Source organism: Orbicella franksi, chromosome 15, assembly GCF_964199315.1.
Source record: "Orbicella franksi chromosome 15, jaOrbFran1.1, whole genome shotgun sequence".
Taxonomy (NCBI): domain Eukaryota; kingdom Metazoa; phylum Cnidaria; class Anthozoa; order Scleractinia; family Merulinidae; genus Orbicella; species Orbicella franksi.
In genome coordinates this window covers 8,233,747-8,304,703 of record NC_138159.1, presented here as the reverse complement: position 1 = coordinate 8,304,703, position 70,957 = coordinate 8,233,747, and the positions used below count along the sequence as shown (strand labels likewise).

The 70,957-nt window shown below is 40.0% G+C and overlaps 6 protein-coding genes across 7 annotated transcripts in view; 1 reads left to right on the top strand and 5 right to left on the bottom strand.

Moving 5' to 3' along the window:
• The window catches only part of LOC145470881 (polypeptide N-acetylgalactosaminyltransferase 10-like), a 12,785-nt gene extending 2,840 nt beyond the window's left edge, over positions 1–9,945 (top strand). The window contains exons 2-8 of the mRNA XM_081454762.1: positions 1,289–1,455; positions 2,190–2,562; positions 3,393–3,510; positions 4,278–4,598; positions 5,099–5,197; positions 5,834–5,971; positions 7,961–9,945. Of these exons, the coding sequence (XP_081310888.1) occupies positions 1,289–1,455; positions 2,190–2,562; positions 3,393–3,510; positions 4,278–4,598; positions 5,099–5,197; positions 5,834–5,971; positions 7,961–8,113 (1,369 nt within the window). The 3' untranslated portion in view covers positions 8,114–9,945. The remainder of the gene's footprint in view (positions 1–1,288; positions 1,456–2,189; positions 2,563–3,392; positions 3,511–4,277; positions 4,599–5,098; positions 5,198–5,833; positions 5,972–7,960) is intronic.
• A 663-nt stretch (positions 9,946–10,608) lies between these two features.
• Positions 10,609–13,307, bottom strand: LOC145470884 (collagen triple helix repeat-containing protein 1-like). Its single transcript, XM_081454765.1, has 3 exons — positions 13,264–13,307; positions 12,882–13,022; positions 10,609–11,167 (listed from the first exon to the last, which is right to left on the bottom strand). Exons 2-3 carry the CDS (start codon positions 13,014–13,016, stop codon positions 10,808–10,810), a joined length of 495 nt encoding a protein of 164 aa, XP_081310891.1. The 5' UTR covers positions 13,017–13,022; positions 13,264–13,307; the 3' UTR covers positions 10,609–10,807.
• Positions 13,308–24,502: 11,195 nt separating this feature from the next.
• On the bottom strand, positions 24,503–26,514 carry LOC145470885 (collagen triple helix repeat-containing protein 1-like). The gene is made up of 3 exons (XM_081454766.1): positions 26,442–26,514; positions 26,060–26,200; positions 24,503–25,043 (listed from the first exon to the last, which is right to left on the bottom strand). Exons 2-3 carry the CDS (start codon positions 26,192–26,194, stop codon positions 24,684–24,686), a joined length of 495 nt encoding a protein of 164 aa, XP_081310892.1. The 5' UTR covers positions 26,195–26,200; positions 26,442–26,514; the 3' UTR covers positions 24,503–24,683.
• Positions 24,503–41,017, bottom strand: LOC145470886 (collagen triple helix repeat-containing protein 1-like). Of its 2 annotated transcripts, none has more exons than XR_014042542.1 (3): positions 40,581–41,011; positions 39,018–39,560; positions 24,503–24,608 (listed from the first exon to the last, which is right to left on the bottom strand). XR_014042542.1 is itself a non-coding variant. In XM_081454767.1 (3 exons), exons 2-3 carry the CDS (start codon positions 40,713–40,715, stop codon positions 39,201–39,203), a joined length of 495 nt encoding a protein of 164 aa, XP_081310893.1. In that variant the 5' UTR covers positions 40,716–40,721; positions 40,975–41,017; the 3' UTR covers positions 39,020–39,200. The 2 variants fall into 2 exon arrangements, 1 of the variants encoding a protein (XP_081310893.1); XM_081454767.1 differs by lacking the exon at positions 24,503–24,608 and having other exon boundaries at positions 39,020–39,560; positions 40,581–40,721; positions 40,975–41,017.
• A 3,618-nt stretch (positions 41,018–44,635) lies between these two features.
• On the bottom strand, positions 44,636–56,182 carry LOC145470882 (collagen triple helix repeat-containing protein 1-like). Its single transcript, XM_081454764.1, has 3 exons — positions 53,442–56,182; positions 47,106–47,246; positions 44,636–45,767 (listed from the first exon to the last, which is right to left on the bottom strand). Exons 1-3 carry the CDS (start codon positions 53,484–53,486, stop codon positions 45,408–45,410), a joined length of 546 nt encoding a protein of 181 aa, XP_081310890.1. The 5' UTR covers positions 53,487–56,182; the 3' UTR covers positions 44,636–45,407.
• Positions 56,183–65,566: 9,384 nt separating this feature from the next.
• LOC145470711 (zinc finger CCCH domain-containing protein 14-like) overlaps positions 65,567–70,957 on the bottom strand; it is a 28,256-nt gene continuing 22,865 nt past the window's right edge. Inside the window, exons 12-15 of the mRNA XM_081454540.1 lie at positions 69,799–69,878; positions 69,125–69,246; positions 66,793–66,893; positions 65,567–65,769 (exon numbers count right to left, since the gene is read on the bottom strand). Coding sequence (XP_081310666.1) covers positions 65,715–65,769; positions 66,793–66,893; positions 69,125–69,246; positions 69,799–69,878 — 358 coding nt within the window. The 3' untranslated portion in view covers positions 65,567–65,714. The remainder of the gene's footprint in view (positions 65,770–66,792; positions 66,894–69,124; positions 69,247–69,798; positions 69,879–70,957) is intronic.

The window sequence follows — 70,957 nt, the reverse complement described above, 5'->3', positions numbered from 1 at the left end:
TAAAATGCTATGCCAGCGGGAGGTATCTGCCTCCGGTAGTTCATGCTTGTCAAGGGTGAGTGGCCTGACAGCAAACAGACAGGAACCCTCTCTGGCCATGCAGGTTGGGATTTTGGGCATTTGGCAGTAATAGTAGAGAATCCTAAGGCTGACCCTTTGGTGATAATAAAGTATCATCAGAAGAGTTGAATTCAGGACCAGTGAACCGTTCATCATATATAGTACCTGGATCATATAGCTCCTTGTCGGGAGGAGGAGGGCATGTCAATTTAGGATCATGGACCTCTGTATAACAATTAGATTTTGAGCTTGAGATTTCTATGAGGTAGAAATCAAGAGTGAATAATCTAATTGTTTTGGTAGAATTCCAACTAAATTTCCTTCAAAAAGCAATTTCCAATCATTTCTCAATGTTGTATTAAACTTCACGCTCTAGCAAAATCGCACAGATTGTATTGGTTTTGGAAACTTGCAGCAGTGGACATGTGCTCATCGGTTCACTAAGAAGTTTTGATGTTTAGTAGTCGCCTAATGGTCAGCTTTCTTTCTTTAGTGTTCTTCAGAATTACATTATCCCGTAATATTTCTAAATCATCCGCAAAACATTAGAGAAACCAGAAAACCTTGCCATTATGTGGATGACCTCCAGCCACTGTACTCTAATGGCTGATAGTATACGAGTAGCTCAGCCAATCAGATCACAGCATTTGCATTAGTGTACTTAGTCTAGTAGAATTCTACTAAATTAATTTTTTTACCATAATTGCTATGAATCTTGCAATCTGATTGGCTAATTTCTGTTGTCGATGAGAGTCAATGCGTCACACGATACCTTTTCCAGTTCAGGCTCTGAAAAAAACATTTTCTTTGACGTTCATATTGTGGTGAAAAACAAATCGAAATGTGGTTTAGCGTGGTCTGTACTCTTATCGACAACGATACACGTCATCACAGTGGTCAAAATTTGTTGTGGACTCACTCGGCTGTGCCTCCTGAGTCCACTGTGATGGCACATATCATTGTCGATAAGAGTACAGACCACACTAAACCACATTCAATTTGTTATTTAGGGCCAGTGCCCTAATTGCCAGGCCATACTACCTAAGGTATATTCATGCTAAAGCTAGGAGGTACTCCTTAAGGAGAACTAAAGTGCTAAAGCTAAAATAGATGGTTGACAGCTCAACATTTCCATGTGAATACAGTTACTGTTAGTTGTTGTGTACAGTCAGTTAAAAGGGTTTAGTTTGTCTTTAAAAGCTGTAAATTATCTTTCTGTCTCTTTCAGATGCAAGAGGCGCAAATACCCACAAACTCTCCCCAAGGCTAGTGTTGTAATAGTGTTTCACAATGAAGGCTGGTCCACCTTATTACGCACAGTTCACAGCGTTATAAACAGATCACCCCCACACATGTTGCAAGAGATAGTCATGGTGGACGATTACAGTGATAAGGGTAATTTTATGTCTTGTTTCAGGATCTAGAGATGATATTGACAATTAAGCATAATATGATGTACTTGTTGTACATAGATGGCAAGAAATGACTTCATCATCATCATTGTTGTTGTTATCATCATCTTTTTAATTGCCACATTAACAACTGCATCGCTAAATGGAGGTTGGGTGCCCAAGGCATCCAGGAGCTTCCACTATTGGCAGCCAGCTCCTAGCTGGAGACCGCTCCTATGGCTGGCAAATCCTGGAAACCGAGCCATGAACCCCCATGCAGAAGGCGAGATAGCCACCCGTCACACTGAATTAACAGTGGAAAGAGAGAGGGAGGGGAGGGGGAATGCTTGAAGACGTGTTCCCATGCAAACCAATGCTTACTGTAAATGCTATCACTGTGAAGGTTGCCAACACACGTCTAAGTCAGGAGCACATGGAGTCCTGGTGCATGTGCATATCAAAACACCACTGACCACAATGGGAGCGCAGGCACTCTTTGTTGTTAACTCCGTTAAATTGCATTTAACTGCGTTTAAAAAAGAGGTATATACAATATGGATAACAACAATTTTGATAGGATGAGAAGGCTGGCAAAAATCCACTAGGCCACCTCAATTGTTAATACAGTAAGCTTGTTAGCTTGTGTGTGCAGCATGACCAATTCAGTGTTATATTTTTATTAAGAATTTAACTTCTATTTTGCTGAATTCACTGAATATGCTTGAATTTTACTTGCAGAACATCTCAAGAAGAAATTAGAAGATTACACAAAAAAATTAGGAAAAATAAAAATGGTCAGAACCAACGAGAGAGTGGGACTGATAAAAGCACGGACAATTGGTGCTATAAATGCTATTGGAGAGGTTGTTCTATTTCTTGATGCGCACTGCGAGGCTAACCAGGGCTGGCTACCCCCGTTGTTGGAAAGGATAGCCCTTGATCGACGAACAGCAGTTTGTCCTACAATAGACTTCATTGATCATAACACTTTTGAATACAAGCCCATGGACCCCTATATCCGAGGAACTTTTAATTGGAGATTTGATTATAAAGAGAGACCAGTCCGTCCTGAGGAGATGAAAAAGAGGAAAGATCCTACTCAGGAAGTCAGGTCAGGCAGAACTTAACCTTTACCCATTTAATGTTAATGTTACTTTGGCATCTAACTTTTCATTGGAAACATCTACATGTGTAAGACATGTTGGGAACTGAGAACATCATAAACCATGGCGTATTTAGGTAATACCCATTTCAGTGGTAGTCTGTCCACCAGACGGCCAGCTGCACATTATTAGTCTGTCCTTTACATGTGGATATATGGAGTCAAGGTCCATAAACTCACAAAAAAGAATGAGGCCAGTATCCAGCCATCTAGACCAAACAAGCTTGGTCAATAAAGGACTCACTATAAGGCCTTCAGGGAAATTTCTCTTGCAGGACACAGCATTTAGTCCCAAGTGGGCAAGATAGCTCGATCTTGCCTGCTAGGGTAGCCAATCACAGTGCAGGATTTGGTTTATCTTGCCCACTCACAGAGCTGGCCACAAAATAAAGACGGTTACATGTAGACCGTCTGTCAGTCAGTCTGTTAGCAGTTTAGTCAGTAGGTCAGATGGCATTCATCTGTCTATCCCTCATTCATCTCTTTCATTGTCTTTTCAATCCGTGAAAAACTTGCTTCGACTTGCATGCAAATTTGATCTTGACCAAAGTGAGCACAAGTCATCACAAGTCAAAGCAAGGGCACGCAAGGCCTGGCCAAAAGGAGTCGCAAGTAGACCCAAGTTCTCAACTTGTGTCTACTTGTGAGTCCATTTGGCCAGGGCTTTAGCCTCCAGCCTTGTAATGTCTAACTGTAGGACAGCAGATATGAAGAGAGAAAGGTAAGAACATTGCCTTACCAGCTGAAGCAACTGATCAGTGATTGAATTTTTCTTGCAGGTCACCAGTAATGGCAGGAGGACTGTTTGCTATCAACCGTGAGTTTTTTAATGAGTTGGGGCAATATGATCCAGGGATGTTCATATGGGGAGGAGAGCAATATGAACTGTCCTTCAAGGTAACATTTCTGAGAATAAGTTCTTGTTACATTGTATTGTTTTGCTAGAATGTTCATCATTTCCAGGACATTAAAAAAAAATTTATGTTATGTCCAAATTTAGTGAAAACCAACTAAATAAAACTACTGTTGAGTGTGTTTATAGCTCGCATCTGAATGTTCATAGACATTAAAAAGTTAGAACTTTCTTGCACAACATAATGAACAGAACAATTTTGTAACACTCGATACAATGTAGCTTTCATCTTAGTGATCGCCCTTGCACAGCGTGATAAACAGTACCACATGAAAGAATGGTGCAATAGCTTTCATTTGAATGGTCACACACTAGGGTTTCATCCACAGACTTAAAAGTTAGAACTACTTTGTACAGCGTAATAAACAGTACCACATGAAAGTACTGCTCAATAGCTTTCATTTGAATGGTCACACTCTAGGGTTTCATCCACAGACTTAAAAGTTAGAATTACCTTGTACAGCGTAATAGACAGTACCACATGAAAATACTGTTCAATAGCTTTCATTTGAATGGTCACACACTAGGGTTGCATACCCAGACTTCAAGAAGAACTGCCTTGTGCAGTGTAATAAGCAGTACCACATCAAAGTACGGCCAATAGCTTCCATTTCAGTGGCTTCTCCGAGAATTTCATGGACAGAGTTTAAAATTAGAACCATGTTAAGTCTGAACTCATTGACTTTGTGAGTAAATGAGCAAAACCAAGCAGATTTCAATTATCAGTGGATTTTTTTCTTTGGTTTCCCAGCTCTGGCAGTGTGGCGGTCAACTGGAGAACATCCCGTGTTCCCGGGTCGGACATGTCTATCGACATCATGTGCCGTATTCATACCCCAAGGCTGACGCCACTCTCATAAACTTCCGTCGGGTAGCAGAAGTCTGGATGGATGAATACAAAGAATGGCTGTACGACAAGAAGCCAGAACTCCGAAATGTAGACCCTGGTGATATCAGTGATCGAATTGCTCTTCGTAAGAGACTCAAGTGCAAGAGTTTCAAGTGGTACATGGAGAACGTGGCTAATGATACTGTCAGATCAATATATGAACCCCTTAGGGCCAATGGACCGGTATGAGAGTACAATAAACCTCTGTTAAGTTGTGTTCAGTGGCAAATTTAATTAGCTACATTGCTGGTAAAAAGTATTAGCTTGGTCACTTCACTGTTTTTGCTGCAAATTGGTCATTCTTTTTTCCTCTCTCTAATCCCCACCCTCATTGCAGTGTTGAGTTATATCCATACAGCCTTAACTGAATGACATTTCAACGTCGTCTTTTTTCTTGACAGGCGGTTAGGGCGGCGCCTTCACCCCATCTCTTGTGTTGTTCTGAGTCTGACACTTAAATCCGGACTCAAACGCGTCTTAAACGCGTTTCTGTTACAGACCCCTAATTGATCCATTTACTTGATATGAGTATCATGCAAGCATGCATGTATGGATGCAACTCTCTAGGTCCCCGAGAATTCAACCAGTGCTTCTAAAAGATGGAAGAGAGCAACTATCACTTATAGTTCTCAGTAGTCTGCTGTCCTTTACGTCTAATTTAAGATCAAACGTCTTCATCCTAGATCCGAAATCCAAGTACAAATCTTTGTTTGGATTCCATGGGAAGGAAGGCAGGAGGGGAGCTGGGACTAGTGACCTGCCATGGCATGATGGGAAACCAGGTGATGTAATAGCAATACATACAATTATGCAAGGCTTGTTATAAAAAGAGAGTGGGAAGAAATGTAATAACTTCTGACTCGGCTCTGAGGTTAAAAGGGGATAAACTGAACAAAAGAAATTACATTGAGATTCAAGCATAAAGAAATAGGTTGTTTCATTTTGTTCCCTTAAGGCACGGAGCCAATTTAGAATATTAAGATATTGATATTGCCCTATATGAATTACTTTGTAAGGTTTTGAATCCTAATTTCTCCCGGTTTGTCCTCTAAGTACGCGAAGGTAGCTGATAATTTTCATTTGTAACAAAGAAGTGATTACGAAAATTAAAGTAATTTTATGTGCAAGTGCAAAACCGAAACAACTCCTACTTCATGGGTACCCTGTTCAGAAACCTGAGAACTTTTCAATGTCCTCATTATCTCGATCATATTATTTGGATGTCAATTCCAGCGGCGGAGCCTCGAACGAAAGCGGCAACGCCGAGATTCGTCGCGAGGAGAATGGTGAGTAGTAGGAATTTTCCTCTCAGCCTCAGTCCGCTAGCGTCGGCGACTCCGCTGCCGAAGCGACGCACTCGCGCGTGAAATCTCGCCAGCTACCCGAGCTGATATCCATGTAATTTCCTTTATTGGCAGGCTTTTCAGTACACGTTTCTTGACGAGTTCCGACAAGACGAGGCTTGTTTAGATGTAAGTCAAGGTCACAGCGGAGCAAAAATAACGTTTTATGGATGCCACGAACTGAAGGGAAATCAAGAATTCAAATACACCAAGGTAGGGCGGGAATAGGATTAATTAAGGGTTATATTGCAAGAGAATATATGAAAGATCTTATATTTGAACTGCGGTTAAAGATATAAAGACATCAGTGATCATCGCAGTTATGTACACAACTTAGGCAGCTGTGAAATTAATCCTGAGAAAAAGTTTAGGTTTGAACGGGATTCGAACCCGTGACCTCTGCGATAACGGTACAGTGCGCTACCAACTGAGCTATCAAGCCAGCTGACAAGTGGTCACGTTGTGAGTTCGTAATATAAGAGTTAGATATTTAGCATATAGGTTTCTGTCAGCTAAAGATAAGTCATCTGTCTAAGCAGCTCCAGCGTTTGTCGTTTGTGGTAGCGTAAAAACCCTAAACATTAAACGTTCGTAAAAACAGCTTTGGAAAGTCCTTACGGCGATTAATGATGGTAATAGGACTGAGTGGAGTCCAATTCGGTGTGTGATCATACGAGTGATTAATAAAATCGGACGACCGCGAAGCGGGAGTCCGATTTGTTAATCACGAGTATGATTACAGACTGAATTGGACGACACGATGTCCTGTTACCAATTAATCATAACAATTACAACTTCCCGCGAAAGTAAAAGTTTCATTTGATAAAGAGCTTTTTATTGTCATTTTAAATATCATAATTATTCAATATGGAGAACAGCTCGCAAAATGGCTGTCAAGTGACTTTCAAAACAGTCACCAGAGACTAAACCTCCACAATTTTACAAAGTCAGTCTCAGTCAGTGGTTACTATAGTGATTGTAATCAATGTTGTAATTGGTGGATTTAGTGGAGAGGACTTAAAATGATTGGCTCATGTAACTGTCCGATTACAGGTGTCCGATTACAGCCAACTGTCCGATTACACTGTCCGATTACAACTTTGCAGATTAATTAGAGCAAAATACAGCAGTTTATGCACCAATCACATTTGAGGAAATTGTAATTGGTATGATTAATGTTCAAATCGGGCTGCTGATAGCCAATCACGTTCGAGAATTTTGTTATAGTTTTGATTAATTCGCTGATAAAACACCACGCGGGCTCGTTGCGCCTTTGTTTCGGACTGTTGCATTTTGTTTTGTTAAACAACAAGGCAACTCGCCCTCGTTTTCTAAGAGGGATTAAGATTGTCGACAAGGCGCCGTGGAGTCGACTGATCATTAAAAAACTTGGATTTGTTGCCTTACAAAATTTAGTACGGTTAAGTTCTGCAAAGGTCAAACATGGCACTGCGGGATTTCCTTGAGATGTGCCACCTTCTGATACAAACCCGCCTCTCTTGGCACGCTGAATTCTTTCCCAGTTGAGAGATGCCGGAGACTGGGCCCGAAAAAATCTATACCGACGTCTCTGACTAATTGTTATTTGCGCGCGAAAATTCAAATCTAGCAACAACCAATCAGAGCCAGAACTCAGATTTGTGCATAGTTACGTCATCAGAATGGCATTTTTCAATTGAGTGTCGTAATATCAAAACCAAAGTAAGCACTCTAGCCAGTCACAAAGGACACAGAGAATCCAGTGAACCACTCAAAACTCCAAGCAAATACATGTAGGTGACGCAAAGCGCGGGAAAACTGCGACGATTCGCGAATGGGTTTTGGACTTACAGTGGAACCCCGCCTTACGACCACCCCGTTAATACGGCCATCTCGTTATTACGGCCACTTTATCCTGGCCTGAACAAAAGCTCAGTCAGTCATTTTCTTACTGAAAGAACCCCTTTAATACGACCAATTTTCCATGGCCCGAAGGTGGTCGTATTAACGGGGTTCCACTGTACTTCTGATTGGTTGACAAAGTGGCGCGAGTTTTTTTAGCCAATTGTGTAGTGCTGTAATTTAAAACCAAAGTAAGTGCGAATTTCTTTCGACACTCAAGTGAAAACCGCTTTAAAAGAGGTGTGCGTTTGATATTCGTAATTTTTCATCAGTGTAAGAAGAATATTTCACTTACATATTTTTAATGTGAACTTTTTGCAGGACAAGAAATTGCTTCATGTGATTACAAACAACTGCGTAACAGCGACCAACAAAGGCTACCCAGTCATGGAGCACTGCGATGATATACCAGAACAAATATGGGAGATAAAACTCAATGATCTCTCCAAACTGACAACTAAGAAAACTCCTTAACACCTTGCAAAAGGAGTAGTATCCTAAGACTGATTTATACCGTCAACTGGCTTTCGGTTACGGACACCTTCCTTGAACGGGCATTAAGCCAAGTTTCCAGGCTCAGACAAACACTTAAGTTTTAACCTTCACATACAGACGGTTCCTCCAAAGTAAGCATGTTTTTTTGTCCAACGCTCTTCAGTTACGGGAGATTCAATCCTCCGTAGGTAAAAAGATGGCGACTGGTATATTTACACAAAATGTTTAGCGCGTAAAAACTTAAGCAACGCTCATAAAAACGTACAGAAAAGTTCAAAAACCGGCAAACTTTGCATAAACAATGCACAATGTCGCTAGCACAGGGACAAATGCTGCAAAAATATGGCTATCCCAGTACTTTATGGACTATGCGAAGTTCGCATGGTATTGTGGTATACACCCGCCATCTTTCTTGCTTACGGAGGATTATATTTCATTGTTCAAGAGCGTTGTTTCTTTTAACAATGCCCATTAGTTCGGTAGTTTCATAAACTTAAGCGGAATATTATCCTGATTCCAGACGTTTTTTCTCTTCCATTTCTCAGTCAATGGTGATCCTCGACGCTTCTAGCGAGAAAAACCTTTAACCAGTGGGTTGCTGTCATTGCCGGCATTTTCGCTTTAGTATACATGAAGCAGAAAGAAGAAAAAAAAAACCTCTGGCTCAAGGGTAACGGAAGCTCGTTTATAGGACAAAATTTGGAGGTTTTGTCGCGTTACGAGGCCGGTGGCAAAAAGCAGACGACGGCAAAATCCGTTCTCCATGTTCTGCTCTTGCATGTTTGTGAATAACAATGAACGAGAAAGATGGGTGGACGAATACGCCCAATATGAAGCCATGTGTAGCGAGCAAACTTGCTCGGTCTAAAGATAGACTTGATTGGTATAACTAATAAGGCGATCAAAAGAAAATTATCTCAATTATATTACTCAGCGATAACTAGGTTTCTCTTTTTTTTAAAGAAAAGTCGAGAGATCTTTGTAATGTAGAACAACAATTAAGTTGAGATAATACGTAACTGCACTGATCTTGTCCTTTTAGTAGTCATTTCGCAGGCTGGTACTACAAGACTCTTAAAGTACATCTCAAATATCTAACCATTTTAGAAGAATTAGTTCCCGATTCCTCTGAATTTCACGTACTGTGAGTTTAATAATGAACTCTATTAGCATTTTTGATGTGTTTTTCAAGCTGTGGTGAAAATTCCATCCACTGAAGAGATTGGAAAGCCGTCATCAATACAAACATGTCATCTCCGAGGGTCCAGACAAAAGCGTTTTTAAGCATATTGATAATTCATTTTTCAGTTCCATGCAGCTCCAAAGTTGTTTTAGTGTAATTAATTATCCATGAAGGCAAATTGACGGAGCTTCATGCTAGGTTAGAGCATGTAAAATTTTCATATCGTGTGATATCAAGAGAAAATTTGACGACAAAAACTGAGTATGAACAATGCTCAGTTTTAAAAGGTGTAACGTTTGTACGCCTGGGAGGCAGGACGCGTCATTTCAAGGGAACAGAAAGTGGCGCATATGTTTGCCTTGCGTAATGCAGAAACAGGGAAAGTTTTGGAGAATTCCAGTTCTCCTGAATTTTCTTTCATGTTTGCTTCATGGCATGACGCCTGCGCCGATGCTATTTCTTTAAATTTTTGTAAGGTGAAACCAACGAAATGGAATGAAACGTGCAGACTATGTGTTTACATAGCTTCGAGTAAAAGGACTACAATACCATGTCGCGGTTTATGATCACAATTTTATAAATTGAACATATTTCATTGTTCCATATTTGTTAATTATATTGCTGAAATCTAATATAAAATGACTCGTTTTGTAAAACGTGTTAGAGTACTGTGTTAATCTTAAAAACATAAGAACTGCTTTTAGTTAAGGATTGGAAGGCGTGATGGTCTCATGGTGAATACGCGAGACTCCGGATCGAGTGGACTGGGTTCGAGCCCTGACCGGAGACATAATGCTGTGTTCTTAGGCAAGACACTTCACTGTCACAGTGCCTCTCTCGACGCGGGCGTAAAAATGGGAACCGGCGAATTTATAGCCTGCCAACAGGCTCACGGCGAGGACGGAAAAAATTCAGCGAGGAAAGCGAGCGGACGGGGGCGAAACCGAAGAATTCGGAGAGCGAAGCGATAGGGGCGGGCTCGTCGGGAGCCTGTTTGAAGGCTAGCGAATTCAATGGTAGTGGGTTACCCTGCGATGAACTAGCACCCCATCCAGCGGAGAAAAAGTAGAAATACTCCTAGTCGCTTCATGCTACAGAAACCGGGTTTAGCGCCGGCCTCATGGGCCACTTGGCTCGTGTGCTCGTTTAGTCAGTAGGGGGCTCGGAAACAAAGTGGTGTACCCCAAAAATTATTAATAACTGGGATACTGCGATTAGGCTTTATCAAATTTCCGCGATTAGTGTTTCACTCTCAGAAAAGTCGGGACACATCTGCGACCTAGAAACAAAGAATAAGATCATCAATGACAATTATTACTTTTCCCTTTTGCCTTTATTGCACTAAGAAGAACAGAGAGTGATAAACGTCTTAATCTATTCGCTTCCTTTGACAGCATGGCTTTCCTGAGCTGTTTCTTTTTTACTTCTTTTTTTCGCTGCTGAACTATTATCTAAAACACAGCTCGTTTAAGGTTCCGTGAGAGCACGTCTTACTGGTCAGATGGTGAAACCTCTTCAATAAAGATTCTTGAAGTGGAACCAAAGCCTGTATAAGCATTTCCCAGCGCCTGGCCAGTGCCCACACATTCACCGACGTTAATTTTCACCGCGACATTTCCTGCAGGAATGCCGCCGCAGTAGCCTTCAATATGGCCATGCTCGTGTTTGTTGAGGTCTCCAGCGTGAGCCTGGTACAACGCAGCATCAATAGCACTGGGGGAGCTGCATTCGGCATCGTTGAACGTAAAATACCAACGATTGCAGCATTCGCTGCATCCGGAGATCCTGATATTCCCAGAGTAGTAGACATGTAGGAGAGTGTTACTGTGACACTTGTGGAATTCACATGTCTGTTGATCGAGATAATTTTATGATACGGTCAGGAAGTTAATGCACTTTGTCAATCCAAAACTTCAACTTTCTCTAAGGAAACATCCGAGCAAACCCCGGCAACCCCCCCGAGCATTTGAACTTTTAAAGTTTTGGTGGTTCAAATTTCCATTCCCTGGGCAAAACGTGGCGAGCAAATTCCCCACCTCAATACCATCTCAGACGGTCAAATGCCCCTACACCCGGGACATAATGGCAAAAATGAGGTCTAGGCATCTAGTGTGAATTTCCACTGTGTTCTAAGATCTGTTTTTCTATATAAATGAAAGATAAAAGTGATTAAAACACAGCATAGACCTTTGGAAGGCTATTATCTTCAGCGACAACGTTTACAAAAGAACTGGATTGTCTCTTTCTGTCTTCTCGCCTCAATATGGTTTCGAGACAATTTGTTCAAATTCCCCTTCCCACCCTTTCCATATGGTGTCAATTCCCCCTCCCCCTCCCAGCCACCTCTGATGTCACACTTCTCCCCCCGTACATCCTCTTGTCAAATTCCCAGGGTATACCCGGGGGAATGTTGATGTCTCTATTTGATCGATACATGAATCTTTAAAACTTAGGCTTTTCACACATTGATACAACGATATTACGCTCAATTCCATAGTGTCACCAAAATTTAAGTGTTAAAACTATATTTATACACCGTAGTAGTAATATATAGATTTAGGCCAGCCTAAAAGCGTAGCTCCTGAGCCGCGTTGTTCAGAGCCAAATAACCAAGGAAAAGGTAGAATTTTGATTTCAGTTTTGTAGCTTTGCGGCGCGGTTTACTGTATATTGTTTGGTCTTCTGTTTTGAGTTTTAATAATCACTATATACACAAAACAAAGCAGCCAAAAAACATTTGTATAGAAAAAAAAGTTATAATTCGGTTAACTTTTACTCCTTGGTTAGCGTTAACCGGCTTCCGAACAATCCTGCCCTGTTTTCAAAAAGTGAACCTGAGATGAGCCCGCGATCCAATCGAAAACCAGCACTTGGTCAGCGGTCAACTTCAAAACAACACGCGACCTCGATAGGCTGTAAACTTGAGCCCGCGATATGGTCACGTGATACTGGTCAGCGGATACCTTGTTTTGACAGGTGTCTATTGATCATAACATGGATGTCCAATATCAAAGAAGTACACGGTAAACCAAAACTGCATGTCTCTGTCAACCTATTATTTGGAGTATGGCAGCCATGTTGCGCGACTCCGTCGTCGTCGTCGTCGCCGTCGTGCGTACGCGCCCACGAGCAATACTGCTAGCCATGATGACCATGAGAAAATCAACTCATGGGTTTCCTTTTCTCTCCTATATGAGTATGGGGTTCCGCTTGGCGGCCCTTCGGGCCGCCGGAGCTCCGCTATAAAGAAACGCACTGCTTCATTTAAAAATGATCTGAAAAGCAAGTGTGTATTTTTGTGGGAAAACAAACTTCTTCATAAGGCTAATGGGAATGCTCACCACATACCAAAATCCTTAAAAGATACTAGAATTTAAAATAATTCATTTATATTTCATCTAAGAGGCACCGTACCAGACTGTCTTTTCAATCAATGAGTACAAAAGTGCAAAAGGCAAGAGAATGACTAGGTCTGTTCAAACTGCAGAGAATGTTTTTTTGAACATGAAAATCAAGTGTTAAAATGTTGTTTTGTTAAAATGCGATGACGGGAAAATGGCTCACCGCTATGACGCCTTCATCCTTGCCGTCCTCTTTCTTCCAAGTACACTCCTTAAATGAGGCGGCAAATGTCTGATGGCACAACGAACTAAAAACCAACAGGCACAGTGCAATGTGCAGGGCAGGACTGTGAGCCATGGCAGTCTGTCAAATAAAGACCAAACAACAGTTTTGACAGGGATTTCTTACACCTCAATAGAATAACAAGCTCTAGAGCACTACTACAAGTGGACGATTGGCTTTTAGTGACGGATTGAGGCACTCTTCAATGGAGTAAATAGTTCTTATTCGGCTTCAACACTGAAATTGTAAGTTGAAAGTGATTCACTGATTGTGCGTTTCGTCGTCCTGTTATTCAAGTCATCACTATAACTGACAAACATACCGTCTCCAAAACTGAATGTTATCCGGTTGCTGTCTTCTTTCAGCCCTACTAATCTGAATAACACGAACCCACTCTTGAAAGCACCTTATATAACCAAATAGCAACATAAGAAAGCAGAACTTTCTTATTACTTTGTTTGTTGTTCAATATGTAGCTAGAGGCAGATCTTTTCTTTTTCTTATTTGTTATTTAAATGGTTGTGGAGGACACCGTTTAATAATCCAGAAAAACAATTCACATTACGCTACTCTGCATTATGCTACTTTGCACTTGAGTGCACTGTACATGCAGTTTGCCACGGACTTAAACATGAAAAAGAAAATTCCACTCAAAATTAGCCTCAAAATTTGCCGAAACTAACCAATAGAAACATGAAACGAGTCTGTAACTTGTTTGTTTACTAGTTTTCTGTATGTGCATTGTTAACATGGTCCGTTTGCAAAAATGCTCACCACCATTATTCTCGATTTATTTTTTTCGCTTGGTCAATTTTCTTTTAAGCAGCCCTGATCACCTTCGCTGTTCCGTCAGTCAGTCGTTGCTCAAAAGCATAACTTTCTTTTCTTTCTTTGTTTTCCGTAATTGATTGAAGCAGATCCTCCATTACTTTAAGAGCCTGGTTACAAGGAGGGAGGGTTACCCTAGCAACACACCTAAAATTAAACGTTTGATTTTTCGTGTAGAAAGTAAAATATTACGTTCTTCATGAGGAAATAGATTCCGTATAACAAACATGTGATGTGCAATTTGAGTACTCGCTTATAGGAAGTCATTTTCATGGTCGTCTTAATACGGGTTATTGACTAAGCGTGAGGTCAAGATGGCTAGATATTGGCCAAGAGAAGGAAAAAGAACGAGGCCAATATCCAGCCATCTTGAACAAACAAGGTTGGTCAATAAAGGATTTATATGGTAAGATCACTACTTTCTTGCGGGACACAGCATTGGCGCTTTCCATTCGACCAAAAATTCCGAAATTTTCGAAACGGGGGCAAATGGTACGACAATGGAAGCTTTCCATTCGACTTAAAATTCCGGTGTGAATTTCCGGAAATTTCCATGGGCGAATGGTACTGACTTTTCCAGTGTGGAAAACGACAAGCCGCACGGTTTTGTTTGCTTGGAATTTTTCAATGACTTCGAGGTTTAAATCGCAAATATAGAAGCAAACGGAACAATGATATGTCGACATCGTGACTTTTTATAGACCACAACAGCATGGACCTTATACAAACCACAACGGTGCGAAGTGAAGAGGTCGGAAAACAAAGGGTTTAATGAGTCGAACAATGGTTCTGCACGCGTTATAAATCTTTGCACATTTCTTAGCCAACCTATGCAAAACAAACAAGTACACCGCAGGGGCATTATTTTTATAAAACGCTTTCTTGACGAATTTAGCTGTAGCTGGTATTTGTCGAAATATAGCTAGAAGTAGATGTTTCCTTTTTGTTATTTGTTATTTAAATTGTTGTGGAGGACACCATTTCATCATCCAGAAAAAAAATCACATTACGCTACTCTGCATTATACTGCTTTGCACTGGGCTGCACTGTACATGCACTTTGCCACGGACCTCAACATCCGAAAGAAACTTCCACTCAAAGTTAGCCTCAAAATTTGCCGAAACTAACCAATAGAAACATGAAATGAGTCTGTAACTTGTTTGTTTACTAGTTTTCTGTATGTGCATTGTTAACATGGTCCGTTTGCAAAGAAGGTCACCACCGTTATTGTCAATTTATTTTTTGCATTGGTCAATTTTCTTTCAAGCAGTCTTGGTCACCTTCGCTGTTCCGTCAGTCAGTCTTGAAAGCATAACTTTCTTTTCTTTCTTTGTTATCCGGAATTAATTAAAGCAGATCTGTACGGGTCCGCAAATGATCCCAGGACCGCAAATGATCCCGGACCGCAAATGATCCCGGACCGGAAATGATCCCCATATTGGACCGCAAATGATCCCGATCAAAAAATAAGGAATGGCATGGATTTATATCAGAGGAAGGTGAGAACATGTACAAAAATAATGAACTAAAAAACATATTTTATCATTTTGCAAGAAAAACTTTCCACAATTGCTGTTTTGTTCTTCGAAGGGTACAGATCGTTTTCACTTTCACGCAATAACAGAAATAATAAATCGAAAACCAACCAATGGAAAAAGCTAAGAAGTTGTGATGTACGCTATAGAAGATAACTAAATAAGATACTTCTCCAAGTTTCAGGCCTTTGCGTTTCCCCAAACGTCAGATATTCGTCGTAAATGTTTCCCAGAAATTTACAGAGTCCAGTAAGAAAACGCCATGTTGGTGTACATCCGTGGTACACCAATATGGCGGCCGGAATATAGTGTAAACATCTGAAACTTACTTTGGCTTTCTAGGCGACTGACTATCAGTACTAAACAAACAAGCATTTACATAAGCACTTTTCCTAATGCTCTAACTTCTAAAAAGGCTCAAAATTATGAGATAAATATATATTTTTCAACAAACTCGATCGTAGCCTTGTGTCACGCAAGCTCCATAACTCTGAAATTCAAAATGCTCTAGTTTCCAAACGAAGCACGCTAATTGTAAACAGATATAAATATACCGCCTCTTATGCCTGATGAATATAAAAACACGTCACGTGAAGACGATCTATTGAATTAGAAGTCTTAGAAAAACACATACTTGTAAACATTCTCGAAATTCCGGTGGCGATAGTATCAAAGATCTATCAAACAACTAATTGTCAAAACGAAGCGCAAGCCTTGGCCTTGCGTGGTCATGAAGCTGAACTTCATAACTATAGCTTGGAATTTTGGCTTCTTAGAATACTCAAGTAGTCATTTCCGAGGAATTAAAGCCAAAATACGACCAAGGAAAAATTATAAAATAAATTTGTTCAAATTTCCAGTGCTACACACTGGGTGTTTTACAGAGTGATGAAGCGTTGTAGGCTTGTGGGTCTACTCAGGTGACAGCGTCTTCTGTAATAGTTGCTTCATGGTTAGATTTTAGTTTAAAACTTTAGACGAGTGGCGTTAATGGCTGATAAAATGTGATTTAATTATAACACCGAAATATCAATGTGTAACAAAGGAGGATATGTAGCGTATGGTGCACTGATCATAATTTTACTGAGAATTGCAAAGAAATGTAGGCCAAGTCGTGTTTTGATGATTGAGTGGTGATATTCATAACATCGTAGTTAGCAACAAAGTTTAGTCGAAAGTATGAAAAAAAAAAAGAATCAAGTTGTAAGCCATTATAATTATAAGATGGCTTAAATAAAAACATCGGTATTCACGTACGCCAATTCTCTATCCACACCATTCCACCATCCATGCCATTCCTTATTTTTTGATCGGGATCATTTGCGGTCCAAAATGGGGATCATTTCCGGTCTGGGATCATTTGCGGTCCAATTTGGGGATCATTTGCGGTCCGGGATCATTTGCGGTCCTGGGATCATTTGCGGACCCGTACAGATCCTCCATTACCTTAAGGGCCTGTTTACAAGGAGGGAGGGTTACCCTAGCAACACACCTAAAATTGAACGTTTGATTTTTCGTGTAGAAACTAAAACATCACGTTCTTCGTGAGGAAATAGATGCCGTATGGTTGAACTCGCCTAAAAACACGCATTAAAAACGCCGCACTTTTGCGATATTCCATCAATTTAACTACTGTGCACCTTTTTTGTTTTTTATTTTCATTGGCCCAGAGACAAACATGTGATGTGCAATTTGAGTGATCACTTATTGGAAGTCATTTTTATGGTCGTCTTAATACGGGTTATTGACTAAGCGTGAGGTCAAGATGGCTGGATGTTGGCAAAGACAAGAAAAAAGAACGAGGCCAATATCCAGCCATCGTGAACGAACAAGTTTGGTCAATAGAGAATTTATATGGTAAAGAACACTATTTTCTTGCAGGACACAGCAGGGGCGCTTTCCATTCGACGAAAAATTTCGAAATTTTCCAAACGGGGACAAATGGTACGACAATTTCTAGGTCCGGCAGAAAATCCGGAAATTCTTCAATTTCCGACAAGCGAACCATTGAACCGGAAATTTTGGAAATTGAGGGATGAAAATAAGGGAACGGAAATTTCCAGGACAAAATGTTCGAAAATTTGAGAGTGCCTCACGAGGTTGTCCTCTTTTTCGGAAATTATGTTCCGTCAGTCAGTCGTTGCTTAAAAACAGAACTGTCTTTTCTTTCTTTGTTATCCGTAATTAAATGAAGCAGATCCTCTATTACTTTAAGGGCCTGTTTACAAGAAGGGAGGGTTTTCCTAGCAACACACCTAAAATTGAACGTTTGCATTTTCGTGTAGAAACTAAAATATTGCGTTCTTCGTGAGGAAATAGATGCCGTGTGGTTGAACTCGCCTTAAAACACGCATTAAAAGCGCCGCACTTTTGCGATATTCCATCAATTTAACTACTGTGCACCTTTTTTGTTTCATTTTCATTGGTTCAGAGACAAACATGTGATATGCAATTTGAGTGTTAGCTTATGGGAAGTCATTTTCATGGTCGTTTTAATACGGTTTATTCACCAAGCGTGAGGTCAAGATAGCTGAATGTTGGCAAAGACAAGAAAAAGGAACGAGGCCAATATCCAGCCATCTTGAACGAACAAGTTTGGTCAATAAAGGATTTATATGGTAAAGAACACTATTTTCTAGGGGGACACAGCAGGGGCGCTTTCCATTCCAAAGCAGCGGGGGCGCTTTCCAAAAATTCCGAAATTTTCGAAACGGGGACAAGTGGTACGATAATTTTCAGGGTAAGATCCTAGAAAATCCGGAAATTGTTCAATTTCCGAAAAGCGAACTATTCAAAAGGAAATTCTGGAAATTCCGGGATGAAAATCAAATGGAACGGAAATTTCCAGGACAAAATGTTCAAAAATTTGAGTATGCCTCACGAGGTTGTCCTCTTTTTCGGAAATTATGCAAATTCGCAATTTTCTATTCAGCGCTAGTTCTTTTGACCGCGATCACAGCAAGTTGGACATCTCAAGCAAGGATGACGGCGACGCGTGTATGAAAATGGGTTAATATTTTACTTTAGAACGTTCACACTTAATTATGTGCCGATCAATACTAGTTACAGCTAAATTCGTCAAGAAAGCGTTTTATTAAAATAATGCTCCCGCGGTGTACTTGTTTGTTTTGCGTAGGTTGGGTAGGAAATGTACAAAGATTTATAATGCGTGCAGAACCATTGTACGTATGGGTTATTGACCAAGTGTGAGGTCAAGATGGCTGGATATTGGCCAAGTTCTTTTTTTGCGTGTTTATGGACCGAGACGGAGTCGAGGACTATAAGCTCGCAAAAAAAGAACGAGGCCAATATCCAGCCATCTTGACCGAACAACCTCGGTCAATAAAGGATTTACTATATGGCTTTCGGGGAAACTTTTCTTGCGGGACACGGCGGGTAGTCCCGAGCGGGCAAGATAGTTCCATCTTGCCCGCTCGGGTAGTCAATCACAGCGCAGGATTTCATTCATCTTGCTCGCTCACGGAGCTAGCCATATAATAAAACTCATTATTTAAACCCTTTGTTTTGCGACGTTTTCGCTGCCGTTGTGGTTTGTGTAAGGTCCTTGCTGCCGTGGTCTATAAAAAGTCACAACGTCGACTTGTCAGTAGTAGTGGTATGGTCTAGTCCAGTACGGATTTGACAGGTATTGTGATGCAAATAAAAAGGTATTGTTATAGAAAGGAGTTCTACTGTTTTCTTGAGCTTGACGTATCTATGGTAACCAGAATCCCCGCCCCCTTTGATGGTTGAGGAATGACGTCATTAATCTCGTTTCCGTGTTAGCCGAGTGAAAAACCTGGTTTCTAACATATAGAAAGAAATCACGCAATTTCAAAGTTAACCAATTTTGACATCAAATGTTTCCCTAAAATTACAGGACAGAGACATGTGCAACTCCCTAGTGGTTTGCGCTCAACTTGTCAATGAAAGTATTTGCAAAAGTGTTTACCAATGGCACAACAGTTCAATCATGTCCACGTCCTCGTTTGTTATTCTCTCATAGCCATGGGGATCTATGACCCGTTTTTCGTACACAAGCTGGTACTTTTTCTTCTGAATGAGTGTGGCCAGTGAGTACTCTTTGGAGTTTCGGGCGATGCGATAAGGGTTGTAAGTATCAGTTTGTCGCGTTTTCTCGAGAGGGCGTCCAATTTCGTCTAAACCATTTTGCCGCAACACTTGGTAATTTACCTGCTTGACACCTTCACTGTTTAAAGAGATTCCCCTTCACTTTGCATTCTTCTTTTTCTTTCTTCGTGAAGTAGCCATAATTTTTCGGTCGCCCGGACGCAAATTCAGTGATGAAATCGTCTTCTCCCAACTCGTCCCTGAAATCACCGAGAAAGTCGTCAAGGGGAGGATTGTTTTCATGAGGTAAGCTCAAAAAAATAACGCTGTCGGTGTCTGTGTACTGTACTCGTTCTTGTAGCATGTCCAGAGCTGCATACAAACGAAGTCGAGCCCAACATTTCGTGAAACAAGCGATGAAAATGTTGAGGTTTGGTGAGACAGGTTCGTCATTCGATTCCTTATTTGGTCACAATATCCTATGATTGGTCAGAATAGCAAAGGCAGCAAAACACAGGACGCTGTCAAACCAGTTTGACGGCGTCCTTCACAAAGGTTGATTTCCTTATTTGGTTACAAAATGCTGTGATTGGTCAAATATGATGTCATGCTATTGAAACGTGCTGAGCGGTGATTGTCTGATAAATTCCATATAACGTGTGGACCTATTCATCTCCTTTACTCGCAACAATCGTTTGGTTTGAGCGCATCCAGAAAAAGGGAGAAGAAAGAAGAAACAATATGACAGGCGAACCAGGCTTAGTAGGGAATGGCGGCGTTCTAAAATCCTACATACTTTATGTAGGTAAAAAACAAACGGCTCTTTTAGGAGCCACCACATTAATAAAAGTCAATGAGCCAACATGCTTTCCCGAGTTCTTTTAATTTTGTGCTCGAGCACGTGGAGACGCGCATTTATTATTCACAAAATCGATTATCGATCATCAAAACTGCAGCGTCATAAAATTCAGTTTGACAGCGTCCTCAAAACCAACAATGAATTTGATTGATGAACTACTCTTGACGGCTGTCCGTTCTATTGAGAACGCGGAACAAGACAACGATTCTCAAGAGGTAATAAATATAACTTGAAATGGGAGTATATGTCGGGCGAACACAAATCCGTACCATTATTTTGAAATAGGTCGTTGAAATTGAATGGAAAAGATAACTTCATACTTTAACTTACATGATTTAATCAGACCTGGAATTTGAAGACGGCTAAGGGTTTTGAAAAGAAATTATTTTGACTTTGAATTAGGTCACTGAAATTGAATGGAAAGGATAACCCTTTGTGCTTTTCAACACCACTACATGATTTAATCACAACCTGGAATTTCAAGGAGGATATGAGCATTGAATAGAAACTCTTTTGATCTTGAATAGATCACTGATAATGAATAGAAACGATAATGAACCTTTGTGTTTTTTATATCAATACGTGATTCAATCAGACCTGGAATTTGAAGGCGGTTACGGGTTTTGAAAAGAAGTTCTTTTGATTTTGAATAGCTCGCTGACGGACTTGAAGAAATTCTACCAGTATACAAGAAGTTACACTAGACGGATTTATAATAAGCAAAACTATAGTGTTCACTCGATCGTATTTTATAAACCTTTGAGTTACAATGGAACCGTTACCCCTAAATTTAAGTTAAGCGCGCGATGCAAATAATTTGTCCCATTGGCCGCGGGATAACGTAATTTGCATACGGGTTGAAAACTTAACGCAGGAACATGACAATGGACTATTATCTTAAACGTTGAATGATTAGACTCTGTTATCTTACCTGAACAGGCTATTATCTTTTAAGGCGAATTGAACGGACACTTAAAAGACTAATGAAGGTATTTGTCTTCATGCGAGTTGTGTAATTATTATTTATCTACAGGAAAAAAAATAAGAGTAATGCAAACGTGGGACTAAAAAGCCCGGGGGTGTAGCGTCAATGCCTAATTGTCTACTGATCAGCTGTCTGCAAAAGGCCATCTTCTAAAATGCCGACAAGTCAAATAAACTCCTGCGCGTGTGAATGTAATTATGATAGACCAATTACGTCATAAGTTACTTCATTGGTGGTTGAAAATTTGATGTCATTTTTCTGTAATATGACTGGATGTTGGAAATGTGCTGCCATTTCCTGAAATGTGATTGGTTAATGACACGAATAAAGTTGGCACTAGCTAGATGGAAATCGTTTGCAGAGGGTGGACTCCTGACTAAACTTCTGTTTCTCCAGATAAGATTTTCGCGCCGTCCAGTTTTTTGCGCCATGTCAAGCCACTTTGAGGGCAAGCTCATTTTGTCTACGGCAAACTCACATTCTGACCTGGACACAGTACGCGTGCTCATGAGCGATGAAACCATCCTTTCAGCATACGCCGTAGAAACCGAAACCATGAAAGGTTCAGTAAATGAGTATATGTTCCCTAAGCTCTCTCTTCTTGATTCAATTTATTACTGTGATGCAGCAATTTTTGTTTGTATTGACGACGGCTCTCGAATCTCTTTAGTGGATGGAATTTTCACCACAGCTTGGAAAACACATCAAAAATGCATTAAAGTTCATTATTAAACTCACAGTACGTGAAATTCAGAGGAATCGGGAACTAATTTTTCCAAGAAGGTTAGATATTTGAGATATACTTTAAGAATCTTGTAGTACCAGCCGGCGAGATGACTACTAAAAGGGTAAGATCATTGCAGTTACGTATTATCTCAACTTAATTATAGTTCTACATCTCTGGACTTTTCTTTAAAGAAAAAGAGAAACCTAGTTATCGCTGAGTAATATAATTGTGCAGAGATAATTTTCTTTTGATCCCCATATTGTCATTCTTACCAATCAAGTATACAATCTAACTTGCACTGCGAAATTTCAGGCCCCGTCCACACTACACTAGAAAAATTTGACAGCGCAGCTTTATCTTTTGCCTGCGAGCAGGCTCACCTTTGAATCACACGCGCGAGCGGCGAAGAACAAAGCGATCTGGCAGGAAGGAGTCTGGTGAAGAGGCTTCTCGTCTCGCGGCTATGCCGCGCGCGCTTGGCTACTTTATTTATACGGTTAGGTCTACCGTCCACATTAATCCGTCATGAAAACGGAGCTTTTCAAAAATTCTCTTCAAACAGGAGAAATTTGAAAACGCAGGCCTTGATTTTAGAGTGAACGCAAAATATTTTGATAACGGAGCTTTTAGGAAAACATGGCCTTACGATAATCATGTGACTTGCCTGTCTGAGTTTTCCTCAAACACAAATCCAAATGGCAAATGATTGTTACGTTTTCTCCGGCGTAGTGTTGACGGAAAATATTTCATGCATCTCCGTTTTTAAATTTATCCGGCGTAATGTGGACAAAGAAAAAGGCAGAATTATACATTTCGAAATCACTTTTTAATATTTCCGACTGCTAAGTCTTGTTTGAATGAAATGTTTCCCAAAGAGGAGGAATACGGCGCTGTTATTTACAATGTCATTTACGCACTACCGTGAGTGTATAGTCATTATGCTTACGGCAAACTCATTTGCACCCCGCCCCCCCCACCCCTCCCCCACCCAAATTCCCCAAATCAACTTTTCACTCGCGAGAAAGTAATTTTGTATTCAAGTGACTTTAGTTCGCAAGGTGATTTGGAAAGGACGTGTGTTTTAGAATCCGGAACTGGAAACGTTCTTGAGTTAAGTATCTGTTTAAGTATCTGTTTTAATTAAAGTCTTAAAAGATTCTAAGTTCGTTGCTTCGCGCGCGGACCTTGGCAGCTTATTCCATAGGAAAGGAGCAGCTACCTGGAAAGCTCTGTCTCCCAGTGTTTTTTTTGGCATTCACACTTGGTCTTTCCAACAAACGACCATTGTCGTTGCGCCTCAAATGGTAGGACGAAGGCTGTTGAATACTAATTAAATCTGAAAGGTACTTAGGTGATAGGCCATGCAAAATTTTAAAAGTTATCAAGAGTATCTTATAATGTATCCTGGCGCGCACTGGAAACCAAGGTAATTCTGCGAGTAGAGGTGTTGTATGACAGCATATAAAATTTTCATATCGTGTGATATCAAGAGAAAATTTGACGACAAAAACTGAGTATGGACAATGCTTTTAAAAGGTGTAACGTTTGTACGCCTGGGAGGCAGGACGCGTCATTTCAAGGGAACAGAAAGTGGCGTGTATGTTTGCATTGCCTAATGCAGAAACAGGGAAAGTTTTGGAAAGTTCCACTTCTCCTGAATTTTCTTTCATATTGCTTCATGGCATGACACCTGCGCCAACGCTATTTCTTTAAAATTTTGTAAAGTGAAACCAACGAAATGGAATGAAACGTGCAGACTATGTGTTTACATAGCTTCGAGTAAAAGGACTACAATACCATGTCGCGGTTATGATCACAATTTTATAAATTGAACATATTTCATTGTTCCATATTTGTTAATTATATTGCTGAAATCTAATATAAAATGACTCGTTTTGTAAAACGTGTTAGAGTACTGTGTTAATCTTAAAAACATAAGAACTGCTTTTAGTTAAGGATTGGAAGGCGTGATGGTCTCATGGTGAATACGCGCGACTCCGGATCGAGTGGACTCGGTTCGAGCCCTGACCGGAGACATAATGCTGTGTTCTTAGGCAAGACACTTCACTGTCACAGTGCCTCTCCACGCGGGCGTAAAATGGCAATCGGCGAATTTATAGCCTGCAAACAGGCTCACGGCGAAGACGGAAAAAAATTCAGCGAGGAAAGCGAGTGGACGGGGGCGAAACTGAAGAATTCGGAGAGCGAAGCGATAGGGGCGGGCTCGTCGGGAGCCTGTTTGAAGGCTAGCGAATTCAATGGTAGTGGGTTACCCTGCGATGAACTAGCACCCCATCCAGCGGAGAAAAAGTAGAAATACTCCTAGTCGCTTCATGCTACAGAAACCGGGTTTAGCGCCGGCCTCATGGGCCACTTGGCTCGTGTGCTCGTTTAGTCAGTAGGGGGCTCAGAAACAAAGTGGTGTACCCCAAAAATGATTAATAACTGGAATACTGCGATTAGGCTTTATCAAATTTCCGCGATTAGTGTTTCACTCTCAGAAAAGTCGGGACACATCTGCGACATAGAAACAAAGAATAAGATCATCAATGACAATTATTACTTTTCCCTTTTGCCTTTATTGCACAAAGAAGAACAGAGAGTGATAAACTTCTCTTAATCTATTCGCTTCCTTTGACAGCATGGCTTTCCTGAGCTGTTTCTTTTTTACTTCTTTTTTTCGCTGCTGAACTATTATCTAAAACACAGCTCGTTTAAGGTTCCGTGAGAGCACGTCTTACTGGTCAGATGGTGAAACCTCTTCAATAAAGATCCTTGAAGTGGAACCAAAGCCTGTATAAGCATTTCCCAGCGCCTGGCCAGTGCCCACACATTCACCGACGTTAATTTTCACCGCGACATTTCCTGCAGGAATGCCGCCGCAGTAGCCTTCAATATGGCCATGCTCGTGTTTGTTGAGGTCTCCAGCGTGAGCCTGGAGCAATGCAGCATCAATAGCACTGGGGGAGCTGCATTCGGCATCGTTGAACGTAAAATACCAACGATTGCAGCATTGGCTGCTTCCGGAGATCCTGATATTCCCAGAGTAGTAGACATGTAGGAGAGTGTTACTGTGACACTTGTGGAATTCACATGTCTGTTGATCGAGATAATTTTATGATACGGTCAGGAAGTTCATGCGCTTTGTCAATCCAAAACTTCAACTTTCTCTAAGGAAACATCCGAGCAAACCCCGGCAACCTCCCGAGCATTTGAACTTTTAAAGTTTTGGTGGTTCAAATTTCCATTCCCTGGGCAAAACGTGGCGAGCAAATTCCCCACCTCAATACCATCTCAGACGGTCAAATGCCCCTACACCCGGGACATAATGGCAAAAATGAAGTCTAGGCATCTAGTGTGAATTTCCACTGTGTTCTAAGATCTGTTTTTCTATATAAATGAAAGATAAAAGTGATTAAAACACAGCATAGACCTTTGGAAGGCTATTATCTTCAGCGACAACGTTTACAAAAGAACTGGATTGTCCCTTTCTGTCTTCTCGCCTCAATATGGTTTCGAGACAATTTGTTCAAATTCCCCTTCCCACCCTTTCCATATGGTGTCAATTCCCCCTCCCCCTCCCAGCCACCTCTGATGTCACACTTCTCCCCCCGTACATCCTCTTGTCAAATTCCCAGGGTATACCCGGGGGAATGTTGATGTCTCTATTTGATCGATACATGAATCTTTAAAACTTAGGCTTTTCACACATTGATACAACGATATTACGCTCAATTCCATAGTGTCATCAAAATTTAAGTGTTAAAACTATATTTATACACCGTAGTAGTATAAAGAAACGCACTGCTTCATTTAAAAATGATCTGAAAAGCAAGTGTGTATTTTTGTGGGAAAACAAACTTCTTCATAAGGCTAATGGGAATGCTCACCACATACCAAAATCCTTAAAAGATACTAGAATTTAAAATAATTCATTTATATTTCATCTAAGAGGCACCGTACCAGACTGTCTTTTCAATCAATGAGTACAAAAGTGCAAAAGGCAAGAGAATGACTAGGTCTGTTCAAACTGCAGAGAATGTTTTTTTGAACATGAAAATCAAGTGTTAAAATGTTGTTTTGTTAAAATGCGATGACGGGAAAATGGCTCACCGCTATGACGCCTTCATCCTTGCCGTCCTCTTTCTTCCAAGTACACTCCTTAAATGAGGCGGCAAATGTCTGATGGCACAACGAACTAAAAACCAACAGGCACAGTGCAATGTGCAGGGCAGGACTGTGAGCCATGGCAGTCTGTCAAATAAAGACCAAACAACAGTTTTGACAGGGATTTCTTACACCTCAATAGAATAACAAGCTCTCGAGCACTACTACAAGTGGACGATTGGCTTTTAGTGATGGATAGAGGCACTCTTCAATGGAGTAAATAGTTATTATTCGGCTTCAACACTGAAATTGTAAGTTGAAAGTGATTCACTGATTGTGCGTTTCGTCGTCCTGTTATTCAAGTCATCACTATAACTGACAAACATACCGTCTCCAAAACTGAATGTTATCCGGTTGCTGTCTTCTTTCAGCCCTACTAATCTGAATAACACGAACGTACTCTTGAAAGCACCTTATATAACCAAATAGCAACATAAGAAAGCAGAACTTTCTTATTACTTTGTTTGTTGTTCAATATGTAGCTAGAGGCAGATCTTTTCTTTTTCTTATTTGTTATTTAAATGGTTGTGGAGGACACCGTTTAATAATCCAGAAAAACAATTCACATTACGCTACTCTGCATTATGCTACTTGGCACTTGAGTGCACTGTACATGCAGTTTGCCACGGACTTAAACTTGAAAAAGAAAATTCCACTCAAAATTAGCCTCAAAATTTGCCGAAACTAACCAATAGAAACATGAAACGAGTCTGTAACTTGTTTGTTTACTAGTTTTCTGTATGTGCATTGTTAACATGGTCCGTTTGCAAAAATGCTCACCACCATTATTCTCGATTTATTTTTTTCGCTTGGTCAATTTTCTTTTAAGCAGCCCTGATCACCTTCGCTGTTCCGTCAGTCAGTCGTTGCTCAAAAGCATAACTTTCTTTTCTTTCTTTGTTTTCCGTAATTGATTGAAGCAGATCCTCCATTACTTTAAGAGCCTGGTTACAAGGAGGGAGGGTTACCCTAGCAACACACCTAAAATTAAACGTTTGATTTTTCGTGTAGAAAGTAAAATATTACGTTCTTCATGAGGAAATAGATGCCGTATAACAAACATGTGATGTGCAATTTGAGTACTCGCTTATAGGAAGTCATTTTCATGGTCGTCTTAATACGGGTTATTGACTAAGCGTGAGGTCAAGATGGCTAGATATTGGCCAAGAGAAGGAAAAAGAACGAGGCCAATATCCAGCCATCTTGAACAAACAAGGTTGGTCAATAAAGGATTTATATGGTAAGATCACTACTTTCTTGCGGGACACAGCAGTGGCGCTTTCCATTCGACCAAAAATTCCGAAATTTTCGAAACGGGGGCAAATGGTACGACAATGGAAGCTTTCCATTCGACTTAAAATTCCGGTGTGAATTTCCGGAAATTTCCATGGGCGAATGGTACTGACTTTTCCAGTGTGGAAAACGACAAGCCGCACGGTTTTGTTTGCTTGGAATTTTTCAATGACTTCGAGGTTTAAATCGCAAATATAGAAGCAAACGGAACAATGATATGTCGACATCGTGACTTTTTATAGACCACAACAGCATGGACCTTATACAAACCACAACGGTGCGAAGCGAAGAGGTCGGAAAACAAAGGGTTTAATGAGTCGAACAATGGTTCTGCACGCGTTATAAATCTTTGCACATTTCTTAGCCAACCTATGCAAAACAAACAAGTACACCGCAGGGGCATTATTTTTATAAAACGCTTTCTTCACGAATTTAGCTGTAGCTGGTATTTGTCGAAATATAGCTAGAAGCAGATGTTTCCTTTTTGTTATTTGTTATTTAAATTGTTGTGGAGGACACCATTTCATCATCCAGAAAAAAAATCACATTACGCTACTCTGCATTATACTGCTTTGCACTGGGCTGCACTGTACATGCACTTTGCCACGGACCTCAACATCCGAAAGAAACTTCCACTCAAAGTTAGCCTCAAAATTTGCCGAAACTAACCAATAGAAACATGAAATGAGTCTGTAACTTGTTTGTTTACTAGTTTTCTGTATGTGCATTGTTAACATGGTCCGTTTGCAAAGAAGGTCACCACCGTTATTGTCAATTTATTTTTTGCATTGGTCAATTTTCTTTCAAGCAGTCTTGGTCACCTTCGCTGTTCCGTCAGTCAGTCTTGAAAGCATAACTTTCTTTTCTTTCTTTGTTATCCGGAATTAATTAAAGCAGATCTGTACGGGTCCGCAAATGATCCCAGGACCGCAAATGATCCCGGACCGCAAATGATCCCCATATTGGACCGCAAATGATCCCGATCAAAAAATAAGGAATGGCATGGATTTATATCAGAGGAAGGTGAGAACATGTACAAAAATAATGAACTAAAAAACATATTTTATCATTTTGCAAGAAAAACTTTCCACAATTGCTGTTTTGTTCTTCGAAGGGTACAGATCGTTTTCACTTTCACGCAATAACAGAAATAATAAATCGAAAACCAACCAATGGAAAAAGCTAAGAAGTTGTGATGTACGCTATAGAAGATAACTAAATAAGATACTTCTCCAAGTTTCAGGCCTTTGCGTTTCCCCAAACGTCAGATATTCGTCGTAAATGTTTCCCAGAAATTTACAGAGTCCAGTAAGAAAACGCCATGTTGGTGTACATCCGTGGTACACCAATATGGCGGCCGGAATATAGTGTAAACATCTGAAACTTACTTTGGCTTTCTAGGCGACTGACTATCAGTACTAAACAAACAAGCATTTACATAAGCACTTTTCCTAATGCTCTAACTTCTAAAAAGGCTCAAAATTATGAGATAAATATATATTTTTCAACAAACTCGATCGTAGCCTTGTGTCACGCAAGCTCCATAACTCTGAAATTCAAAATGCTCTAGTTTCCAAACGAAGCACGCTAATTGTAAACAGATATAAATATACCGCCTCTTATGCCTGATGAATATAAAAACACGTCACGTGAAGACGATCTATTGAATTAGAAGTCTTAGAAAAACACATACTTGTAAACATTCTCGAAATTCCGGTGGCGATAGTATCAAAGATCTATCAAACAACTAATTGTCAAAACGAAGCGCAAGCCTTGGCCTTGCGTGGTCATGAAGCTGAACTTCATAACTATAGCTTGGAATTTTGGCTTCTTAGAATACTCAAGTAGTCATTTCCGAGGAATTAAAGCCAAAATACGACCAAGGAAAAATTATAAAATAAATTTGTTCAAATTTCCAGTGCTACACACTGGGTGTTTTACAGAGTGATGAAGCGTTGTAGGCTTGTGGGTCTACTCAGGTGACAGCGTCTTCTGTAATAGTTGCTTCATGGTTAGATTTTAGTTTAAAACTTTAGACGAGTGGCGTTAATGGCTGATAAAATGTGATTTAATTATAACACCGAAATATCAATGTGTAACAAAGGAGGATATGTAGCGTATGGTGCACTGATCATAATTTTACTGAGAATTGCAAAGAAATGTAAGCCAAGTCGTGTTTTGATGATTGAGTGGTGATATTCATAACATCGTAGTTAGCAACAAAGTTTAGTCGAAAGTATGAAAAAAAAAAAGAATCAAGTTGTAAGCCATTATAATTATAAGATGGCTTAAATAAAAACATCGGTATTCACGTACGCCAATTCTCTATCCACACCATTCCACCATCCATGCCATTCCTTATTTTTTGATCGGGATCATTTGCGGTCCAAAATGGGGATCATTTCCGGTCCGGGATCATTTGCGGTCCAATTTGGGGATCATTTGCGGTCCTGGGATCATTTGCGGACCCGTACAGATCCTCCATTACCTTAAGGGCCTGTTTACAAGGAGGGAGGGTTACCCTAGCAACACACCTAAAATTGAACGTTTGATTTTTCGTGTAGAAACTAAAACATCACGTTCTTCGTGAGGAAATAGATGCCGTATGGTTGAACTCGCCTAAAAACACGCATTAAAAACGCCGCACTTTTGCGATATTCCATCAATTTAACTACTGTGCACCTTTTTTGTTTTTTATTTTCATTGGCCCAGAGACAAACATGTGATGTGCAATTTGAGTGATCGCTTATTGGAAGTCATTTTTATGGTCGTCTTAATACGGGTTATTGACCAAGCGTGAGGTCAAGATGGCTGGATGTTGGCAAAGACAAGAAAAAAGAACGAGGCCAATATCCAGCCATCGTGAACGAACAAGTTTGGTCAATAGAGAATTTATATGGTAAAGAACACTATTTTCTTGCAGGACACAGCAGGGGCGCTTTCCATTCGACGAAAAATTTCGAAATTTTCCAAACGGGGACAAATGGTACGACAATTTCTAGGTCCGGCAGAAAATCCGGAAATTCTTCAATTTCCGACAAGCGAACCATTGAACCGGAAATTTTGGAAATTGAGGGATGAAAATAAGGGAACGGAAATTTCCAGGACAAAATGTTCGAAAATTTGAGAGTGCCTCACGAGGTTGTCCTCTTTTTCGGAAATTATGTTCCGTCAGTCAGTCGTTGCTTAAAAACAGAACTGTCTTTTCTTTCTTTGTTATCCGTAATTAAATGAAGCAGATCCTCTATTACTTTAAGGGCCTGTTTACAAGAAGGGAGGGTTTTCCTAGCAACACACCTAAAATTGAACGTTTGCATTTTCGTGTAGAAACTAAAATATTGCGTTCTTCGTGAGGAAATAGATGCCGTGTGGTTGAACTCGCCTTAAAACACGCATTAAAAGCGCCGCACTTTTGCGATATTCCATCAATTTAACTACTGTGCACCTTTTTTGTTTCATTTTCATTGGTCCAGAGACAAACATGTGATATGCAATTTGAGTGTTAGCTTATGGGAAGTCATTTTCATGGTCGTTTTAATACGGTTTATTCACCAAGCGTGAGGTCAAGATAGCTGAATGTTGGCAAAGACAAGAAAAAGGAACGAGGCCAATATCAAGCCATCTTGAACGAACAAGTTTGGTCAATAAAGGATTTATATGGTAAAGAACACTATTTTCTAGGGGGACACAGCAGGGGCGCTTTCCATTCGAAAGCAGCGGGGGCGCTTTCCAAAAATTCCGAAATTTTCGAAACGGGGACAAGTGGTATGATAATTTTCAGGCTAAGATCCTAGAAAATCCGGAAATTGTTCAATTTCCGAAAAGCGAACCATTCAAAAGGAAATTCTGGAAATTCCGGAATGAAAATCAAATGGAACGGAAATTTCCAGGACAAAATGTTCAAAAATTTGAGTATGCCTCACGAGGTTGTCCTCTTTTTCGGGAATTATGCAAATTCGCAATTTTCTATTCAGCGCTAGTTCTTTTGACCGCGATCACAGCAAGTTGGACATCTCAAGCAAGGATGACGGCGACGCGTGTATGAAAATGGGTTAATATTTTACTTTAGAACGTTCACACTTAATTATATGCCGATCAATACCAGGTACAGCTAAATTCGTCAAGAAAGCGTTTTATTAAAATAATGCTCCCGCGGTGTACTTGTTTGTTTTGCATAGGTTGGGGTAGGAAATGTACAAAATTTATAACGCGTGCAGAACCATTGTACGTATGGGTTATTGACCAAGTGTGAGGTCAAGATGGCTGGATATTGGCCAAGTTCTTTTTTTGCGTGTTTATGGACCGAGACGGAGTCGAGGTCCATAAAATCGCAAAAAAAGAAGGAGGCCAATATCCAGCCATCTTGACCGAACAACCTCGGTCAATAAAGTATTTATTATATGGCTTTCGGGGAAATTTTTCTTGCGGGACACGGCGGGTAGTCCCGAGCGGGCAAGATAGTTCCATCTTGCCCGCTCGGGTAGCCAATCACAGCGCAGGATTTGATTCATCTTGTCCGCTCACGGAGCTAGTCATATAATAAAACTCATTATTTAAACCCTTTGTTTTGCGACGTTTTCGCTGTCGTTGTGGTTTGTGTAACGTCCTTGCCGCCGTGGTCCATAAAAAGTCACAACGTCGACTTGTCAGTAGTAGTGGTATGGTCTAGTCCAGTCTGGTCTAGTCCAGTACGGATTTGACAGGTATTGTGATGCAAATAAAAAGGTATTGTTATAGAAAGGAGTTCTACTGTTCTCTTGAGCTTGACGTATCCATGGTAACCAGAATCCCCGCCCCCTTTGATGGTTGAGGAATGACGTCATTAATCTCGTTTCCGTGTTAGTCGAGTGAAAAGCCTGGTTTCTAACATATAGAAAGAAATCACGCAATTTCAAAGTTAACCAATTTTGACATCAAATGTTTCCCTAAAATTACAGGACAGAGACATGTGCAACTCCCTAGTGGTTTGCGCTCAACTTGTGAATGAAAATATTTGCAAAAGTGTTTACCAATGGCACAACAGTTCAATCATGTCCACGTCCTCGTTTGTTATTCTCTCATAGCCATAGGGATCTATGACCCGTTTTTCGTACACAAGCTGGTACTTTTTCTTCTGACTGAGTGTGGCCAATAAGTACTCTTTGGAGTTTCGGGCGATGCGATAAGGGTTGTAAGTATCAGTTTGTCGCGTTTTCTCGAGGGGGCGTCCAATTTCGTCTAAACCATTTTGCCGCAACACTTGGTAATTTACCTGCTTGACACCTTCACTGTTTAAAGAGACTCCCCTCACTTTGCATTCTTCTTTTTCTTTCTTCGTGAAGTAGCCATAATTTTTCGGTCGCCCGGATGCAAATTCAGTGATGAAATCGTCTTCTCCCAACTCGTCCTTGAAATCACCGAGAAAGTCGTCAAGGGGAGGATTGTTTTCATGAGGTAAACTGGAAAAAATAATGCTGTCGGTGTCTGTGTGCTGTACTCGTTCTTGTAGCATGTCCAGAGCTGCATACAAACGAAGTCGAGCCCAACATTTCGTGAAACAAGCGATGAAAATGTTGAGGCTTGGTGAGACAGGTTCGTCATTCGATTCCTTATTTGGTCACAATATCCTATGATTGGTCAGAATAGCAAAGGTAGGAAAATCAGGACGCTGTCAAACTAGTTTGACGGCGTCCTTCACAAAGGTTGATTTCCTTATTTGGTTACAAAATGCTGTGATTGGTCAAATATGATGTCATGCTATTGAAACGTGCTGAGCGGTGATTGTCTGATAAATTCCATATAACGTGTGGACCTATTCATCTCCTTTACTCGCAACAATCGTTTGGTTTGAGCGCATCCAGAAAAAGGGAGAGGAAAGAAGAAACAGTATGACAGGCGAACAAGGGTTAGTAGGGAATGGCGGCGTTCTAAAATCCTACATACTTTATGTAGGTAAAAAACAAACGGCTCTTTTAGGAGCCACCACATTAATAAAAGTCAATGAGCCAACATGCTTTCCCGAGTTCTTTTAATTTTGTGCTCGAGCACGTGGAGACGCGCATTTATTATTCACAAAATCGATTATCGATCATCAAAACTGCAGCGTCATAAAATTCAGTTTGACAGCGTCCTCAAAACCAACAATGAATGTGATTGATGAACCACTCTTGACGGCTGTCCGTTCTATTGAGAACGCGGACCAAGACAACGATTCTCAAGAGGTAATAAATATAACTTGAAATGGGAGTATATGTCGGGCGAACACAAATCCGTACCATTACTTTGAAATAGGTCGTTGAAATTGAATGGAAAAGATAACTCCACACTTTAACTTACATGATTTAATCAGACCTGGAATTTGAAGACGGCTAAGGGTTTTGAAAAGAAATTATTTTGACTTTGAAATAGGTCACTGAAATTGAATAACCCTTTGTGCTTTTCAATACCACTACATGATTTAATCACAACCTGGAATTTCAAGGAGGGTATAAGCATTGAATAGAAACTCTTTTGATTTTGAATAGATCACTGATAATGAATAGAAACGAGAATGAACCTTTGTGTTTTTTATATCAATACGTGATTCAGTCAGACCTGGAATTTGAAGGCGGTTACGGGTTTTGAAAAGAAGTGGTTTTGATTTTGAATAGCTCGCTGACGGACTTGAAGAAATTCTACCAGTATACAAGAAGTTACACTAGACGGATTTATAATAAGCAAAACTATAGTGTTCACTCGATCGTATTTTATAAACCTTTGAGTTACAATGGAACCGTTACCCCTAAATTTAAGTTAAGCGCGCGATGCAAATAATTTGTCCCATTGGCCGCGGGATAACGTAATTTGCATACGGGTTGAAAACTTAACGCAGGAACATGACAATGGACTATTATCTTAAACGTTGAATGATTAGACTCTGTTATCCTACCTGAACAGGCTATTATCTTTTAAGGCGAATTGAACGGACACTTACAAGACTAATGAAGGCATTTGTCTTCATGCGAGTTGTGTAATTATTATTTATCTATAGGAAAAAAATAAGAGTAATGCAAACGTGGGACTAAAAAGCCCGGGGGTGTAGCGTCAATGCCTAATTGTCTACTGATCAGCTGTCTGCAAAAGGCCATCTTCTAAAATGCTGACAAGTCAAATAAACTTCTCGAGTGGCCTGCGCGTGTGAATGTAATTATGATAGACCAATTACGTCATAAGTTACTTCATTGGTGGTTGAAAATATGATGTCATTTTTCTGTAATATGACTGGATGTTGGAAATGTGCTGCTATTTCCTGAAATGTGATTGGTTAATGACACGAATAAAGTTGGCACTAGCTAGATGGAAATCGTTTGCAGAGGGTGGACTCCTGACTAAACTTTTGTTTCTCCAGATAAGATTTTCGCGCCATGTCCAGTTTTTTGCGCCATGTCAAGCCACTTTGAGGGCAAGCTCATTTTGTCTACGGCAAACTCACGTTCTGGCCTGGACACAGTACGCGTGCTCATGAGCGATGAAACCATCCTTATAGCATACGCCGTAGAAACCGAAACCATGAAAGGTTCAGTAAATGAGTATATGTTCCCTAAGTTCTCTCTTCTTGATTCAATTTATTACTGTGATGCAGCACTTTTTGTTTAGTTAAAACAGATACTTAAACAGATACTTAACTCAAGAACGTTTCCAGTTCCGGATTCTAAAACACACGTCCTTTCCAAATCACCTTGCGAACTAAAGTCACTTGAATACAAAATTACTTTCTCGCGAGTGAAAAGTTGATTTGGGGAATTTGGGTGGGGGAGGGGTGGGGGGAGGGAGGGGCGGGGTGCAAATGAGTTTGCCGTAAGCATAACGACTATACACTCACGGTAGTGCGTAAATGACATTGTAAATAACAGCGCCGTATTCCTCCTCTTTGGGAAACATTTCATTCAAACAAGACTTACCAGTCGGAAATATTAAAAAGTGATTTCGAAATGTATAATTCTGCCTTTTTCTTTGTCCACATTACGCCGGATAAATTTAAAAACGGAGATGCATCAAATATTTTCCGTCAACACTACGCCGGAGAAAACGTAACAATCATTTGCCATTTGGATTTGTGTTTGAGGAAAACTCAGACAGGCAAGTCACATGATTATCGTGAGGCCATGTTTTCCTAAAAGCTCCGTTATCAAAATATTTTGCGTCCACTCTAAAATCAAGGCCTGTGTTTTCAAATTTCTCCTGTTTGAAGAGAATTTTTGAAAAGCTCCGTTTTCATGACGGATTAATGTAGACGGTAGACCTAACCGTAATATATAAATTTAGGCCAGCCTAAAAGCGTAGCTCCTGGGCCGGGGTTTTTCAAAGCCCGATTAAGCTAACCCAGAAAAAGGTAAAATTTTGATCTGAGTTTTGTAACTTTGCGGTGAGGTTTCTGTATATTGTTTGGCCTTCTGTTTTGAGTTTTAATAATCACCATATACACAAAACAAAACAGCAAAACACATTTGTATGGAAGAAAAAGTTATAATTCGATTAACTTTTAATCCTGGGTTAGCGTAAATTGGCTTCCGAGCAATCCTGCCCTGTTTCCAACAAGCTAACCCAATATGAGCCCGCGATCCAATCGATAACCAGCGCTTGGTCAGCGGTCAACTTCAAGAAAACACGTGACCTCGAGGAGCTGTAAACCTGAGCCCGCGATATGGTCACGTGATACTGGTCAGCGGATACCTTGTATTGACAGGTGTCAATTGATCCATAACATGGATGTCCAATATCAAGGAAGTACACGGTAAACCAAGGCTGCATGTCTCTGTCAACCTATTATTTGGAGTATGGCCGCCATGTTGGGCAACTCCGCCGTCGCCGTCGTCGTCGTCGTCGTTGTGCGTACGCGCCCACGAGCAATACCGCTAGCCATGATAACCATGAGAAAATCAACTCATGGGTTTCCTTTTCTTTCCCATATGAGTATGGGGCTCCGCTTGGCGGCCCTTCGGACCGCCGGAGCTCCGCTATAAATAGGGAGCTTACGAATCGACGACTTTTGCACGACGCCGCTGTTAGATTGCGTGACATGCTCACTGCGCATGCGTTTCTGAGCACTTCCCAGCTTCGCGCCAAAGTCGACGACGTTGGTGAGAGCGATTTGCCGGCGTCTTGGAAACAGGAGGCCGTGAGGTTAGTTTGCAAAGTTTTCCCTCGATACTTCGGGTATTTTTGCCAGATAATTTAAGTAGCACATTAGGGGCATGTCCTTGATGTTTGATTTTAATTTTATTTGCCTGTTTTCGTTCAAGAAACGACCTTCTACAGTGCCATGGCGAACGCTATGAGTTCAACCAACACTGAAAGCGGTCAAAGCACGACACGGTGTGAATGAAAAGCAAATTGCTGTATGAAAAATCTTTCATTTTAATCACGCTTCACTGAAATATAAGACATTTTTTGGTGTACAATGAATTTGAAAGGACTAAAAGGTTTTAGCATTCGTGTCGACAGTTAGAAACAAGGACTAGATAGCTCAACTAGAGAGCTAGGCGATTTTTCCTCTGTTGTTTTGAGTGGTCTTATAGCCAGCCTAATCTTTTAGAACCCAAATTTTTCTCGACGTACAGCTGCGCTTTCTTTTCTGCCATGCTAGCACGTTTTGTTGGTCTGTCTTGAGTATTTTTTTTCTCGAGCTCCTGAGACAAAAAAAATTGGCCGGTCGCGCATAAACGTCGTCGTCTTTACTGCGAATCGTAAATTGAAATTTCTACAGGACGACGAAGCGAGACTATAAGGTGACCCAACGGCGCCGTCGTCCGAAAGTCGTCGATTCGTAAGCTCCCTAATAAAGTAGCCAAGCGCGCGCGGCATAGCCGCGAGACGAGAAGCCTCTTCACCAGACTCCTTCCTGCCGGATCGCTTTGTTCTTCGCCGCTCGCGCGTGTGATTCAAAGGTGAGCCTGCTCGCAGGCTATAGATAAAGCTGCGCTTTCAAATTTTTCTAGTGTAGTGTGGATGGGGCCTTAAATTTCGCAGTGCAAGTTAGATTGTATACTTGATTGGTAAGAATGACAATAAGGCGATCAAAAGAAAATTATCTCTTCACAATTATATTACTCAGCGATAACTAGGTTTCTCTTTTTCTTTAAAGAAAAGTCCAGAGATGTAGAACTACAATTAAGTTGAGATAATACGTAACTGCAATGATCTTACCCTTTTAGTAGTCATCTCGCCGGCTGGTACTACAAGATTCTTAAAGTATATCTCAAATATCTAACCTTCTTAGAAAAATTAGTTCCCGATTCCTCTGATTTTCACGTACTGTGAGTTTAATAATGAACTTTAATGCATTTTTGATGTGTTTTCCAAGCTGTGGTGAAAATTCCATCCACTAAAGAGATTCGAGCGCCGTCGTCAATACAAACATGTCATCTCCGAGGGTCCAGACAAAAGCGTTATCAAGCATATTGATAATTCATTTCTCACTTCCATGCAGCTCAAAAATTGTTTTAGTGTAATTAATCATCCATGAAGGCAAATTGACGGAGCTTCATGCTAAGTTGGAGCATATAAAATTTTCATATCGTGTGATATCAAGAGAAAATTTGACGACAAAAACTGAGTATGGACAATGCTTTTAAAAGGTGTAACGTTTGTACGCCTGGGAGGCAGGACCCGTCATTTCAAGGGAACAGAAAGTGGCGTGTATGTTTGCATTGCCTAATGCAGAAACAGGGAAAGTTTTGGAAAGTTCCAGTTCTCCTGAATTTTCTTTCATGTTTGCTTCATGGCATGACACCTGCGCCAACGCTATTTCTTTAAAATTTTGTAAAGTGAAACCAACGAAAAGGAATGAAACGTGAAGACTATGTGTTTACATAGCTTCGAGTAAAAGGACTACAATACCGTGTCGCGGTTTATGATCACAATTTAATAAATTGAACATATTTCATTGTCCCATATTTGTTAATTATATTGCTGAAATCTAATATAAAATGACTTGTTTTGTAAAACGTGTTAGAGTACTGTGTTAACCTTAAAAACATAAGAACTGCTTTTAGTTAAGGATTGGAAGGCGTGATGGTCTCATGGTGAATACGCGCGACTCCGGATCGAGCGGTCTGGGTTTGAGCCCTAACCGGAGACATTATGTTGTGTTCTCGGGCAAGACACTTCACTGTCACAGTGCCTCTCCACGCGGGCGTAAAATGGGAATCGGCGAATTTATAGCCTGCAAACAGGCTCACTTCGTGGACGGAAAAAAATTCGGCGAGGAAAGCGAGCGGACGAGGGCGAAACTGAAGAATTCGGAGAGCGATACGATCGGGGCGGGCTCGCCGGGAGCCTGTTTGCAGGCTAACGAATTTAATGTTGGAAGTAACCCTGCAATGTACTAGCATCCTATCCAGCGGGGAGTAGAAATACTCCTAGTCACTTCACGCTATATAAACCGGAGATTAGCACCGGCCGGATGAGCAACTCTGCTCGTGTGCTCGTTTAGTCAGTAAGGGACTCGGAAACAAAGTGGTGTACCCCAAAAATGATTAATACCTGGAAAACGGCAATTAAGCTTTATCAAATTTCAGCGATAACTGTTTCACTCTCAGAAAATTCGGGACATATCTGCGACATAGAAACAAAGAATAAGATCATCAATGACAATTATTACTTTTCCCTTTTGCCTTTATTGCACAAAGAAGAACAGAGAGTGATAAACTTCTCTTAATCTATTCGCTTCCTTTGACAGCATGGCTTTCCTGAGCTGTTTCTTTTTTACTTCTATTTTTCGCTGCTTAACTATTATCTAAAACACAGCTCGTTTAAGGTTCCGTGAGAGCACGTCTTACTGGTCAGGTGGTGAAACCTCTTCAATAAAGATCCTTGAAGTGGAAGCAAAGCCTGTATAAGCATTTCCCAGCGCCTGGCCAGTGCCCACACATTCACCGACGTTAATTTTCACCGCGACCTTTCCTGCAGGAATGCCGCCGCAGTAGCCTTCAATATGGCCGTGCTCGTGTTTGTTGAGGTCTCCAGCGTGAGCCTGGTACAACGCAGCATCAATAGCACTGGGGGAGCTGCATTCGGCATCGTTGAACGTAAAATACCAACGATTGCAGCATTGGCTGCATCCGGAGATCCTGATATTCCCAGAGTAGTAGACATGTAGGAGAGTGTTACTGTGACACTTGTGGAAGTCACATGTCTGTTGATCGAGATAATTTTATGATACGGTCAGGAAGTTAATGCACTTTGTCAATCCAAAACTTCAACTTTCTCTAAGGAAACCTCCGAGCAAACCCCGGCAACCCCCCGAGCATTTGAACTTTTAAAGTTTTGGTGGTTCAAATTTCCGTTCCCTGGGCAAAACGTGGCGAGCAAATTCCCCACCTCAATACCATCTCAGACGGTCAAATGCCCCTACACCCGGGACATAATGGCAAAAATGAGTTCTAGGCATCCACTGTGAATTTCCACTGTGTTCTAAGATCTGTTTTTCTATATAAATGAAAGATAAAAGTGATTAAAACACAGCATAGACCTTTGGAAGGCTATTATCTCTAGCGAACACGTTTACAAAAGAACTGGATTGTCTCTTTCTGTCTTCTCGCCTCAATATGGTTTCGAGACAATTTGTTCAAATTCCCCTTCCCATCCTTGCCATATGGTGTCAACTTCCCCTCCCTCCCCCCCCCCGTCCACCACTGATGTCACACTTCTCCCCCTGTACATCCTCTTGTCAAATTCTCAGGGTATACCCGGGGGAATGTTGATGTCTCTATTTGATCGATACATGAAACTTTCAAACTTAGGCTTTCCACACACTGATACAATGATATTACGCTCAATTCCATAGTGTCACTTAAATTTAAGTGTTAAAACTATATTTATACACCGTAGTAGTATAAAGAAACGCACTGCTTCATTTAAAAATGATCTGAAAAGCAAGTGTGTATTTTTGTGGGAAAACAAACTTCTTCATAAAGTTAATGGGAATGCTCACCACATAAGAAAATCGTTAAAAATACTAGAATTTAAAATAATTCATTTATATTTCATCTAAGAGGCACCGTATCAGACTGTGTTTTCAATCAATGAGTGAAAAAGTGCAAGAGGCAAGAGAATGACAAGGTCTGTTCAAACTGCAGAGAATGTTTTTTTTAACATGAAAATCAAGTGGTAAAATATTATTTTGTTAAAATACGATGACGGGAAAATGGCTCACCGCTATGACGCCTTTATCCTTGCCGTCCTCTTTCTTCCAAGTACACTCCTTAAATGAGGCGGCAAATGTCTGATGGCACAACGAATTAAAAACCAACAGGCACAGTGCAATGTGCAGCGCAGTACTGTGAGCCATGGCAGTCTGTCAAATAAAGACCAAACAACAGTTTTGACAGAGATGCAAGTGTTGTTTTCTTACACCTCAATAGAACAACAAGCTCTAGAGCACTACTACAAGTGAACGATTGGCTTTTAGTGATGGATTGACGCACTCTTCAATGGAGTAAATAGTTATTATTCGGCTTCAACACTGAAATTGTAAGTTGAAAGTGATTCACTGATTGTGCGTTTCGTCGTCCTGTTATTCAAGTCATCACTATAACTGACAAACATACCGTCTCCAAAACTGAATGTTACCCGGTTGCTGTCTTCTTTTCGCCCTACTAATCTGAATAACACGAACGTAATCTTGAAAGCACCTTATATAACCAAATAATAACATAAGAAAGCAGAACTTTCTCAGTTATTAATTTGTTTGTTGTTCAATATGTAGCTAGAGGCAGATCTTTCCTTTTTGTTATTTGTTATTTAAATGGTTGTGGAGGACACCGTTTAATCATCCAGAAAAACAATTCACATTACGCTACTCTGCATTATGCTACTTGGCACTTGAGTGCACTGTACATGCAGTTTGCCACGGACTTAAACTTGAAAAAGAAAATTCCGCTCAAAATTAGCCTCAAAATTTGCCGAAACTAACCAATAGAAACATGAAACGAGTCTGTAACTTGTTTGTTTACTAGTTTTCTGTATGTGCATTGTTAACATGGTCCGTTTGCAAAAATGCTCACCACCATTATTCTCAATTCATTTTTTTCGCTTGGTCAATTTTCTTTTAAGCAGCCCTGATCACCTTCGCTGTTCCGTCAGTCAGTCGTTGCTCAAAAGCATAACTTTCTTTTCTTTCTTTGTTTTCCGTAACTGATTGAAGCAGATCCTCCATTACTTTAAGGGTCTGTTTACAGGGAGGGAGGGTTGCCCTAGCAACACACCTAAAATTAAACGTTTGACTTTTCGTGTAGAAACTAAAATATTACGTTCTTCGTGAGGAAATAGATGCCGTATAACAAACATGTGATGTGCAATTTGAATGCTCGCTTATGGGAAGTCATTTTCATGGTCGTCTTAATACGGGTTATTGACTAAGCGTGAGGTCAAGATGGCTGAATATTGGCCAAGAGAAGGAAAAAGAACGAGGCCAATATCCAGCTATCTTGAACAAACAAGGTTGGCCAATAAAGCATTTATATGGTAAAGATCACTATTTTCTTGCGTGACACAGCATTGGCGCTTTCCATTCGACCAAAAATTTCGAAATTTTCGAAACGGGGACAAATGGTACGACAATATTTCCAGGGAAAGGTCCCAGAAAATCCGGAAATTTTTCAATTTCCGAAAAGCGAACCATTAAACCGGAAATTCTGGACATTCCGGGATGAAAATCAGATGGAACGGAAATTTCCAGGACAAAATGTTAGAAAATTTGAGTATGTCTCACGAGATTGTCCTCTTTTTTGGGAAATTATGCAAATTCGCAATTTTCTATTCAGTGCTAGTTCTTTTGACCGCGATCACAGCAAGTTGGTCATCTCAAGCAAAGATGACGGCGACGCGATCAATACTAGCTACAGCTAAATTCGTCAGGAAAGCGTTTGTTAAGATCATGATTGCGTGGTGTACTTGTTTGTTTCGCATAGGTTGGGGTAGGAAATGTACAAAGATTCATAACGCGTGCAGAACCATTATACAACTCATTATTTAAACCCTTTGTGTTGCGACGTTTTCGCTGCCGTTGTGGTTTGCATAATGTCCTTGCTGCCGTGGTCTATAAAAAGTCACAATGTCGACTTATCAGTATTAATTTGTTTGTTGTTCTATATATAGCTAGAAGCAGATCTTTCCTTTTTCTTATTTGTTATTTAAATAGTTGTGGACGGCACCGTTTCATCATCCAGAAAAAAAAAATCACATTACGCTACTCTGCATTATGCTACTTTGCACTCGACTGCACTGTACATGCAGTTTGCCACGGACCTCAACTTCCAAAAGAAAATTCCACTCAGAATTAGCCTCAAAATTTGCCAAAACTAACCAATAGAAACATGAAACGAGTCTGTAACTTGTTTGTTTACTAGTTTTCTGTATGTGCATTGTTAACATGGTCCGTTTGCAAAAATGGTCACCACCATTATTCTCGATTTACTTTTTGCATTGGTCAATTTTCTTTCAAGCAGCCTTGGTCACCTCCGCTGTTTCGTCAGTCAGTCTTGAAAGCATAACTTTCTTTTCTTTCTTTGTCACCCGTAATTAATTAAAGCAGATCCTCCATTACCTTAAGGGCCTGTTTTCAAGGAGGGAGGGTTACCCTAGCAACACATCTAAAATTGAACGTTTGAGTTTTCGTGTAGAAACTAAAATATTACGTTCTTCGTGAGGAAATAGATGCCGTATGGTTGAACTCGTTTAAAAACACGCATTAAAAACGCCGCATTTTTGCAATATTCCATCAATTTAACTACTGCGCGCCTTTTTTGTTTCATTTTCATTGGCCCAGAGACAAACATGTGATGTGCAATTTGAGTGCTCGCTTATGGGAAGTCATTTTCGTGGTCGTTTTAATACGGGTTATTGACCATGCGTGAGGTCAAGATGGCTGAATATTGGCAAAGACAAGAAAAAAGAACGAGGCCAATATCCAGTCATCTTGAACGAACACGTTTGGTCAATAAAGGATTTATACGGCAAAGAACATTATTTTCTAGGGGGACACAGCAGGGGCGCTTTCCATTCGACCAAAAATTCCGAAATTTTCGAAACGGGGACAAATGGTACGACAATTTTCACGGTAAGATATTAGAAAATCCGGAAATTTTTCAATTTCCGAAAGGCGAACCATTCAAAAGGAAATTCTGGAATTCCGGGATGAAAATCAAATGGAACGGAAATTTCCAGGACAAAATGTTAGAAAATTTGAGTATGCCTCACGAGGTTGTCCTCTTTTTCGGAAATTATGCAAATTCGCAATTTTCTCTTTAGCGCTAGTTCTTTTGACCGCGATCACAGCAAGTTGGACATCTCAAGCAAGGATGACGGCGACGTGTATTCGAAAATGGATTAATATTTTACTTTAGAATCTTTCCACTAATATGTCGATCAATACCAGGTACAGCTAAATTCGTCAAGAAAGCGGTTTATTAAAATAATGATCCCGTGGTGTACTTGTTTGTTTCGCATAGGTTGGGTAGGAAATGTACAAAGCATCTATTAGCATTTTTGATGTGTTTTTCAAGCTGTGGTGAAAATTTTATTCACTAAAGAGATTGGAAAGCCGTCGTCAATACAAAAATGTTATCTCCGAGGGTCCAGACAAAAACGTTTTAAAGCATATTGATAATTCATTTTTTACTTCCATGCAGCTCCAAAGTTGTTTTAGTGTAATTAATTATCGATGAAGGCAAATTGACGGAGCTTCATGCTAGGTTAGAGCATATAAAATTTTCATATCGTGTGATATCAACAGAAAATTTGACGACAAAAACTGAGTATGGACAATGCTTTTAAAGTGTAACGTTTTTACGCCTTGGGAGGCAGGACGCGTTATTTCAAGGGAACAGAAAGTGGCGCGTATATTTGCGTTGCGTAATGCAGAAACAGGGAAAGTTTTGGAAAGTTCCAGTTCTCCTGAATTTTCGTTCATGTTTGCTTCAGGGCATGACACCTGCGCCGATGCTATTTCTTTAAAATTTTGTAAAGTGAAACCAACGAAATGGAATGAAACGTCAAGACTATGTGTTTACATAGCTTCGAGTAAAAGAACTACAATACCATGTCGCGGTTTACGATCACAAGTTTATAAATTGAACATATTTCATTGTCCCATATTTCTTAATTATATTGCTGAAATCTAATATAAAATGACTCGTTTTGTAAAACGTGTTAGAGTACTGTGTTAATCTTAAAAACATAAGAACTGCTTTTAGTTTAAGGATTGGAAGGCGTGATGGTCTCATGGTGAATACGCGCGACTCCGGATCGAGCGGTCTGGGTTTGAGCCCTGACCGGAGACATTATTTTGTGTTCTTGGGCAAGACACTTCACTGTCGCAGTGCCTCTCTCCACGCAGGCATCAAAATGGAAACCGGCGAATTTATAGCCTGCGAACAGGCTCACGGCGTGGACGGAAAAAAATTCGGCGAGCAACGCGAGCGGACGGGGACGAAACTAAAGAATTCGGAGAGCGAAGCGATAGGGGCGAGCTTGTCGGGAGCCTGTTTGCAGGTTAGCGAATTCAATGCTGGGGGTAACCCTGCGATCAACCAGCACCCCATTCAGCGGAGAAAAAGTAGAAATACTCCTAGTCGCTTCATGCTACAGAAACCGGGTTAAGCGCCGGTCCGATGGGCCACTTGGCTCGTGTGCTCGTTTAGTCAGTAGGGGGCTCAGAAACAAAGTGGTGTACCCCCAAAATGATTAATAACTGGAATACTGCGATTAGGCTTTATCAAATTTCCACGATTAGTGTTTCACTCTCAGAAAAGTCGGGACACATCTGCGACCTAGAAACAAAGAATAAGATCATCAATGACAATTATTACTTTTCCCTTTTGCCTTTATTGCACAAAGAAGAATAGAGGGTGATAAACTTCTCTTAATCTATTCGCTTCCTTTGACAGCATGGCTTTCCTGAGCTGTTTCTTTTTTACTTCTATTTTCGCTCCTGGACTATTATCTAAAACACAGCTCGTTTGACGTTCCGTGAGGGCACGTCTTACTGGTCGGACGGTGAAACCTCTTCAATAAAGATCCTTGAAGTGGAAGCAAAGCCTGTATAAGCATTTCCCAGCGCCTGGCCAGTGCCCACACATTCACCGACGTTAATTTTCACCGCGACATTTCCTGCAGGAATGCCGCCGCAGTAGCCTTCAATATGGCCGTGCTCGTGTTTGTTGAGGTCTCCAGCGTGAGCCTGGTACAACGCAGCATCAATAGCACTGGGGGAGCTGCATTCGGCATCGTTGAACGTAAAATACCAACGATTGCAGCATTGGCTGCTTCCGGAGATCCTGATATTCCCGGAGTAGGAGACATGCAGGAGAGTGTTACCGTGACACTTGTGGAAGTCACATGTCTGTTGATCGAGACAATTTTATGATACGGTTAGGAAGATGGAGGAGGCGCGGTGGCCTCATGGTTAGTGCACTCGACTCCGGAGCGAGCGGTCCGGGTTCGAGCCCTGGCCGGGGACACTGTGCTATGTTCTTGGGCAAGACACTTAACTCTCACAGTGCATATCTCCACCCAAGAGTATAAATGGGTACTGGCGAATTGTTGGGGAAACCTAACAAACTGCGGGAAAGTGACCTGCGATGGACTAGCATCACGTCCAGGGGGAGTAGAAATACTTCTAGCCGCTTCATGCTACAGAAACCGGGATAAGCTCCGGTAGCTATGAGCCAGCCGGCTCCAAGGCTTCACTTTTTTTTCAAGAAGATAATGCACTTTGTCAATCTAAAACTTTAACATCCTCCCAGGAAACCCCCGAGCAAACCCCGGCAACCCCTCGGGTATTTGGACTTTTTAAGTTTTGGTTGTTCAAATTTCCATTCCCTGGGCAAAACGTTGCGTGCAAATTCCCCACCTTAATACCATCTTAGACGGTCAAATGCCCCTACACCCGGGACATAATGGCAAAAATGAGTTCTAGGCATCCACTGTGAATTTCCACTGTGTTCTAAGATCTGTTTTTCTATATAAATGAAAGACAAAGGTGATTAAAACACAGCATAGACCTTTGGAAGGCTATTATCTCTAGCGAACACGTTTACAAAAGAACTGGATTGTCTCTTTCTGTCTTCTCGCCTCAATATGGTTTCGAGACAATTTGTTCAAATTCCCCTTCCCATCCTTGCCATATGGTGTCAACTTCCCCTCCCTCCCCCCCCCGTCCACCACTGATGTCACACTTCTCCCCCTGTACATCCTCTTGTCAAATTCTCAGGGTATACCCGGGGGAATGTTGATGTCTCTATTTGATCGATACATGAAACTTTCAAACTTAGGCTTTTCACACACTGATACGATGATATTACGCTCAATTCCATAGTGTCACTTAAATTTAAGTGTTAAAACTATATTTATACACCGTAGTAGTATAAAGAAACGCACTGCTTCATTTAAAAATGATCTGAAAAGCAAGTGTGTATTTTTGTGGGAAAACAAACTTCTTCATAAAGTTAATGGGAATGCTCACCACATAAGAAAATCGTTAAAAGATACTAGAATTTAAAATAATTCACTTATATTTCATCTAAGAGGCACCGTACCAGACTGTCTTTTCAATCAATGAATGAAAAAGTGCAAGAGAATGACAAGGTCTGTTCAAACTGCAGAGAATGTTTTTTTGAACATGAAAATCGAGTGTTAAAATGTTGTTTTGTTAAAATGCGATGACGGGAAAATGGCTCACCGCTATGACGCCTTCATCCTTACCGTCCTCTTTCTTCCAAGTACACTCCTTAAATGAGCCGGCAAATGTCTGATGGCACAACGAATTAAAAACCAACAGGCACAGTGCAATGTGCAGCGCAGTACTGTGAGCCATGGCAGTCTGTCAAATAAAGACCAAACAACAGTTTTGACAGGGATTTCTTACACCTCAATAGAACAACAAGCTCTCGAGCACTACTACAAGTGGACGATTCGCTTTTAGTGATGGATTAACGCACTCTTCAATGGAGCAAATGGTTACTATTCGGCTTCAACACTAAAATTGTAAGTTGAACGAGATTCACCGATTGTGCGTTTCGTCATCCTGTTATTCAAGTCATCACTATAACTGACAAACATACCGTCTCCAAAACTGAATGTTACCCGATTTGCTGTCTTCTTTGCGCCCTACTAATCTGAATAACACGAACCCACTCTTGAAAGCACCTTATATAACCACATAGCAACATAAGAAAGCAGAACTTTCTTATTAATTTGTTTGTTTTTCTATATATAGCTAGAAGCAGAACGTTTCTATTTGTCATTTGTTATTTAAATTGTTGTGGAGGACACCGTTTTATCATCCGGAAAAAAAAAAAATCACATTACGCTACTCTGCATTATGCTACTTTGCACTCGACTGCTCTGTACATGCAGTTTGCCACAGACTTCAACTTCGAAAAGAAAATTCGACTCAAAATAAGCCTCAAAATTTGCCGAAACTAACCAATAGAAACATGAAACGAGTCTGTAACTTGTTTATTTAATAGTTTTCTGTATGTGCATTGTTAACATGGTCCGTTTGCAAAAAAGGTCACCACCATTATTCTCAATTTATTTTTTGCGCTTGGTCAATTTTCTTTCAAGCAGCCTTGGTCACCTTCGCTGTTCCGTCAGTCAGTCTTGAAAGCATGACTTTCTTTTCTTTCTTTGCTATCCGGAATTAATTAAAGCAGATCCTCCATTACCTTAAGGGCCTGTTTACAAGGAAGGAAGGTTACCCTTGCAACACACCTAAAATTGAACGTTTGATTTTTCGTGTAGAAACTAAAATATTACGTTCTTCGTGAGGAAATAGATGCCGTATGGTTGAACTCGCCGTAAAACACGCATTAAAAACGCCGCACTTTTGCGATATTCCATCAATTTATCTACTGTGCACCTTTTCTGTTTCATTTTCATTGGCCCAGAGACAAACATATGATGTGCAATTTGAGTGCTCCCTTATGGGAAGTCATTTTCATGGTCGTTTTAATACGGGTTATTGACCAAGCGTGAGGTCAAGATGGCTGGATATTGGTAAAGACAAGAAAAAAGAACGAGGCCAATATCAAGCCATCTTGAACGAACAAGTTTGGTCAATAAAGCATTTATATGGTAAAGAACACTATTTTCTTGCGGGACGTAGCAGGGGCGATTTCCATTCGACCAAAAATTCCGAAATTTTCGAAACGGGGACAAATGGTATGACAATTTCCAGGGAAAGGTCCCAGAAAATCCGGAAATTTTTCAATTTCCGAAAGGCGAAATATTCAACCGGAAATTCTGGACATTCCGGGATGAAAATCAAATGGAACGGAAATTTCCAGGACAAAATGTTAGAAAATTTGAGTATGCCTCACGAGGTTGTCCTCTTTTTCGGAAATTATGCAAATTCGCAATTTTCTATTCAGCGCTAGTTCTTTTGACCGCGATCACAGCAAGTTGGACATCTCAAGCAAGGATGACGGCGACGCCTATTCGAAAATGGATTAATATTTCACTTTAGAACCTTTCCACTTATATGTCGATCAATACTAGCTACAGCTAAATTCGTCAAGAAAGCGGTTTGTTAAAATAATGCTCCCGTGGTGTACTTGTTTGTTTTGCATAGTTTAGGGTAGGAAATGTACAAAGATTTATAACGCGTGCAGAACCATTGTAGAACTCATTATATAAACCCTTTGTGTTGCGACGTTTTCGCTGCCGTTGTGGTTTGTATAAGGTCCTTGCTGCCGTGGTCTATAAAAAGTCGACTTACCAGCGATCTGTTTCCTTCTATATTTGCGATTTAAACCTCGAAGTCATTGAAAAATTCCAAGCGAACAAAACTGTGCGGCTTATCGTTTTCCAGACTGGAAGAGTCTGCACCATTCGCCAATGGACATTTCCGGAAAGAGACCAGTTTCGTATTCCCGGTATTGGACTGGAACTAGCTTGCAACTGAGGCTAATGCAGGAAGTCTCTTCAAATGCAAATGACTTTTATCTCTTTTTAATGATAATCCCCGCATGAGCCTCCATTGCAAGCTAGTTCCAGTCCAATACCGAGAATACGAATATGACCTATTCACACCGGAATTTTTGGTCGAATGGAGAGCGCCCCAGGTAATCCCGAGCGGCCAAGATAGCGCCATCTTGTCCTCTCGGGTAGCCAATCACAGAGCGGGATTTAGTTCATAAATAATTGGGCCACGCAATGATGCAAAACTTGAGGAGGAAATGTTTGAATAACATGAATGGAATATACGAATATTTTAAAGATTGAAAACTAAGAATAAGAAATGAATAACTATTAAATGTTGACAGCCTGATATCGTTTCTACTCGCGAGTTTTTAATACCGTATTAGCTCACTCGCTCGAAGACTCGCTTGTTCGCTCAGCTTAGTGTGTTCGCTTGTTCGCTTCGTTTAGTTTGTCAATTTACATGGGTTCACCAACTGTTAAATTTCCGCGATTAGTGTTTCTTAGTAAAGAAGGGACACATCTGTGGCCTAGAAAATTAGAATAAGATTGCCAATGACAATTGATACTTTTCCCTTTTGCTCGCTTCTATTGCACTAAGAAGAAAAGAGAGTGATAAACTTCTCTTTATCTATCAGCTTCCTATGACAACATGGCTTTCCTGAGCTGTTTATTTTCTCTGTGTATTTTTGGCTGTTGGACTCTTTCAATAAAACCTCCTTAATGAAGACCCTTGAGGTCCAACAAAACCTGTATAAGTATTTGCTAGCGCCTTGCCAGTGCCACAGCAATGACCGACTCTGAAATACACTATAATTCGCTATTTGCTTTAGGTCAGTAGCGGATGTAGGGGAGAGGCCCGGGTCCCCCTCCCCCCCCCCCTTATTTTGGGTAAAAAAAGAAGAAATCACAGAAGGAAGAAAAGGCGGCAGGGCAAGCAAAACAAAACCGTCGCTCCCCCTTGGCTCAAGATCTGGATCCGCCACTGTAGGTGTACTTCGTTTTAGCTCATTTCTATTGCAATATGTGTTTTAAGCTGTCTTGATTAATATTAGCTCTCTGGAAGGACAAAGTTTGAAATGTTCTGTGAACAATGTTGCTTACTTCTATTCTACACTGTAACGTCGGGCCTGGCTGTTTGACTAAAACTGTAGCAAGTGATGCTGTCTCTTATCACTTATATCATATTTATCTTTGTCCGGCTTCACCAGACACCGCTGTGGCTTTACTTCGAGATCAGAAAGTTGTTTGTCTTTGACTAGACTTGTCGACCCCATGAGTTTCAGGGTAGTCTAGAGTGTGTTCACGTGACGTCATCAAATTCTCAAATCCAAAACTAAAGAGCCCCCAAAAGTTTTATCCTCATCAGGCATAAGAGGTACTAAATTTATATCTGTTTACAACTTTCCAGCTCAATAGCGTCCTTCGTTTGGAAACCAGCGCATTTTGAATGGCGGTGCGTCACATGAAGCTAAGATCGCGTTTGTCGAAAAATATACACTTTTCTCGTGATTTTTAGCCATTTTAGGAGTTAAAGTTTTAGGAGAAGTACTTGTGCAAATGTTTTTTGGTTCGGTTCGGATAATCAGTTGTCTAGATAGCCAAAGTAAGTTCCAGATGTTCACACTATTTTCTGGCCACCATAGGAGGTCCTCCAACATGGTTGCTCTATACTAGGCTCTATCATTTTGCGCGGAACATTTCGACGAATATCTCATCTTTGGGACAACGCACAGACGTTAAACCCGAAGAACTGTCTTCTTTATTTCTCGTCTATAGTATCACAATTTCTTGACTTTATCCACTGAATGGTTTTTGATTTTACTAGTAGTTTGTACTGCGTGACAATGCACACACTCTATAACTAAGCGAGCTTCGAGGTTTTAGGCCGCGAAGAGGCCGAGTTAGTAGGAACTTTACGAACCAGAACGCGACGCTGCCTGAAACGTCACCGGAAGTAATTTGCTCACAAAGTGCTTCACCGCGCATGCTTGGCGCTGAACTGCAATGCGTCTTCCTCACGTTCAGACCACGAGGTTTGCACTTGCAGCGTTTCCAGAAAACGTGAGTAGTTTCTGCTGAATTTGACCCAGAATTCAACTTACTTCTTCTACCTTATAGGCAATGCTGTTTTCCTAAGTCAATGAAAATTTTATTTATTGTTTAAAATACCAAAAAAACATTTTAATTTGCCTTTTACTGTAGGTCAATTGTTTACCGCTGTGATGAATGGACAACATGCAGACCCGCCGAGTTTGGTACCAAAGTCGAAAACTCTCAAGTAAGGCTAATTTTTGTTTATTAGAAGAATCAATTTCCCGTCCAGTTAAACTAAAAAATTAAAGTGAGTTTAAAGTTTATGTTTATGTTCTTTATTGAAAACAAACTAAAACAGATCGTTTTTTCTTTCCACGCAGTAATGTGATGTACTGGACAAGCGAGCACGATGTCCTGTTATGCAGAGAGGTTGTTTCCGAGAATCCGTACAAAACAAGAAAGGGTTCGTCGCAAAGAAGCGAAATGTGGGATAAAATAGCCAAAACTTTGAATGCGTGTCCCAAGCCTATCTTTGCTGTGGATAAAAGGTCCGTAAGGGATCATGCGGGTATTTTAATTAACCGAATCAAAAAGAAATTGAGAGCTGAGGAAAGGAGCTCGAGCATCGCGCCGCCCGAACCCACAGAACTTGAAATCTTGGTGGAAGAAACTGTGGCGCTCGAAGAAACAGCTGATGCAGAAATGAAAGAGGACATCGAAAGTGTGAAAGGAAAGGCTGAAAAAGAGAAGGCTAAGGCCACAGATATGAGACTTAAAGCGCTTGAGAAAGTGTCGGAGACGATGAAGAGACATTCAGGCGAAAATGATCAGGAAAAAGTAAAGAAAAGAGAACGGAGAAGTGGCAGCGAGACCATGTTATTCTTGTCCAAAAAAGCGGAAAAAGACCAGGAACTTAAACTTGAGGAACTCAAGCTGAAAAAAGAGCAACACGATTTGGATGCAAAACGTCTACAGGCGAGCATTGACCAGCGACGCCAGTTTCAGCAACAGCAAAGTGAAATGATGCGGCTGATGCAAGAACAACAACAACAGCAGCAGCAGCAGCAACTCTTGGCATCACAGCAACTGATGTTGAGGCAGCAACAAGACCAAACTAAAGCAGTGATGAGTTTGTTGGACAAACTTGTGAACAAATAGCCACCTAATTCACTCTTACGTAATGCTGGTATAACTATCGTTTGATTTTGAACTAATAAAAGACTGATTGAAGAAAGTAGATGGAAAACTGCCATGAACTAACACACCTTTGAAAAACATCACTTTCCGTGCAATGGTGACAATGAGTCCCCTTTAAAAAATCTAACCAACGAACCTTCCACCAAGGAATTTAATTATTATGATTTTTTGCCGGATTTGTCGTCAGAAAGACATAATGTCGATGTTCGTCCAATGCTTTATAGTTAAATATTCAGATATAAAATAATAAGCTATCACTATTGGCTATCTAAAATAACCACTTTCCATACTCAGGCTAGAATGTTTGGTTCTTAAAAGTAAATTAAACTGACTTGAAATTGTCCTCTTAAAACGACTACTTTCCGAAAGAGGAGTAAAGCAACTGAATCAAATTGGCCAGGCATGATACTATTTTTTCATACCACGTGAAAAGGCGACTGGAATATTCTAGTGATAAACTGTAGGGAGTTTTGGTTTTCTAGTTCACATAGACCTTAACAATAAAAGTGATAAATACTTGTGACAAAATAGTTCGAGGTTGCAAAAATGATGTCAATCAGTGTAAATTCTTCCCCCTTCTTTGCTACGAAACTGTCCTCCTAAGAAAGCGTCTCCGAGATAGAAAAACTGCCGCGGAATGTTAACATAGAAGCCGAGAGTAACAGGAGTTCTTTAATGATTTGATTCGGTTTGAGCGCTCTCTGTTAAAACGTTTCATGTGGACTTATTGCATTCTGCGAAACCAAAGGAAATGAGTTTCAGAAAGAAACTAACAATTTCTTCCAGTTTGCTTAGAACTGGTAGCATGGAATTGAAGGTAAATTTGAAATGTAACAAGTCTAGTAACAAGAAACCCTACCGCGCTAGAATTTTCTCCTTGAAGGTCTTCCCTTAAAGTGCTCATCCGAGATAGTCCAAAACTTCTCAACAGCTTAGCTCCCTGTGGAGAACTGAATGATCTCTGGCGCTTTGCCTTGATTTAAGTAGGCCTAATAATGAAATTTTTAAATACGAAATTGACAGCTGTAAATTTGAAAATTCCAATTTTTAAAGCTCAAGTTGCAACTGCCAATACCCGACGGCGCTTCTAGAGACTGAAAAATAGCGCATGCCGAACTAAATTCGTCTGGGGTAGGCTTCTTAATATTTACTTAACGACAAATTTTCATCGAGGGGGAAAAACTGAATATTTGTATTTGAACAAGAAACTTTAAGAAACTTCAGATACTCCAGAATTAATGTCAAGTCTTACAAGCAGTCTTGCATTCCTAACGTCAATTTTAAGGTTAATGTTGTGTGTAAAAATTACGTTCAAAGATTAGAGTTGTAAACAAAAGATGACAAAAAATGTGAGGAAGTAGGGTCGACTAGGCAAGTTTGTCATCTGCTCTTAGGGGAATTTAATAGCCTTTTAGTTCAGAAATGTTTGCAACTGTGAAATTGGAACTCCACATTAAAAGGACAAAGCATGATGATTCAAAGAAAACTTAAAATACTGCGAAAACTGATATTTTCACACTAAAGTGACATCTCAAGGAAACATGATATTAAGAGTAATTGCCACTAAAAATCAAAGAAATCGTGGCCACGGTCGAAAAATCGATTTTGCTCATAATTTGCCAGTTTGAAGGCCTAGGTAAGTAACTGACGGAAATCAAGTTAGTTTTTTCAAATATCCAACATAACGGCAGAAATTCACGAAAAGCGGTTATCGCACCGAAAGCTTAGATTTCACTTCGCGGTAATCCGAAATTTTACACTTTTCAGCTTTTTGCTACACAGTCGTTTACATCGCTGTGAAACGTTCTCAACTTTAAATGTATACATTGATTCTTCCTTAATCAAGAGATAGTGATTGTTTTTATTTCTTGTGTTTTCTGGCCGAACTGAGCCCCGATTAAGTAGACATACTTTTCTAATTAAAACAAAACTCAAAAGTTATGCAAATTCAGTGAGGAAAAAAGCTGACCGGTAGTGCTTCAAATCGTCTGATATTCTAGCGAAAGACAGTTCAGTCGATGAATTTTAGGCTTACGGATTCATTTTTGTGGGATCTACCAGCAATTTTGCATGAACGCCGATCAAAAATCGAGAAAATTGCAATTCAGCCCCTTTGAAATTTGCAATGTAACGCAACACGCTAGAATAGGTAAAAATCTTTTGTTGGCTTGAGACAGGACAATCAAAGCCTATTAATGTCTTTAACGTTTGAAACGCTTTAGAAATAATATTTAACTTAGAAATTGCCTGTAATAGCTAAAAAACACGAGTAGAACCAAACTTAATCGCTCCCTAACTCTCCCTGTTTTGTGTCACGCATGATACACTTGGCCGATACTACAATCTTGGAAATGACAATCTGTGGCGAAGGTCAAGTAATTTATGCAGCTTCGAGATAAGTGACGGAGTGTTTGAAGCTTTCAAAGTATTTCCCCACCAGTTGCTCTTAGATTCCCTTTGCGTTTAGATAACTCGTCCCAGAAGCAATTCAAATCTGCAGGAGCAAGGATATTCGGGACGGCTAAAACGCACTGTTCAGTTTTCTCAAATAACAACGCGTACTAGAGCTTTACACTGCAATCCACGGTGCTACTATGCAGCGAGTACGTGACGGACTTGGAAGATGCGTCAAATCTGTAGAAGATGATGGAGCTTTCTCCAGAACTCAACCTTCAATCGCTTTTTCAAATTATGCGATATTCAGCTATCAGTTTGCTTTCCTTTGAAGCTTCGTCCAGTACAAAAAGCCTACCTTTGCATTCAGCTCATTGATTGGGGTGGAAAAAGAGACGTCAGTATCAGTTTCATGATCAACTTGCAGGGCGAGAAAGGAAGAGAAAAGAGTTGAATTGCATTGATAACGATGGGGTGGGGATGAGAGAAAACTCCTGATAAAAATTGCCTTGTTTACAAACCAAATTTGTGACGCCATGGTTGGTTTTCATTGCTATTTAGCACTGAAGCATGAAGCATTTTTGTAGCCAATGACATGTCGGTATATCTTTAACCTACGTTGTGGTTTACACTTCTGAAAAAATTAGTGCTACCTACTCTTTATCATGCTTTATCATGTAGTCTTGTGGATCGTTTTATACCACCAACTACTGCCTCATTCAGTTGACGAGCCTTTTTTCGACCCTGGTTTAACAAGCTTTTCAGTTCAAATAAATTAACAAGAAATAATTCGAAAACACAAGTATCCTGTAAGATGTTTGATGTTGCAACAAGGTGGCCAAACGTAATTAAGCAAATTGCGTGTGTGCAACATTGGTGAAATTCTTGCGCGCGTCAATTTTTTTTTCCTTGCTTCTAGTCCAGTTCTGGCCCTTTCTCTGTCACGAAACGTCGGGAGAGAGCCGAGAGAGAGGGACCCTCCCTCTCGACGTTGCGTGACAAGGAGAGGGCCAGAACAGGACTACCTTGCTTCTGGATAGTCATTGAGGGTGTGACCGTTAAAACTACGGAAATTATTTATTTATTATTCCTAAAGTATTTGATTACCTCGACTTCCTTCAATGATGAAAACTTCTAGCACAAGGACTGGCGTGTTGCTTTTTATCAGGTCAGACTGATTTTAAAGTACAAGCCAGCAGGTGCAAGTCAAGGAGGAATATGTGTTGTTATCATTGAGGAGAGTTTTATCATTGAGGAGAGTTTCTGGTTCTCTGTTCATCAAAGACTTCAGTCGTCACCGGCGCGTCTGAGCCCACAGGGAAGAACTGTTCTGAATCTTCTAGTAAATTCACGGACTTGAATAAATTTCCATTTGCCGTGTGTGTAATTTCCACAGATCCTTGAGTGACATAAATCAACTTCTGGACCTGTACCTAATCAGGAGCCGGTCATGGGCTCCTGACCTAATCAATGGGATTGTCGATTCCAAGAAGTTTCTCGGTTTCTCAAAACGCACACATTCGCCAAAAATATTCTTCACGTATGTCTCAATGCGATAAAATCTGAAGGACTTTTAGTGGCTTTTGATATCCTTGTTACACTGTATGAGCGGTATGACCATAACTGCGTGCCGGCACAAATTCCACCGTATTGACGAACGAACTCGCGCGGGGCGTCTTTAACTCATCCAGCTTACTTCGATTCTTCTTTGATAAGTGCGTTGTTTGCTTGGTTATCGATACAACATTAACTTTTCGTGGGAATAGATAGCCTCCTACTGGCTGGCGACGGCATAAAGCTTGCAATCCCTAACATCGTTCCAATATGTATATACTATTGGGACCTTTTTTACTTCGTTCGGCGGGTTAACTGGGCAATCTTCTCTTATTAATGCATGATTTCGCAAAGATCTTGTTATTAAAATTTGACTCATTTTGAACGGTGAAAAAATGGTTTCAAATTTGTTTCCCTTGAAAAATCGCTCGAGCGTGACACTGGGCAGCGAGAAGATGAAGAGTGCGATTTAAAAGTTTGGTGTTTCTTTTTCGCTTTTTTTTAAACTCTTGTCGGCGATTTTTTTTGTAAGTTAAATACTACTTTTAAAGCTTTTCAAATGTAAAAGACATTAATAGGCTTTGATTGTCCTGTCTCAAGCCAACAAAAATGGTCTTACCTATTTTAGCGTATTGCGTTACATTGCAAATTTCAAAGGGGCTGAATTGCAATTTTCTCGATTTTTGATCGGCGTTCATGCAAAATTGCTAGTAGATCCCACAAAAATGAAACTGTAGGCCTACAATTCATTGGCTGAACTGTCTTTTGCTAGAATATCAGACAATTTAAAGCACTACCGGTCAGCTTTTTTCCTCACTGAATTTGCATAACTTTTGAGTTTTGTTTTAATTAGAAAAGTATGTCTACTTAATCGGGGCTCAGTTCGGCCAGAAAACACAAGAAATAAAAACAATCACTATCTCTTGATTAAGGAAGAATCAATGTATACATTTAAAGTTGAGAACGTTTCACAGCGATGTAAACGACTGTGTAGCAAGAAGCCGAAAAGTGTAAAATTTCGGATTATCGCGAAGTGAAATCTGAGCTTTCGGTGCGATAACCGTTTTTCGTGAATTTCTGCCGTTATATTGGATATTTCAAAAAACTAACTTGATTTCCTTCAGTTACTTACCTAGGCCTTCAAACTGGCAAAGTATGAGCAAAATCGATTTTTCGACCGTGGCCACATTTTTAGAATTTTCTTTGATTTTTACTGACATTTACTCTTAATACGCACAAATTGGTATCCAAATAATGCTTAATTATCATTCATTCAATTGTCTATAAGCTAAAAGCTTGTTCGAACGCAAACGTGCAAGCAGAAGATAAAAGAAGGTCGTGATTTAAAATTAGAAAAACCTATTTATTGAATGAAATTTTTAAAAAGCTATAAAATTGATATTAGGAATGCAAGAATGGTTGTTAGTCTTAGCTTGACACTATCACGGACTTGTATGTTTCTTAAAATTGCTATTGTCAGCCAAAATTTCCAGTTGTTCTCGCGCGACGAAATGTTCTGATTAGAGAAGCCTACTCTAGACAAATGCAGCCGCGCATGCGCTGTTTTCATGTTCAATACGTGCAGGTACGTTTTGGTAACTGTAAACTGGGCTTCAATAATACTTTTTTCAATAATGTGATGTTCAATAACTTTACAATAAAGGCGGCTTTTAGAACGCACAGAGCATCAGATCAATTTCATGTCTTTTTAAGTTTTACAAGCAAAACTTATTAAATTCCTTGATGGACGATTTTCAACCAACTTATTGCTTCTTTTTATTTCGAAGGCTAATTTCTCAAATATTTCCGATTTCAGTGTTTCAAAGAGCCAAGTCGTTTGTTAGTAGGAAGATGGTTATTTCAGATAACCAGTAGCGATACATATACGAAATAGGTAAAAGCTATAAACAATAGCCTTTTGTAGATCTATGTAAATATTCAACCAAGTTTTTCAAATACTAGTTTTTTTTTCAGTAATGGTTAAGGCTAATGTTTGTACAGGAAAATTAAGATCAACGAGCACAGTTGTTAACAGAAGGCCGTGATTTAGGGTGTACTAGGCAAGTTTATCATCTGCTTCTAAAGGAATCATTGTTTCGCTTCGGAAATCAGCCCTTTTTTATTGAAATTGAGCTACAAGACGACGAAACGTGACCATTGGAACAGCTCAACATAAACGAAAAGACAGGTTGTCAAATTATAGTTACATTTCAAGCTAATACGATAATTATTGCGCAAATATTGGTATCGAAATAGTGCTTCATTATCGTTCATTGTTCTCGAAGTCACTCTTCTAACTATTCTTCCGATCCGATATAGTCCAAATCTTCTCAGCAGCTTAACTTCCTTTGGAGAACTGAATCCTGTCTGTTGCTTTGCCTTGATTTAAGTAGGCCCAATAATGAAATTGTTGATTACGAAATTGACAGTTGTATGTAAATTTGAAAAGTCATATTATTGAAGCTGAAGTTGCGACTGCCAATACCTGCCGACGCTTCTAGAGACTGAAAAATAGCGCATGCCCAGCTACATTTGTCTCGGGTAGGCTTCTTAATATTTACTTAACGACAGATTTTCATCAAGCGGAAAAACGGAAAATTTGTTCTTATGCCAGAAAGTTTAAGAAACTTCAGATCATCCAGAATTAATGTCAAGTCTTACAAGCAGTCTTGCATTTTTAACGTCAATTTTAAGTTTAATGTTGTGTGTAAAAATTACGCTCAAAGATTACAGTTGTAAACAAAAGATGACAAAAATGTGAGGAAGTAGGGTCGACTAGGCAAGTTTGTCATCTGCTCTTAGGGGAATTTAATATCCTTTCAGTTCAGAAATGTTTTCAGTGAAAATTGAGCTCCAAACCAAAAGGACAAAACATGACGATTAAAAATAAATTTAAAACACTGCGAAAACTGATATTTTCACATTTTAAAAAAGTGACATCTCAGGCAAACATGTTATCAATACGCACAAATTGGTGTCCAAATAGTGTTCAATTATCGTTCATTCAATTGTCTCTAAGCTAAAAGCCCTTTCAATTACATACGTGCTAACTATAGATGAAAAAGAATGCAATTGAAAAAACCTCTATATAAAATGAAATTTAAATAATTCTAAAAAGGTATGATTGTTAGTCTTAGCTTAACACTGATACGTTTCTTAAAATGTCTCGCACGAACAAACTACGTGCAGTTACGTCTTAGCAACAAGTAAACTGATACATTTTTCAATTACCTAATTTTGTAATTGTCGAACATCACATCATTGAAAAATGTATCAGTTTACATGTTGCTAAGACGTAACTGCACGTAGTTTGTTCATGAGAGACATTTTAAGAAACGTATCAGTGTTAAGCTAAGACTAACAATCATACCTTTTTAGAATTATTTAAATTTCATTTTATATAGAGGTTTTTTCAATTGCATTCTTTTTCATCTATAGTTAGCACGTATGTAATTGAAAGGGCTTTTAGCTTAGAGACAATTGAATGAACGATAATTGAACACTATTTGGACACCAATTTGTGCGTATTGATAACATGTTTGCCTGAGATGTCACTTTTTTAAAATGTGAAAATATCAGTTTTCGCAGTGTTTTAAATTTATTTTTAATCGTCATGTTTTGTCCTTTTGGTTTGGAGCTCAATTTTCACTGAAAACATTTCTGAACTGAAAGGATATTAAATTCCCCTAAGAGCAGATGACAAACTTGCCTAGTCGACCCTACTTCCTCACATTTTTGTCATCTTTTGTTTACAACTGTAATCTTTGAGCGTAATTTTTACACACAACATTAAACTTAAAATTGACGTTAAAAATGCAAGACTGCTTGTAAGACTTGACATTAATTCTGGATGATCTGAAGTTTCTTAAACTTTCTGGCATAAGAACAAATTTTCCGTTTTTCCGCTTGATGAAAATCTGTCGTTAAGTAAATATTAAGAAGCCTACCCGAGACAAATGTAGCTGGGCATGCGCTATTTTTCAGTCTCTAGAAGCGTCGGCAGGTATTGGCAGTCGCAACTTCAGCTTCAATAATATGACTTTTCAAATTTACATACAACTGTCAATTTCGTAATCAACAATTTCATTATTGGGCCTACTTAAATCAAGGCAAAGCAACAGACAGGATTCAGTTCTCCAAAGGAAGTTAAGCTGCCGAGAAGATTTGGACTATATCGGATCGGAAGAATAGTTAGAAGAGTGACTTCGAGAACAATGAACGATAATGAAGCACTATTTCGATACCAATATTTGCGCAATAATTATCGTATTAGCTTGAAATGTAACTATAATTTGACAACCTGTCTTTTCGTTTATGTTGAGCTGTTTCAATGGTCACGTTTCGTCGTCTTGTAGCTCAATTTCAATAAAAAAGGGCTGATTTCCGAAGCGAAACAATGATTCCTTTAGAAGCAGATGATAAACTTGCCTAGTACACCCTAAATCACGGCCTTCTGTTAACAACTGTGCTCGTTGATCTTAATTTTCCTGTACAAACATTAGCCTTAACCATTACTGAAAAAAAAACTAGTATTTGAAAAACTTGGTTGAATATTTACATAGATCTACAAAAGGCTATTGTTTATAGCTTTTACCTATTTCGTATATGTATCGCTACTGGTTATCTGAAATAACCATCTTCCTACTAACAAACGACTTGGCTCTTTGAAACACTGAAATCGGAAATATTTGAGAAATTAGCCTTCGAAATAAAAAGAAGCAATAAGTTGGTTGAAAATCGTCCATCAAGGAATTTAATAAGTTTTGCTTGTAAAACTTAAAAAGACATGAAATTGATCTGATGCTCTGTGCGTTCTAAAAGCCGCCTTTATTGTAAAGTTATTGAACATCACATTATTGAAAAAAGTATTATTGAAGCCCAGTTTACAGTTACCAAAACGTACCTGCACGTATTGAACATGAAAACAGCGCATGCGCGGCTGCATTTGTCTAGAGTAGCCTTCGTTAATCAGAAAATTTCGTCGCGCGAGAACAACTGGAAATTTTGGCTTACGATAGCGATTTTTAAAAAGATCTTTGGAAATATTCAACTTAGTTTTTTATCATAGTAAGTTTCATTAAAGTAATTTTAAGGCTAATGTTGGTACAGGAAAATTACGATCAACGAGCACAGGTGTTAACAAAAGACTACAAAAAAGGCATGAAGTAGGGTTTGCCAGGTAAATTTGCCATCTGCTACTAAGGGAATCATTGTTTTGAGTTAAATTGAGCGTCCAAGACGAAGAGATGCAACCACTGAAACAGCTTAACAAATAAGGAACGCGGATGTTGTCAAATTATAATTACATTTCAAGCTAATTCGATAATTATTTCACAAATATCGGTATTGAAACATCGGTATTGAAACATATTGAAACAAAATCGGTCCAGTGGTCGGCATTGAGTTAAGTATCATTCATTGTTTATAGTCATTACATATTACGTGTATGTAGCAATAAGGAATCACTCCTGGTTACCTGAAATAACTGCTTTCCTACTAACAAAGGCTCGGTTCTTTGAAATAAATCGGAAACTGTTAAGAAATTAGTCTCCAGAAATAAGCACTGTGGTAATAAGCTGGGTGAAATAAACATTTTAGGAATAACAACAAATCGGCTACTGAGGAATTTAATTAGTTTTACGACTTTTCAAAAGCTAAAAAGCAATAAAACTGTTTAACACGAAACTGACAACAGTTAATTGAAAAGGTATTATTGAAGCTTCGTTTACATTTGTCAAGACTTCCTTGCACCGAACTTGGAAACAGCACGTACCCAGCTATCTTGGTCTAGGTTTCTTAATCTTTACATTTAGAGAATTATTTTTTTTATCACAATTGCTACTAATCTCGCAATCTGATTGGCTAATTTGCCGTTGTCGATAAGAGTCCGGACAACGCTGCTCGCGTCAATGTGTCGCGCAATGCCTTTCTCAACTCGCGATCTGAAAAAAAAAACATTTTTTTGACGTTGATATTGTGGTAAAAAACAAATCGAAATGTGGTTTAGCGTGGTCTGTACTCTTATCGACAACGATACGCATCATCACAGTGGTCAAAATTTGTTGTGGACTCTGTAGCGACTAGAGCTTTCTTTGCTTTTGAGTGTCACGTTTTTCCGTGACCCCTGGGAATTTTGCAACCCACTCTGTAATACTTAAACGTTCTTCATTATGCGTAGTTTTGTGTTTTTTATTTTGGCCAGTGCTTGTTAGCGCTGAAAGTTCGATCTGCTGGTTTCTACCGCGTTTTTTCCTTAGCTACTTCACTGTTGTGTGAGCCCTGAAGTATAAATTCTAGAATTAGAGTCGCCACAGCTTTGTAAGTTTATCTTGCTCCGTTGTCAGTTTTTGTTGTTTCGTTATATTTTGTACTTAAATATTTTGTCTTGTTTATTTTTCAGTTGAATCACACACACATCACACCCAAGATCACTTTTGTTTCCCTTGCGTTTACGCCCAGTATGATTCAACTTGTACATTCAAACTGTGACGTCTGTAGCGCTTGCTAGACCTACAGACTCACTCGGCTGCGCCTCGTAAGTCCACAACATTTTGACCACTGGATGACGCGTATCGTTGCCGATAAGAGTACAGACCACGCTAAACCACATTCGATTTGTTAAGTCGAGTGAACAAATTTGTGAAAACATGTGTAGTGGTAAGGGTAACAACCGTTGTATTGAATGTCCCAATTTTAATTTTAGTGCTACTGGTGAAAATAACGATCAAAAGATCTCAACTTTAGACAAAAGGTGACTTGATAGGGTATACTAGACAAAATTGGTTATCTGTTAGTAAAGGCCGGAATTATCCTCAGATTGTTGATTAAAGTTGTGTTCAAGGAGGACGAAACATGACCATTGTAAATGCCTCTAAAATATTTAAAGAAACTTGGTTGCCACATTAACGTGGCATTTTAAGCAAACAGGTTATACATACAAAATGGAATCGAAATAACGCGTAATTGTCGCACGTATTTTAGTTATTACATGTTACGTGCAAGTAAAAATAATGTTGGTTAGTTGAAAAACTGAATCTTTCTGGTCAGCGAACAACGGAGTGGTTCTTTGAAACAATCAGACCGGACACCATGAAATTGACCTTTGAAAACAACCAGTTTATGTTCAGTTTCCCTTGCAAATAGTTTCCGTGTTCGCAATAAGTTTGAAATAACCATTAATCTTGGGAACCCCTTCATTTCGTTTACCAAGGAACTTAATAATGTCAGGAGCCCATCAGGTGATGGGCTCCTGATAATGTTTATTTAAAGCAGTTCGAAAGACATAAATTGACCTGTGAGATTCTGTGTTCCAAGAGCGGCCCAAATTTTCTATAACTGTTATATAAGAAACTGACAGCTGTAAGTGGACCATGTCCGAGCTACCTTATGCCTCTGTCAAAACGAGTCTTCATGCGAAACTATTGATATGAAAATGAGTTTCCCTTACAGGTTCATTTTCATGCAAATCAAACTCGTTTTCATATGAAAGGTTTCGCACGAGTACTTGTTTTAATACAGAGGTACATGGTAGCTCGAAATGGCCCATAGAAATAAAGTATTAGCCTGTGTAGCTGGCGGTTTCGGTGGGGTTTATCGGTTGCTTTCGTTGCGCAGGAGGAGCCGCGAAGATGAGACCGTGATTCTTCTCGTGTCCTCACCTTCGCCGCTCGTTCCGCGCTACGAAACCCCACCAAAAATCCCCAACAAGACCGCCAGCTTCGCAGGCTAATCAAGTATTGGTAAAGGTCAGGTTACAACTACCAAAACTTATCTGCACCCGCAGAGGCCTTGCACGAATTCACCCCTTGTCAGTACGATAAGATATACCGTCCTTTAGCAAGTTGAACAAGCACGAACTAAAGGACCCTGATTAAGTTATCTTGGTTTTCTGCCAATAGCAGTTATTGCTATGTTGTATTTATGGAACATCGTATGGTATTTATTCTTCAGTTTCCCTTTGTTTTGTGAAAATAGTGCTCAAAATGGTCCTAAACATTTTATAACCGTCCTTGACTCTAAGGCAGTTTTTTCCGGACAATGTATTGGCCTCGCGCTTTTAACAGCCGTAAGAACAGGCTCCACTGGCTAGGAGTTTAATCTACAAATACAGCGGAGGCATCCGCTTAACATGGACATTTCGTTTCTATGAAATACTCTCACGTAGTCCTCAGATACCCAGATCCTGCATTCTAACCAAACGCGGCCTTTCTGCTTCTGCGATTCTGCGAGTGGCACATTCTCGACCACAGAGCTCTTCTGTTTTTTTTCGACAAAGCGAAGGCTCTGAGTACAAAAACCATACCCAATCGGAGACCAAAATGGCCAAAATCGATATCCTGTTTATGACCTACGCGACAGCTTTCTCTGGCCGTCATTTTAGGGCCTGTTTACAAGCACGGAGGGTTACCCTAAGAAGCGGGTTAACCCTACTGGAGGGCAAAAGATAGCCCGGGTTTACAAGCAACATTTTACAGGTAGGGTAACCCTACAACCCGGGACAACTTAAAACGCGGTTACACTCAAAGGGTATGGAAACAATTAGAAAGTTAAACCGGGTACACGGGTTAACCCTACCTGGGGTGTTTACACGGGAAAAAGTTAACCCGCCTGCCACGCAGATAGGGTAACCTGCCTACACAGGTAACCTTAGCTGCCTTGTATACACAACGAAGAAAAAAAGAGGAAATGTGTGAGTACTAGGGTAACCCGCCTTCTAGGGTAACCCTCTCTCCTCGTAAACAGGCCCTTAATGTCACGCGACGCAAAAACCTGTAAATAGACTCAGAAGAGGTTTTGTTGAAAGGAAGATAGTTGATCAATTACGGATAAATATTATATACAGCTGCCTGAAGTTTTGTTAGAGTTTGTTGATTGAGCCAGTCAGAAGTATGATACAACGAAAGCAAAGTTGCGCAAAAGTTAGCACCTTTTTGCATTCCTTGCCACGTGGTGCTATCCTTCTTATGTGGACCATTAATTAAAGAAGTCAGTAAAGTAAGCCAATGACAGCAAAATCAGACAAATCAGAAACAATTCTGAGAATTCATTTTCCAAGGCATTCCATTGTTACAGTTCAGACTGGACATACAATCACTACTTACTAAAGCAGCATTGACAGACATATGATGACAAATCACCAACAGATTTGACACAACAACACACGATTTAAAAATAAAGTCATCCATTATAACACCGGCATAGAGGTTACTTTCTGTTCGGACATGGCAAATCTTCTTTCGCTGCAAAAATAAATAAATGAATAAATAAAATAAAAAAAAAAATACAAAAATCGGTGTGTTACAAGTCTTGGTAAAGTTCTTAGCTGTCCTCAATGAAACAACAACGGGGTGTCATCAAGTCATTCTTAATCTTAAATTAGCATTATTTTTTACGAAAGGAAGTTGCATTGTGTAAATCTCCATGTTTTAATCTCGAAAGGGATTGTCATCTATAAACTAACACAGAGTGATTTACCCAGTGGCGGATCTAGGGGAGAGGCCCGGGGGGGGGGGGGGGGGGCTTGTTTTGGGTAAATAAGAAGAAATCACAGAAGGAAGAAAAGCCGGTAGGGCAAGCAAAACAACCCCACCTCTCTAGCTCAAGGTCTTAGATCGGCCACTGTTACCAGTTATTCCACAGAGCTTTCACCATTCCAAGTGGTGTAATTGTTCAGTACACCATAGAACTCTGCAGTATAACTGTTAACTAGGACAATTAAAATAGCTATTCACAGATCAGAACGAGTGGTCTGGGTAGAATTCGTAATAGTAACTGGATCGAGTTGAGTACAGTTCAGGCAGCAATCGGGCGAATAATTGAAATTACGAACATGATTACTCCTTGAATTAAACTACACGAGGCCCAATTACTAACTAATCGTATCGATAACAAAATTTCGAAATTACAGATAGTCCTCTTGAGAACTTCTTTTGAGCGAAAAAGTGAGTAGCGCCTATCATAACTGTAGGAGATATGACGAAGAAAGCCATTAAAGCGTACGTAATTGACGTGCGAATCCAATTACAGGCATCCAATAACAAAAAGTTATAAATGGATACCTGTAATTGGACACCCACGTGATCGCGGGCTGATTATCTGACCAATAGGCGCGCGGAGAACCAATCATGATCGAAAATTTTGTTATAGATATGATTAAAACTATTGTAGTCGTTTAAACTTTTCGACAGAAAATATTTCAAGATGCAAATAAAAGTTGGTTCTGTCATCTTGAGTTACTGTAAAAAAAAAAGCATACATCATACCTTATGTGCAGAGCAGGAGAAACCCATTTTAACGAGGAAGGTTTTGCTGGGTGAGTGAACAAACAGTTTGGTCTGGTGCAGTTAAGCCCAAACCGACAAGGCTACAAGGCAAGCAACAAAAAACGCCAATTAACGTGCGAACGAGAGATCAAGTGCTGATTTCTCCTCACATTATTTACTCCATTTCCGAGTAAACAGTTGGGGAGAAATAACAAAACAATCACCTTAGTCATGATGTGATCAGGTATTTTATGCTTATCACCTGCCCACAGGTATTTAAGATTTGTAATAAAAAGGCAATTAAAGGAAAATTAAGAATTACCATTATTATATGGCTGTGTCTCACAAGGACTGGAAACTACCGAATTCACGAGTTTGATTGGCTGAAATCGATATTAAAAGTGGTCTAGATTTTCCCATCTAGACCGGCATCTAGACCGGTTACATTTTGCGGTCAAAAAGTTGCAAACTAAAATGTAAAATATTGACTATTTTCTTCTAACAATATTTATTTATGGAAGTGCCAAAAAGCCTGATGAAAAAAAAAACCGGAAAGAGGACGAGCAAACTGGCACAATTAAGGTGGCCGAACACAGTTTTCAAGAACCTATGCCTAATTCACCATTACTTTTAAGCTATTTATGCTTTGGCGCTTGTTTTTTGCAAGAGTCAAGGCTAACCACAGAAAAGTTTATTCTCGCATTTTGGCAAAGGTGTGTGCTGTTGCCATGGCAACGGAGCTGGTTAAAAACAAGGCTTAAAAGATGGTTTTTGTTTACTTAACAAAAATCCAGTCGTTAGATTTTTTTCATCATTTGCCCACTACCAATTGACATTAAATCCCTTCTGTCAACACTGTTCTAATAAAATTTTGACATAGGCGATTTTCGTTATTCGCCGTTAACCGTTTTCACTGCATGTTCTGTATTATTAAAAATTCCCTATGTCAAAATTCAAATTTTTTGCGATAAATCATTCACGTGGTTTCTGAACTATTTTTTTGCCAAATTTCTTGAAATTCTAACGACTAGATCGTTAGAAATCGGCATGTTTCTGCAAAAGCAATCGGTCTCAATTTTTCGAGCAACTGCGCATGTGCTGCATTTAACTGGGTTCTTTCGGTAACAAAGAAAAAGCTGAGAATTGCTGGGTTCTTTGCGTCGCTACCTTTTCTAACATATCTTTGTAATAAAAGACTAAAGCCATCAATATACTGCGTTCAATAACAGAGAAAAATAGCGCAGATAGTGCGGGTGTTAAGTAAATAAAATGATCGCTCTGTTGACGGCATGTTTGTTTTTGCAATCCTTGTGCGCGCGCTGAATTGCATCAGGAAAAGCGCGCGCGAAAACTGTGTTCGGCCACCTTAAGTTCGGCTCATCGCCGTTCGCAAGCAAGATTTCAGCTAGTACAAACATGTTACATTAAACGAATCAAATTGTTCTTGTTTGCCATATGATAAACATCTTATTAACCGAGCTTAGTCAGTCTGTATGGGAGAATCCTGACCTCGGTCTGTACTCACGACCTCGGTCAAGATTCTCCCTTCACAGACCTCCTGCTCGGTTAATAAGAGCTAAGTAACAAAGTATGCTCTGTTTTGAGAAAGGCAAGGTTAAGTCTGTATACGAGCCAAGTGGCCCATCAGGTCAGAGCCTATCCTGGTTCTGTAGCATGAAACGACTAGGAGTATTTCTACTCCCACCCTGGATGGGATGTTAGACCAGCGGCCAGCTGAGAGCCACTCTAGCTTCATCAGCTGCACTGCCAGAGGGAATGGCGAAGCAAAGGTAAATGTACATTCACCAACACCATAAATGTGCATCATTGGATTACGTACATGAAATACACTGAATTTAATAGTGCATCTTTGCTAGCTTTGTCGTCATAAGATGTAACTTATAAATATTAAAAAAATGATCAAATGTTTTTGGTTGTAGTGGTCTATGCGCTTAGCTACACCAAGCTAGTTCTCAGGTATGCCACCTAAACTGAAAGAAACAAATATTACAAATAAACAGCATGGGCTTAAAAATCCCAACCGGTGGGAGGCAGACCAGTTAGCTATTTACAAACATGGCCAAGGAGTTGAACTGGGGTCTACTGGGAAACAACTCCAGCTTAGTGCTTATAGCAAGATGTGAACCCACAACCTCTGGGTTTCCAAGTCTGGCGCCCCAACCACTACGCCACGCTGCCTCCAAACATGCACTTTAAACATCAAAAGTTCCATTTCCTTGTTTTCCTTTTAACACCGGTAAGAATCTGTTCTGTCTCATACTCACACCACATTAGCCCACTTAGTAACTCTTAATTCTATACAAAGGCCTACCTTTGGTTGTGGATGATAAAAAGGACAGTCGGATTTGGTACAGGATGGGTAAAACTTGCAAGGAACAGGTTGGGCAGTGGGGGCTGGAGGGATCAGGACACTTGGTGATGGAAACATGAAGGCTGACAAGATGAAGAAAAAAACATGAATTGGAATATGAGCAAACATTAATCACAGGAGCTAGCAAGTAGTCCTCCCTATGGCAACAACAACAACAACGTCCTTATTTTCCCACAACAAATATGAATATTTCACATTTGTAGTACATTTTAATTTATTTATATGTGGCATGTTAAAGATAAGGTGACTATTATTGTAATCCTGGAGGTAAAATGAACCATCAGGTTTTTGAGTTAGCCTCCAGCCTAGTTATGTCTGATTGAAGGACAGGAGAGATGAAGGAAGAATTTTCAGAAACCATTATCAAACTTAAACACATCCGCACAATCAAACCAAGATTTTTCTCGTCCTGGTTTTTATTTTTCTCAAGAGCTTGGTACTGTACTGTACATTAAATTTTTAGTCACTTCTGACTGATGATGTATAGGCTCTGGAGACAAGATTGCAAGGTTGCACCTTTGTGTTATTGATTGGTTTGTGCAGAGCTATGCAGTCAAAAAACTGTTCAGGAATCACCTAAAATCTCACAGCCTAACCTCAGCAATGTGTCATACCTGATACTGGAGCTGCTACAGGGGAGGTCTGGAGCTTGTTTTTTAACTTGTGTGTATAGGGACAGACTGAATTGGTGCATCTGAAAAATTAAGGAAGTCAAAAACTTCTTGATACAGTGAAACCTGTATTAAGCGGACCCCATATTAAGCGGACACCCTCTATTAAGTGGACACCAACTGATGCGCCAAAATTTTCTTCCCACATTTACTGTAAAATAAACCTGCATTCAGTGGACACCTCTGTTAAGCGGATGGGGACACCAAAATTAAGCCATTTTGTTGCACAAAACCAGCAATAAGCAGACACTTCAAGGGATTTTTAATTCTAAAGGTTCAGCCGACACTCATTTGACATTGTTCAGCGATATCATTTCAAAGCTAAGTAGATTATTCCAGATTGATGCATTGATTGACTGGACATTACACTATGCTAGTCTTTGACCTTACACCGTGTTACACTGTGTTACAAGAGACAGTGTTTCCGCCAGACCGCGCCATTGCGGGAATCCCACGTTGCAATCAGAGATGGCCCCCAGAAAAACGAAAAAAGGGCCAATTTGGTCCTTTTCTTTTACAAGGCTGCACGCTTAACACAGGCATAGTATTTTAAAAGCCATCCCAGGTCTCCAAATTGCGACCGATACGGTGGCCAATGCAATTACCATTTCATCTTTGGCAACCAAAACTTCTAGCTCAGTCGTCATTGCGGCGACTACATTTCTGTGCGTTGACGATCAACAACGGTTATTTTGTCACACAATATGTCCTTCTAGAAAATTATATTGAAAGATCTTTCCTTCTAAAACATGCAACATAAGAAAAGAAGTCAATCCATCCGTTTCCTTCGCTGTATTCTCTCACAGCGGAAAACTTCCAAATGGCTGACCGTGCTTAAAATCGCCCTATAACGCATTGCAAACCCTTGATCATTGACTACGTCATGTATGCTTATGGATTGTTCTCTTGTAATTTACGGATCCTTTATACTAGTATCTGATTCAAAAGAAACTCTTTAGGTAGAAACACTTCAAAGAGCACTTACAACCAATTTTTGTCATAGATCCTAATAAACTGCTTTATTTTCCTCCGTACTCTAATACATTTTTTTCTCCCCTTTCCTAAAAAATTGGCCCCTAAAAAATATCTTCAGGGGCCACTT

Bases quoted from the DNA above. Each gene is read 5' to 3' on its own strand.
- LOC145470886 (XM_081454767.1), bottom strand. From the start codon at position 40,715: ATGGCTCACAGTACTGCGCTGCACATTGCACTGTGCCTGTTGGTTTTT. The intron at 39,561-40,580 runs GTGAGCCATTTT...CTCGATCAACAG, and splicing joins AGGATAAAGGCGTCATAGCG to ACATGTGACTTCCACAAGTG.
- LOC145470882 (XM_081454764.1), bottom strand. From the start codon at position 53,486: ATGAGCACTTTAAGGGAAGACCTTCAAGGAGAAAATTCTAGCGCG. The intron at 47,247-53,441 runs GTAGGGTTTCTT...TTTATTTGACAG, and splicing joins AAGGAGAAAATTCTAGCGCG to ACTGCCATGGCTCACAGTAC. The intron at 45,768-47,105 runs GTGAGCCATTTT...CTCGATCAACAG, and splicing joins AGGATGAAGGCGTCATAGCG to ACATGTGACTTCCACAAGTG.
- LOC145470885 (XM_081454766.1), bottom strand. From the start codon at position 26,194: ATGGCTCACAGTCCTGCCCTGCACATTGCACTGTGCCTGTTGGTTTTT. The intron at 25,044-26,059 runs GTGAGCCATTTT...CTCGATCAACAG, and splicing joins AGGATGAAGGCGTCATAGCG to ACATGTGAATTCCACAAGTG.
- LOC145470884 (XM_081454765.1), bottom strand. From the start codon at position 13,016: ATGGCTCACAGTCCTGCCCTGCACATTGCACTGTGCCTGTTGGTTTTT. The intron at 11,168-12,881 runs GTGAGCCATTTT...CTCGATCAACAG, and splicing joins AGGATGAAGGCGTCATAGCG to ACATGTGAATTCCACAAGTG.